The sequence below is a fragment of the Marmota monax genome, unplaced genomic scaffold, assembly GCF_021218885.2.
Source record: "Marmota monax isolate L192 unplaced genomic scaffold, Marmota_monax_Labrador192_F-V1.1 WCK01_AAM20220418_F8-fsc00613, whole genome shotgun sequence".
NCBI classification, from domain to species: Eukaryota; Metazoa; Chordata; class Mammalia; order Rodentia; family Sciuridae; genus Marmota; species Marmota monax.
This window is the reverse complement of record NW_026694236.1, coordinates 83,189-155,277: the sequence shown is the minus strand read 5'-3', so window position 1 is coordinate 155,277 and position 72,089 is coordinate 83,189. Positions and strand designations below refer to the sequence as shown.

Below are 72,089 nucleotides of genomic sequence, written 5' to 3'. Positions count from 1 at the left end.
CTCAAAAATGAGTCACACAGACTCATAATGGAGAACCATTTGCACTTCTGTGTTGAACTGTAGAGGCCTTCAGACTCCACCTCTGTGTCCCCTCTGACCCTGTCTGGACAATCCACAAGGAGGTAAAGAGATGAAGGAGGTGAAGATCAATACAGAGCATTGCTTCCAGACTCACGCAAAGGGCATCTAAACCAAAGCCAGTTAGTGCACCCTCCACTGGGGGAAACATAAGCCTGCAGCCCTGCTGCAGCCTGGAACTTGTCCCCAGTCCCTCCTCTACCCAGCAGGGCTCTTCCATCCCCTGCTTTGCTTTGGCCACCAGGAACTTCTCTCTGGGCTGTTCCCCCAGGGGAGCCTCCTGTAACCAACTTTCCTGTGAATTTTCTTAGTGTCTGGAGTGTCATCAGTCCCGATACCCTGCCTATTAGTTGGGAGGAATCCATTCTTGAGGCCCACAAAAAAATCAGATCCAGCTCCCCTACATGGCTTTGGACAAATATCTGAAGTCCCCCCAGCTCAGTCCCCTCATCTATGTGATAGGGATACTGGCAGATGCAGCTGGCCACTGTCCCCATAGCTGCTCTTTCCTTCTTCCTGATGAAAATACTTGAGTTCTACTCAAGTTGGAATGGCACAGACACCTCCCAGCCTTCCTTGCAGCTAAGAATAGACATGTCCTACAGTCCCTGGGGATGAGAAGTAGACAGAGGCCACTGGGCATGGTGTCCAAGTATGGTCATAGAAACAGAATCATTTGTCATCTTCATTTCACCTTTCCCCTCTGCCTCATTTCTTCTCTTCTCTAAAATAGAGCAAAGCAAAAAGAGTCACAGTCCAATCATAACACAATAGAGGGAAAAAAGTATTGTCTGGCTGCACCATACTGAAATTCTTATTTCTGAATTTTGTGTTATCCAAGAAAATAAATTTCTGACTAACTAAATCACAAACACACACTCACAAACCTGTTTATTCTTCCAGTCTTCAAATGTGCATGGGCGATTTTATGATGTTAGGAGCTCTAGCAACCATCATGTGATTATAAGGGGCCCAGACTGAGAACCAATCCAACATGCTAAGGAGAAAGTTGCACTAAGACAGAAAGAGGCTGGGTCTTGCCTACATGGAAGAACTCCTGAGCTAGCCCTAAAACTGGGAAGCTCTAAGACTCTTGGAGATCTGATATTAATGCCTCTCATTTCAAGTCTTACAGTTGAATATTCTGTTACTTGGCACTAGTACAAGGTAGCATGTGGGGATCTTCCCAGATTGAGACCTTAATATGAAATTGTGAGACCTGTGATAACTGTGAAAAATATTCAGGGGCATCAGGCATGTCCTTCTCCAAAGCCCTAAGTTTAGAAAGTACAGAGCAATGTTCATAGCTGAAGCATAATTCCCCAGGGGCCACAGCCCTACCTTCCCAGCATAACTTTCAGATGTTGTTTCCTGCCCAGGGCATCCCTGGGAGCACTGTGCACAACCCAAGACCCAGATTCCCCTGTGCCCAGGCTTCCTAGTAGGAACTCAAAAATGAGTCACACAGACTCATAATGGAGAACCAATTGCACTTCTGTGTTGAACTGTAGAGGCCTTCAGACTCCACCTCTGTGTCCCCTCTGACCCTGTCTGGACAATCCACAAGGAGGTAAAGAGATGAAGGAGGTGATAGATTTCTGTGGAGATTCACAGAAAGAGTTCCAGGCCTCAAAGGCCATCCTCACAGTTGGGAGCTCTAGTAGGCAGCTTCAATGAAGCAAGCCTGCTTGATATGGCCAATGTGGTAGGCACGTGCAATTTCATCACAGGGCGTGGGAATGAGCTGACCCCTTCCATCCCCATGGCAGCTGCCACTGCTCTTAACCACCATCTGCACAAGCTCATGGGGAAAACCTGCAGGTGGACCCTGCCCCTGGCAGCCTGACCAGCTGACCAGTGGATGAGAAGCCCCAGGCCCCACAGCCAGCTGTGAATGCAAGTAACAGTTTTCTAGGTCAGAAAAATCTGTCCTTCCGCAGACACCAGCAAGATGCTAGGCACGTGGGGACATGTGCACAGGGCTCCCCTCCCCCAGCCCTGAGACTGGCACCTCCTGAGGCCACCATCTTGGTTTCCCTGACTGGTGGGTAGAGACGGTATTAAAGCACTGTGCCATTATGGACTAAGGGCATTTCATCAGGAAGGTTAAACAGACCAGGTTTTAGAGCTCTCATGTTTGAGGAGTGAGTCATTATGGATGGGAAGAGCTGAAGGCAACCCAGCCATTCTTCATCTGAATAGCTGAAAGCCACCTTAGTGTTCCAGTTACAGTGTCCCCTCCAATAACAGAAGCTAAAAATAACATTCTCAATGCTTCCACCCCTCATGGGCCCCACTGCCACCAGGCCTCCTGCAGGAGGAGCCATGTGCTTATGGCCGAGCAGCCTGAGGATAAATAGCAAGTGCTTGTTATTCAAGTGGAATTATAATTAATTCAGAACTTGTTCCCAAACTTTCCAAGATGGCTCATGATAATGTGCTCTGGGGCCCTTCTTCCTCCAGCTTGTGGCATTCTGCTAAGGTGACTGTCTAACAGTGCTGCTGCAGGAGGTCTCTGCATGCTGGACTCAGCCCTGGCCTCTGAGTCAGCTGGAACTTCCACTCCTGCTCCATCCCCAGAGCTTCTCCTCTTCTCTTATTGCTGGGTGTGAAGCCAAGGGTGCTGGTGGCTTTTACAAGAGCTTTCAGACTCTGAGGCCCTGGTGTCACTCAGAGGAGTCTCTGGGCTTCTTAAATTTAAATACCTGCAACCCCCCAGCCCTCAGGCCTGCTAAAGCACTTCTTGAATGGCACAGAAGGAGCAGCTGAATTCCCCCCATCCTTACCCCACAGTTTCGAGCTTTGTGCTCCTGCACCAAGAACAAAGGAGGGGCTGTGTCCTCCTGAGTCCTAGAAAGACCAGCAGTGTCCCTGGATACTGGTCCACCAGGCTCACATTGCTGCACAGTGATCACCTGCTGGGCTCCCCACCTGGAAAAATAAATCAAGGGAAGCTCCCCAGCTGCTGCTCAGGGTCCTGCAAAGAGTGACAGCAGGGAGGGAGACAGTAGTCTCAGAGACACCCGCACCTCAAGTACCCATCCTCATGGATCATAGTGGTCAGCAGAGCCTCAGAGAAGACAGCCCAGCTCAGTACAGCCACAGTCTCATGGGTGCCGGGCATGGTGCAAGTGCAACCCAGGACAAAACCCTGGCCTCAACTCTGTGTGACTGTGCCTCAGCCATGGCTGAGAACCTTATCTTCTCTGTTTGCACAGGCATAAGACCTGCAGAACACACAACTCATAGTGTATGTTAAGTGTTAGTGGCTTTGACTCTCTTGTCCCTCTGGCCTTTAATGATTGGGCATCTCCATTATGTGTGCACCCTCCTCACCTCCTCATCAGTGACATTCCACTGCAGGGTACCCTGACCACCCGAGATCAAAGTCACCACACCTGGTACCCTTCCTTCTCCTGTTTTGGGGCTGTTCTGAGGGCAGGAATGGGAGCCTCCTTAATGGGCAATCCTGGGGGCCTGTCCACTCTGTTCTGCTCTTCCATTAGTTTGGGGTGGTGTCAGAGCTCAGGGATTTTAAAAAGACAACATAAATAGAAAATGAGAATTGGAAAGATGGTGATGCAGGTATTTGAACAAAACACAGTGGATTCTTTACAACTTAGGAAAAGGTAAAATATTCTCCATTCAACTCAACATCCACATGCAAGATGAAAAAATCCTGACAAAACCAACTACATAAAATTTGAGGATAATTAAAATTTCCTCAGAAACTAAGATAATCATAAATGCAAACTGAGAAAGACACAACTTTGATCAGAGAAGAGGGTTCATCTCAGCACACACACACACACACAAAAAAAAAATTCTACAAAAAGGGAAGAAAAACACCAAGGCCCACATTGGAAAATGGGCAAGAGTTATACACAAGAACCTTACCAAAAAATAAATGGATGCTAGATGTTTTCTCAAAGCAGCATGTCAGCTGAAACTACACTTAAGGGGCTTCCCTTGCTGGTCAGATTGGTCAGATACAAAGCCTAGCAGGGTGTTCCAGGGACCAGGCTGTGGGGAAACAGGGGCTCCCTGGTGTCCTTGATGGGAGTGGGTGGCCCAAGGAGGAGGAGCTGGGAAATGGGGGCTCTTGAGATGCATTGGGGGAAACTGCATGTTGAGAGTATAGGTTCATCTTAGCAGTTAATTAATTTTTTACAATATTTACAATATTTCTGAGGCCTACTTAAGTATTTGTAAACAAAGCCATACAATGTCTGTAATTTGCTTGACAGAATCAAGCAGGAGGTGGGCAGAGGGCAGGGAGAGTTGAGAGGAAACTGGCTTTGGGTTCATGGTTGCAGAACCTGGGCTGTGTGACATGGGCTTCACTGGAACTCTGCTTCTATTGAGTTTGAAATAACCCTAAAAAAGAAAGGAAAAATGGAGAATTCCAAAAGACATTCAGCTCACGGATCATGGTTCACCACTGTTTTGGACTAACTGCTCCTTTCAATGATTATGAAATCAAAGCTCAGAAAGTTCCTTGACCTGCCCAACATCACACAGCAAGCAGCAGTAGCACACACAAGAGGGGGTCATTCTGCTTTCCATACCCTGTGGAGATGGAAGATTGTCTTTAGAAAGCCTGAAGAAAACACTCAGCACATCTTCACAGTCATGGCTGGTCTTGGGACCCTAAATAAAATGCTCACTATTTTTATTTTGGCTATTTACTGACAGACACTGCAGTCAGAGCAAAACTCTGGGTTTGCTACTGTGCTCATCATTAAATGCCCCCTTATAGGACAGTGTTCCAGCATAGTGCAGAGGTGAGTGACAGTCTACACAGCATTGGGCCATGAGAGCTGAAATCAGGTTGATGGGCAGAACAGGAGTTTGTGCTCCTCACTCCAAGCCCGCAGTTTTCAAGAGCAATTGGAGGAAAACAAAATGTCCACAGGTGCAAACACTGATGAAGAACTTGGCCTCACAGACATGCTGGGCTAAGCAATTTTCTGCTGGACCCAGCTCAGCAGCTGATATGTGGTGAAAGAGCTGTCACTTAATCAACTGTCCCTGCCATAGCCATGGGCTTCCTGGGATGACTCCATGCTATGGGTCCCCAGGAGCCCTGGGTTTCTGTCCCCTGATTAAAGCACTTCCCTTTGCTTGACCATCTGCAGTGCCAGCTACCCTTGGCTGGCAGACTCAGCTTCTCAGCTCACTCAGGGGTGTGGGGAAATGGAGGCAGGAAATGATGTCTTCCTGAGGTGTTAAGAGCTCCCTGGGCCCTGATGGGGGCTGTCCTGAGCAGATAAGTGGAGCAGCCTACAGAGGCCCAGGCCTTCAGGCTCTAGGAAACAGGAGGAGGACAACATCAGTGCCAGCAGCAGGAGGCCATGGTGTGGCCAAAGGCAAAGAGGTCTCTGTGATGATGGTCTCTACCTCTGTTGCTCTCCTTCTTTCTTCCCTTCCCTCCATCAGTTTCTCTATGTCTAACCACAAGCACCAAAACAAATAAGACACCATGGTCTTATTTACTAAATGAGAATTTACTAAAGGGGCTGCTTCTCCCCATTACCCGGTCCTGCTTGCTCATGGCCACCTGCACCCTGAGATGGGTAAATCCAGAGCTCCAAAGGCAAGCCTGGCCCTGACTCTCAGGGTCCCAAGGAGTGTCCTGCAGCTCAGCATCCTATGGCTTCAGGGTGGCCTCTGAACAACACCAAGGTCTCTGCATGGCTGTGGTGCTGCCCCAAGTGCCATTGTCTATCATTAGATGAAACTGGAGGTTTGCCCTTTCTCTTGCCTCTCAGGGTGGCTGCCATTGTGTCCTGAGGTGCAGGTGGGTGTAACTTGGGGTCTGAGTGCCCTTGAACCTTGGGCTCTATCCTGAGGTCACAGTTTTCATTCTTTGAAGGATGCTGCCAGTTCACCTCATCTATGACTTGCAGCATGAACCCCACTGGTGAGAGACAATGCCAAAGGCGTGGTCACTGGTCACTCATGCCCACCCATGTCACACCTTCTACCTGTGCCAGTGCTCAACACCCTGCCTGAAGCAATTCCTTCAAAGACATTTAATTCCTTGATGGTGCATCATGGCCTTAGCTGTGACAGTTCCACTTGGCAGGGGTGTGAGGGTTCACAGAGGTGCTGAGTGTGATGCTCATGCCCGTAGCTCAGTGCCCAGGACAAGCAGCTCAGGACACAGCATTTAGACAGGTCTGGGTGGCCCACAGGGATGGCTAGGAAAACATCCCTCAGGAGTGCACCTGGCTCCCTTCTCTGCGGTCTTATGGTGGAGACGTGAGGGGGAGATGAACATAAAGGGAGGGCGTATGGACCAGAGGAAGCAGCCTACAGGCATAGACTGAGTTCCAGAAACTTCCCATGAGGGAAATGGCACTCCTGCATACTTCTCTCCAGGTCAGCCTCCACACCAATGCGTGATTTATGAATGAAATTCATAGAAACCGATCAGGCCTGGCTGTGCACACAAAGCAGCCTTGAACAGCCATAGCTACCCACAGTGGTTATGTTAGAACAAGAACAACCAGGAAAGCCCTGGGCCTCCAGTCCTGGATCACCAGTGCTAACAAGTCCAGTGGCTTCCCAAGAACACTGCCAGAGACAGGGGCTGGGCCAAGGCTCCTGCCTAGAGTAGCCCTGATGAATGACAAGTCCTTCGTCCCTCTAGCTGCTCAGCCTCAGCTTTCTCTGCTGCAAGAGAGGAAGGTCTTAAACTCACACCTGGTCCTAACAGATCCAGAAGCCCCAAGTGCAGTGACTTGGGGTGGGGACAGATATTTCTCATGTTAGTCCCCCAAGTTAGTTACTGTGTGGTATATTTATTTGATGGAGTCTCTTCTGATCCCTTTTTGAAGCTCCTGGCTGGAGAGGGTCAGTTTCTCTTCTTCAGTCACCAGTTGTATCCACACCCCCAGGCACTTCTGATATGGTCTCCTATGCGTCTTCCAGGGCCAGAGGCCCTGCTAACCTGGACAGCCCTTATCCATGCTCAAGAGCCCAAGAAGGTATTAAAAATGCCAATTCACAGGGAGCCCTTCAAATTCAGCTAATCCCACTCCACTGTGCATTGATAGGCTGCCTCTAGCACACCAGATTACTATGTCTCAGCCTGTGGCAGATATGGATGGATCCTGAGCTCCCAAGGTTGTCTGCTGATGAGTGGAGGCAGTCCTGGGCCCAGCCTAACGACCTACAGACTTCAGCAGGTGGCGGGTAGAACCTGGGCCTTCCCTGGGGCCAGGCTCCTAGGCAGAGCTTCAGTTGCAGCAGGAGTCAGCTGGTGGTGGCATGGAACCCAGTGTACCCTGGGAACAGTTGCCAGGCAGGTCAGGGAGGTGGTTCTGAGCTGAACCTAAGTTATAGCTGCAATTTGGAGGGGACAGGATAAACTCTGACCTACCCTGTGCCCAGGCTCCCATGCACTTCTGGCGAAGTGAATCTGAGTGGAGTCTCAGCTCTAACGGGGGTCAGCTGGTGGCGGGATGGACCAAGGCCTATCCTAGGTAAGGGCTCCTGTGCAGGTGGAAGAGGCTGATCATGGCAGAGCCCAAGCTCCAGCAGAGGTCAGCCAGTGGTGGGATGGACGCGGGCTTACCCTGGAATTGGCTCACTTGCAGTTCAGCTAGGCAGATGAGACCTGAGCCAGACCTCTGCAGGGGTCTGTGGGTGGCGGGATGGAACGTGGCTTACTCTTGCCCAGGCTCCCATGCAGCTGGCCTTGGCTGATCAGGCAGGAGCCTGAGCTCTGGAAGGTGTTCACCTGTGGGCAGAGGCAGTCCTCCTTCTGGCCTGAGTTCTGGTGGGGCTTGGCCGGTGGTGGGACTGAGCCAAGCCTACCTTGGGCCAGGCTCCCACACCTGTCAGCTAGGCAGACCAGGGCTGGGATTGAACTATGGAAGGTGTCTTCCAGTAGGCGGAGTCACTGCAGGATGGAGTCTGAGGTCTAGAGGGCATCTGACAGTAGGCGGAGTCATTCCTGGGCTGAGTCTGAGCTCTAGCAATGGTCAGAACTTGGAGGAATGGAACATGCCTATCCTTGCCTGGGATCTTGTGCAGGTGGTCGAGGTGGACCTGGGCTGGGACTGAGCTCTGGAGGGTGTCTTGCCTGTGGGCAGAGTCAGTCCTGAGCCCAGCCTGAGCTCTGGTGGAGATCTGGTGGTGGCCATATGTTCCCAGGGCTACCCTCTTTGTGGGCTCCTGTGCATATCTGCAAGTTTATCTGGTTGGATGCTGAGATCCAGCAGGGGCTTCACTGGTGGCAGTAGGGAACAGGACCTACACTTGTTAGGACACCTGAGCGGATCAGCGAGGCAGATTGGGACCACAGATGAGCTTGGGAAGGTGTTGGCCTTTGGGTGGAGACTGTCTTGTGTCTGGCCTGAGCTCTGCTCAGGGCCTGCTTGTGGCAGTTGGTCCCAGGCCTACCTTGGACCAGGCTTCTGTGCCTGTCAGCAAGGCTGATCTGGACTGGGGCTGAATTTCAATGACTGTCTGTCAGTGGGCGGAGTCAGTCATGGGCAGAGCCTGAGCTCTGGTGCTAGTCTCATGGTGACTGGATGCATTTGGGCTACCCTGGGTTCTGGCTTCGTCTCCTGCCAGGTCATTGAGTTGGATCTGGGCAGAGCTGGAGATCTAGTAGGGTTCTGCAGGTGGCGGGATGGAACACTGCCTCCCCTTGCCTGGGGTCCCTTGCAGGTCAGGGAGGCCAATCTTGGCCATGTTTGAGCTCCACCTGTGGGCAGAGGCGGTACTGTGTCTGGCCTGAGCTGTTTGGGGCCTGCTTGTGGTAGTTGGTCCCAGGCCTACCAGGCTCCCTCACCTGTCAGCACTGCTTATCTGGGCTGGAGCTGAACTTCTGCAGCTGTTTGTCAGTGGGTGGAGTCTGTTGTGGGCAGAGCCTGAGTTGGGATGCCAGTCTTTTGATGACTGGAAAGACATGGGCTACCCTGGGCTCGGGTTTCATCCTGCCAGGTGGTTGAGTTGGATCTGGGCAGAGCTGGAGCTCTGGTGGGGTTCTGCAGGTGGCAGGATGGAAAAGGGCCTCCCCTTGCCCGGGTTCCCACGCAGGTCAGCGAGGCCAATCTTGGACAGGTTTGAGCTCTGCCTGTGGGCAGAGGCGGTCCTATGTCTGGCCTGAGCTCAGCTTGTGCCCTGCTTGTGGCAGTTGGTTTCAGGCCTACCTTGGACCAGGCTCCCGCGACTCTCAGTGAGGCTAATCTGCACTGGGGCTGAACCTTCGTGGCTGTCTGACAGTGGGCAGAGTCATTTCTGGGCGGAGTCTGAGATCAGGTGCCAGTCTGAAGGTGACTGGATGGACTTGGGCTACCCTGGTCTCGGGCTCCATTCCCTGCCAGGTTGTCGAGTTGGATCTGGGCAGAGCTGGAGCTCTGGTGGGGTTCTGCTGGTGGGGGGATGGAACAGGGCTTCCCATTGCCTGGGCTCCTGCGCAGGTCACTGAGGCCAATCTTGGCCATGGATGAGCTCCAGCAGTGGTCTGCCTGTGGGTAGAGGCGGTCCTGTGTCTGGCCTGAACTCTGCTCAGGGCCTGCTTGTGGCAGTTCATCCCAGGCCTACCTTGGACCAGGCTCCCACACCTTTCAGCTAGGTTGATCTGCACTGGAGCTGAACTTAGGTTACTGTCTGACAGTGGGCAGAGTCACTCTTGGGAGGAGCCTGAGCTCAGGTGCCAGTCTGAAGGTGACTGGATGGACTTGGGGTACACTGGGCTCTGGCTCCGTCTCCTGCCAGGTAGTTGAGATGGATCTGGGCAAAGCTGGAACTCTGGTGGGGTTCTGCAAGCAGCAGCAAGGACCAGGGCTTCCCCCTTGCCTGGGCTCCCGCACAGGGTAGTGAAGCTGATCTGGGCCTTGTATGAGCTCTGGCAGGGTTTTGCCTGTGGGCAGAGTTGTTCCTGGGTCCAGCCTGAGCTCAGGTTGTGGTCTGGTGTTGGCCATATGTTCCCGGGGCTACCCTCTTCCTGGGCTCCTGTGCACATCTGCAACGCTTACCTGATTGGATTCTGAGATCCAGAAGGAGGTTAACTGTTGGCAGGAGGGAACAGGATCTACCCCTGTCAGGACTCCTGAGAGGATCAGCGAGGCAGATCATAGCCACAGATGAGCTCAGGCAGGGGTCGGCCTTTGGGCAAAGACTGTCCTGTGTCTGGCCTGAGCTCTGCTCAGGGCCTGCTTGTGGCAGTTGGTCCCAGGCCTACCTTGGACCAGGCTCCTGCGCCTGTCAACAAAGTTTGTCTGTCTGGGGCTGAACTTCAGTAACTATCTGTAAGTGGGCGGAGTCAGTCATGGGTGGAGCCTGAGCTCTGGTGCCAGTCTCATGGTGACTGGATGGACTTTGAGCTACCCTGGGCTCCGGCTTCATTTCCTGCCAGGTCATGGAATTGGATCTGAGCAGAGCACTGGAGCTCTAGTGGGGTTCTGCACGTGGCAGGATGACATGGGCCCTCCCCTTGCCTGGGCTCCCAAGCAGGTCAGCAAGGCCAATCTTGGCCGAGTTTGAGCTCCACCTGTTGATCAGAGGCAGTCCTGTGTCTGGGCTTGAGCTCTGCTTGGGGCCTGCTTGTGGCAGTTGGTATTGGACCTACTTGGTCCAGGCTCCTGTGCCTATCGATGAGGTTGGTCTGGGCTGGGGCTGAATTTCTGCAACTGTCTGTCAATAGGTGGAGTCAGGTCATCATTGAGGATGAAATGGGTCGGATTGGCCACTGGCCAGTGTCTGTTGGTGGGCAGTCTGTCCTGGTCCAAACCTGAACTCTGGAAGGAGCTTCTGGAGGGTGGAGGCAGTCCTGGGCAGAGCCTGAATTCAGATGCCAGTCTCTGGATGACTGATGTCCCTGGGCTACCCTGGACTCAGGTTTTGTCCTGCCAGGTCATCAAGTGGGATCTGGGCAGAGCTGGAGATCTGGTGGGGTTCTGCAGGTGGCGGGATGGAACAGGGCCTCCCCTTGCCTGGGCTCCTGTGCAGGGTAGTGAGGCTGAACTGGGCCTTGTATGAGCTCTGGCAGGATTCTTCCTGTGGGCCAAGTCAGTCCTGTGCTGAGCCTGAGCTCAGGTGGTGGTCTGGTGGTGGCCATATGTTCCCAGGTCTACCCTCTTCTTGGGCTCCTGTGCACATCTGAAGGCTTATCTGGTGGGAGCCTGAGATACAGTGGTGGTGGGGGGATGTCTGCTGTAGGTGGGAAGGACCAGGGGCCTACTCTGGGTTTCAGCTTCCACTCAGGTCGTGGAGGCTGAAATGGGCAGGGATTGGCCACCAGCATGTGTCTGTTCGTGGGCAGTCTGTCCTGGTCCAAACCTGAGCTCTGGAGGGAGCTGCTGGAGGATGGAGACATTCATGGGCTGAACCTGAGCTCTGGCACCAGTCTCATGAGTGGATGGACTCGGGCTACACTGGGTCCCGTCTCCTTCGCCAGTCCTCGCGGTGGATCTGAACTGCATCTGAGCTCCTGCAGTGGTCTGCCAGTGGGCAGAGGCAGTCCTGGCCCGAGTGTCAGCTCCTGGGAGGGTCAGCCAATGTTGGGATGGTCCCTGACCTACCCTTTCCCAGGCTCCATGAATGTTGATGAGGCTGATCTGAGCAGAGTGTAAGCTCCAGCAGGTGTCTGCTTGTGTGCGGAGATGGTCCTGGGCCGGACCTGAGCTCCGTGCACGACTCCCCATTGAGGGATGGATGCTGGCCTACCCTGTGTCTGACCTCCTGCACAGGTGGGCTGGGCCTGAGCATCCAACTGGTGGCAGGATGAAACCGGGCTACTCTGGGCCCCAGCTCCGTTTCATCTGGGAAGGGCCTGAGCTCTGGTGGTTGTCTCTGAACCTTTATTTTATTCATTTCTTAGTAGATAGTACTGAGAATCCAAGCCATTGCCATATATGTGGGAGGCAAGAGCTCTGTCACTGAGTCACAACCCCAGCCCTATTTGCTTCTTCTTGACCTTTAATCATACTATCTTTTGGTTCTATATAATTTGTTCATGCATGCATTGGAATTTTTTTTATAATTTTTATTGTTGGTTGTTCAAAACATTACATTGTTCTTGATATATCATATTTCACATTTTGATTCAAGTGGGTTATGAACTCCCATTTTTACCCCGTATACAGATTGCAGAATCACATCGGTTACACATCCACTGATTTACATATTGCCATAATAGTGTCTGTTGTATTCTGCTGCCTTTCCTATCCTCTATTATCCCCCCGCCCCTCCCCTCCCCTCCCCTCTTCTCTCTCTACCCCATCTACTGTAATTCATTTCTCCCCCTTGTTTTTTTTCCTTTCCCCTCACTTCCTCTTGTATGTAATTTTGTATAACAATGAGGGTCTCCTTCCATTTCCATGCAATATCCCTTCTCTCTCCCCTTCCCTCCCACCTCTCATCCCTGTTTAATGTTAATCTTCTTCTCATGCACTTCTTCCCTACTCTGTTCTTAGTTACTCTCCTTATATCAAAGAAGACATTTGGCATTTGTTTTTTAGGGATTGGCTAGCTTCACTTAGCATAATCTGCTCTAATGCCATCCATTTCCCTGCAAATTCTATGATTTTGTCATTTTTATTTTTTTTATTTTATTTTATTTTATTTTTTTAGTTTTTTAGTTTTTTTATTTTATTGGTTGTTCAAAACATTACAGAGCTCTTGACATATCATAATTCATACATTAGATTCAAGTGGGTTATGAACTCCCATTTTTCCCCAAATACAGATTGCAGAATCACATCAGTTACACATCCACATTTTTACATAATGCCATATTAGTGACTGTTGTACTCTGTAACCTTTCCTATCCTCAACTATCCCCCCATCCCCTCCCCTCCCCTCCCATCTTCTATCTTTACCCCATCTACTGTATTTCATTTCTCTCCTTGTTTATTTTCCCATTCCCCTCACAACCTCTTATATGTAATTTTGTATAACAATGAGGGTCTCCTTCCATTTCCATGCAATTTCCCTTTTCTCTCCCTTTCCCTCCCACCTCATGTATCTGTTTAATGTTCATCTTATCCTCCTGCTCTTCCTCCCTGCTCTGTTCTTAGTTGCTCTCATTATATCAAAGAAGACATTTGGCATTTGTTTTTTAGGGATTGGCTAGCTTCACTTAGCACAATCTTCTCTAGTGCCATCCATTTCCCTGCAAATTCCATGATTTTGTCATTTTTTAGTGCTGCGTAATACTTCCTGGTGTATAAATGCCACATTTGTTTTTTTTATCCATTCATGTATTGAAGGGCATCTAGGTCGGTTCCACAGTCTTGCTATTGTGAATTGTGCTGCTATGAACATCGATGTAGCAGTGTCCCTGTAGTATGCTCTTTTTAGGTCTTTAGGGAATAGACCAAGAAGGAGAATAGCTCAGTCAAATGGTGGTTCCATTCCCGGCTTTCCAAGAAATCTCCATACTGCTTTCCAAATTGGCCGCACCAATTTGCAGTCCCACCAGCAATGTACAAGTGTACCCTTTTCCCCACATCCTTTCCAACACTTGTTGTTGTTTCACTTCATAATGGCTGCCAATCTTACTAGAGTGAGATGGTATCTTAGGGTGGTTTTGATTTGCATTTCTCTGACTGCTAGAGATGGTGAACATTTTTCATGTACTTGTTGATTGATTGAATAGTAACAAAAACAGCATGGTACTGGTACCATGCATTGGAATTTTAACAAGTAGCAATGCTTCCCAAGCTGGCCCCAAATCAGACTTGGTTTTCAGCTGGATTACACCCACACATTCATGTCATCTCTGGCATAGGTGTGGAAGAGAGATGACTAAGACATTGTCCATGACTCTCAAGTTTTGGAAAAAATTGTTTTGAAGAGGTAAAGGGTAAGGGGTCACTTGAAAGAGATTCTGCAGAACGCAGAGCAGGTGTGTTTTTGAATAAGGATTTATGTATTGATAAAGTTTGTTTATATTCTTTTTGCTGGCGTTCATTTTCTGAATTTTTTTTTTCCTTTTTCTTTTTTGAACGGGGATCAAATCCACGGCTTTGGGAATGCAAGACAAGTGCTTTTGCAGCTTTGCCATTGAGCCGCTTCCCAGCCCATTCATTCATTGTCAGAGTGGGAATTCGGGGCTGCTTTTATGAAATAATCTACTATGAATATTAATATAAGACTGACCAATGGTGTTCGTGTGTGTCCAACCCAACTAGCGTAACTTTGGGCCAATAGCATTGGACCAAGTTCTATATAAACCTCTTGGAGGTTATTCTGAGGAAGAGAAGCTTCCAAGGCCATTGAGATTGTTGCACTAGAGTTTACCGGAATTTTGCCTGAGTTCTGCAAGAGTTCTGTAGGAGTTCTGCCTGAATTCCATGGAAGTTCCAGCCTGCTTTGGTTCCCGGAGATGATTCTTTGACTCTGAAGAGACTGCGGAAAGAAGAAGAAATGATTGAGAATCTGCTGGGGTCTGCTGAAACACTGGATGGAATGGCCCACCAGGAGGAGCTAGGACTCCTCTCTGCTGCAGAGGCTTCCCCGCCCCACGCTTGCAGACCCCTACTTGCCAGCAGAAGCCATGGAATTTCATCTTAGAACTCCGGTTTCAAAGTTATTGTTATATGTCAGAGAATAAGCATCTAAATATTGAAATTTGTTAATTTTAATTTCTAGTAGTGAAAATTATGAGATTCATAAAGAAAAAAATGTTTTGCACAGTTCTGAAGGTCAGAAGTGGGAAAAGTCTGTCCCAATAGTTGTGTCATCATTTGGTAGAAATGTGGGAGAGACTAAACCCACTCTTAAAAGCCTTTTTCTTTCCATTCATTTGAAGTTGATTTCAGTGTTTTCAAAATGTTTAAAGGAACCTAGTAAATATTTCATTTTATTAATTTTCAGCTATTGGTTGTTTTTAGTTATAAAATCCGATTTTTAAAATTTTTAAGTTGTTAATGGACCATTTATTTTATTTTATTTATATGCACTACTGAGAATTTAACCCAGTGCCTCACACATGTTAGGCAAGTGCTCTACCACTGAGCCACAACCCTGGCCCATAAAATTTATTTTGATATAGTCCATATTTATATAATTATACCTTATCTATTTAGAGTTGCATTCTTAGGATGTACATGGTAGTAGGATTCACTGTGTTGTTTTCACATATATACATGGAAAAGCTGCGTCAGTATTTCCACTGTCTCTCCTTTGCTTATGCCCCCTCCTTTCCCTCCATTCCCCATTGTCTTATCTACTGCACTTCTGTTTCCATCACCTGTCCTGTTATGGGTTAGCTTCTACATATCAGATAAAACATTTGTCCTTTGTTTTTTGAAAACCGGCTTAACTTCAGTTAGCGTGATTGTCTCCAGGTGGATCCATTTATGGTCAGATATTGTAGTCATATTTTTTTCCTGAAAATTGGTATGTCTTCTTTAATCTACTTTTTTAAAAAAAAATTGTTGTAATTCTACAGGACAATAGAATGCACTTTGACATATCATACATAAATGTAGTATGATTTCTCATTCTTCTGGTTGTGCGGGATGTAGCATCACACTAATATGTATTGTATATGTTCTTTGGATGATAATGTCTGATTCATTCTACTATCCATTCTACCAACTATACCCTTTCCCCTCTCTTACTCCTCTATGCAATCTAAAGCATTTCTACTATTCCCTACCTACCCCCGCCCCCCCGCCTTACTGTGATTAGCATAAGAGTATCAGGGAAAACTTTCAACCTTTGATTTTTTGGGATTGGCTTATCATTTAGCATGATAAGCTCCATCCATTTACTAGCAAATGTCATAATTTCATTCTTCTTTAAGGCTGAGTTGTAATATATATATATATATAACACTGGATGTTTCATATATATATATATATATATATATATATATATATATATATACACACTCATACACACCACATTTTCTTTATTCATTTATCTGTAGAAAGGCACCTAGGTTAGTTCCATAGTTTAGCTGTTAGGAATTGAGCTGTTAACATAATGTGACTATGTCATTGTAATATGCTGATTTTAAGTAGTTTGGGTATTAAATGAGCAAAAGATAGCTGTTTCAGATGTTGGTTCCATTCCACGTTTTCTGAGGAATCTCCATACTGCTTTCCATAATGGTTGCACCAATTTGCACTCCCACAACCAATGTGTGCATTCACTCTTTTCCCCACATCCTCACCAATATTTATTGTTACTTGATGATTGTATACTTGATAATCATGTTTGTGATTGGGGTGAAATGAAATCTTGAAATAGTTTTGATTTGCTTTCTGCTAATGGCTAAATGTTGAGCATTTTTTCATGTATTTGTTGCTTCTTCTGTGAAGTGTCTGTTCAGTTCCTTAACTCATTTATTGATTTTTTTTTGGTGTTAAGTTTTTGTGAGTTCTGCATATATCCTGGAGATTAATGCTCTGAGGTGCATGTGGTGAAGATTTTCTCCCATTCTTTAGGCTCTCATTTCACATTATTGATTGTTTCCATTGCTAAGAAGATGCTTTATAGTTTGAATCTGTCCTGTTTATTGATTCTTGAATTTACTTCTTGGAATGTAGGAGTCTCCTTAAGGAAGTCAGATCTTAGGCTGACATAGTGAAGATTTGGGCCTACTTTTTCTTCTATTAGATTCAGGGTCTCTGTTCTAGTGCCTAAGTTTTGATCCATTTTCAATTGAATTTTGTGCAGAGTGAAAGAGAGGGCTTTAATTTCTTTTTGTTTTATGTGGCTTTACAATTTTCCCTGAACCATTTGTTGAATATGTTTTTTTTTTCTTTAATGTATGTTTTTGGTGCCTTTGTCTAGTATGAGATAACTGTGCTTTTGTGAGTTTGACTCTGTCTTCTATTCTGTAACATTCTTTGGTCTCTGTGTCATTTTGGTGCTGATAGAATGCTATTTTTGTTACCATGGCTCTGTAGTACAGTTTAAGCTATAGTATTATGATATGTCTGACTTCACTCTTTTTGATAAGTATTGCTTTGGCTATTCTGCATTTCTTATTTTTCCACATAAATTTCAAGGTTGCTTTTTCTAGTTCTGTGATGAATTGTCTTTGGGATTTTTATATGAATTTCACTAAAATTTATGACCAAGCACAAATTAGTTAAAACTATGAAAAATAATCCCAGCTCACCATGGACCTGACAGCTATCTGGTCACTGATGTCTGTTGACCCAGCCACACTTGGTGGTGGCTAAGCTGAGGTTACTCATTGCATTTTGGTGTTAAGGGTGTCTTAGAGTTGAGTTACCTCAGGTGGGCTTCTAGCTTCTCCCACCTGTAGACTCCTGTATGTAAGAAAAACCCAGTGGAGGTTATACTTCCAATCTTTTCCTTTTTAAATTAAGCACTGCCACTACTAAAGTTTGATTCTGGAATGACCCCTACAGGCCCAGGTGGGAAAGCTTTGGGCTCAGCCACAGGTGCTATTGGGAAGAGGTGTGACCTTTAAGGGTTGGCTACTAGGGGGTATCCTTTTGGGGGCCTGCTTTCAGGGCCCTGAGGAACTCTGGCCTCTTCATTTCTTACTCTCTTCTTTCCAGCCACTGCGAAGTGAGTCTCTTGCCACCATGCACTCCCAAGTGATATGTGCTTTCGTCCCAGGCCCAATAACAACAGAGCAACCAACCATGGACTAAAGCCTGCAAAGAGTAAGCCAGAATATACCTTTGTCTTTCTAAGCTGATTACCCCAGATATTTGTCACAGTAATGGAAAGCAACACAAGTACAAAGCAGGGGAGGGGACCACAGTAAAAAAGGTGTAACTTAGTGAAAAAGTGGATGAAACACTCTAGAACCAAGTCAGGAACAGCACCTTGCCAGCATCCCACATTGCATCCTATCCCAAGTCCCTCCTCCCTCCAAAATTAACCAGTCCCACGGCCCACATGCTCAAAGGCTAAGACACCCCATGCACCAGTTGATATATCTTGGTGCAGGTCTTGGTTTGCAGGTTTGCCACCATGTGTGTCTTTTCCTTGGACTTTCTTTGTTACAGTGGCAGGCCCTGTGACCCATGAAGGTTCTCACATCTGGATTTTGCTGATTCTATGAATATATTCATATATTCATAGAATATAGTACACACCTTCCTTTCTCATTTCTCCACATCTCTTGCAAAATGGCAGCTGGATGTTGGACCCATTCAGAGAGACCTGTGATGCTGAAAAAAGTTCTGAATTTTAAAGTAGATATTGGGACCTGAGAGAAATAGCATTAGAAACAGGATCACGATGCTGATGTCCACCAATTGAAGCTCACCAGGCTCTCCCCTGTGGTCAGAGTCAGTTTACCTAGATGTCTGGTGGCTCCACAGCCACACAGAAGCAACTCAGAAAGAAGCATGGAGCAGTGCCCCTTAAAAGATTCTGGCTTCTATTCAATGACTCCAAGATGTGAGTCAGGACAGGGTCAAGAAGTGAGGCAGCTTGGTGATTGGGCATCTTAACTACTTTTGTCTCAGGGATGGGAAGATTACTGGAGAGTCACAGTCAATGTTGGTAAAGAGGCAGCTGTCTCTCATATTAGAAAAAGGATGGGCTCAGTGATTTCTGTGGCCTCAGAGTCCATCTACACCTAGTTTTTGATATGACCACCATGTGGTCCTGCCTGAGGTTTTTATTTGATTAGCAGTGCTTGTGTTGACTTGGGGAGATCATGGATGAGCCACCTATTATCAGGAAGGTCATTTCCCTTTTTCAGTTCCTCTCAGGGTCTAGCTGAAAACAGCACTGAGTTTATTTTATCAATGGCCATTTTACCAAAGGCCTTGAGTTTCAGTGGGAGAAGTTTTTTACCTAGTAAGGTACATGATATTTAGATAGGAGGTATCTCCCAAAAGCTCCCAAAAGCTCATGGGTGTGACAATACAGAATTGTTCAGAGGTGAAATGATTATATCATGCGACCTGTAACATAATCAGTGGATTAATTAATTTGGTGGGTTAATAATTTGAAGGGGTTAATGGATAATTTTTATAGGTGAGTAGAATGTAAGCAGATTATTGGGGATGTACCTTTTTTGTTTATATATTTTGTCGCTCGCCAGTAAGGTTCTCTCTTTCCCTCTCTCTCCTGGTAGCCATGAGCTGAGAAGCATTCCTCCACATTCCACCATGATGTTCTGCCTCACCTCAGGACCAGAGTGATAGAGGTGACCAGGTATGGACCTAAGCACTGAAACCATGAGCTGCAATAAGCTTTTTTTCACTCTAGGGAGTTTGTTAGGTATTTTGGTGACAATGATGGAAAGCCAGTTAACAGAGTGTACAAGAGAGCCACAAGGACATTTTGGTGCTGGAGTGCTCAGCTGAGCATCATTCTTGAGGAATCAGCATCCATCAGTCTTTGGGGAAACAGATGATCTGGGGCAGGTCTAGGAAGAGGCAGTTACACAGGTGCACCTGAGTGGAGGAAAGGATGAAGCTGCAGCCCAGGAAGGACACTGGCAGAGAAGGGAGTGAGTGGGGAAGCCGAGGTCTACCTCTGGACCATGCTCACTTCTCTGCCTCCTGCATGGTTTTTCTAGGTAAAATGGAAAGGAATGGTGAGCTGTCAAAACAAGTCATGGCTATACCAGTCACTTGGACAGACACCTCAGGGTTCCCTTTTATGAGGGCTGCCCATGATCTTACTCTGGCCAATGGGGTCCTGGGAAAAGTTGTTATATCTTGTCAAAGTAGGAGTATAAAGAGGCTGCTCCCTAAATGGCCATTTTCCCCTTGTTCTGGGCAAACCTGGGGTAGGTAATGCCTGGTGCCATCCTTCCAGGTTTTGTTCTAAATTTCATGGCATTTTCAGAACTTACTTAGTTAGGAATATGGTTCCTTGTAGCCCAAAGCATCCCCATCGCAGTGCCAGAGACAACTGGAGTGTCTGAGGTGGCAACACACCTGACTATGGAGCCTGAAGAGGTATGGGAACCTGGGGGAGGAACTGTACTGGGGGTGGGTAAAGAAAAAAAAAAAACTTTCTTAGAATCTTCCAGGGGATTTGTTGACAGTGATTGTCAAGATCTGGGTCTTGGGGCAGACACTATAGCTGGTGAGGAAGCAGGCAGAATCTTGGCCCCAGGGTGTGTATTATGTCACAGGAGAGGAATCCAGCAAGTGATTAGGGATCCTTGGTAAATGGGGACTAAGTGTTCTCCATGTTTTCAAATATTGCTGTTAGGAGTTGGTGAGTACAGGGCCTGGCTGGGTTTCTGTACTTCCAAGCCCTGCCAGGAAAATAAACCACAGCCCTTGTACCTATACAGCCACCATCCACCCCTCACAGGAGATTTTCTTTCTCCTGTGCCATTTTTTTCTTCCTTTTTTTATTGGTTGCTCAAAACATTACAATGCTCTTGACACATCATATTTCATACATTTGATTCAAGTGGGTTATGAACTCCCATTTTTACCATGTGTACAGATTGCAATATCACATTGGTTTCACATCCACATTTATACATACTGCCATACTAATGTCTGTTGTATTTGCTGCCTTTCCTAACCCCTTCCTATCCCCCGACCCCTCCCCTCCCATCTTCTCTCTCTACCCCATCTACTGTAATTCATTTCTCTGTCTTGTTTTTTTTTCCCTTTCCCCTCACATCCTCTTATATGAAATTTTGTATAACAATGAGGGTCTCCTTCCATTTCCATGCAATTCTCCTTCTCTCTCCCATCCCCCCCACCTCTCTTCCCTGTTTAATGGTAATCTTCTTCTCATGCTCTTCCTTCTTGCTCTGTTTGAGTTGCCCTCCTTATATCAAAGAAGACATTTGGCATTTGATTTTTAGGGATTGGCTAGCTTCACTTAGCATAATCTGCTCTAATGCCATCCATTTCCCTGAAAATGCCATGATTTTGTTATTTGTTAGTGCTGAGTAATATTCCATTGTGTATATATGCCACATTTTTTTTTATCCATTCATCTAATGAAGGGCATCTTGGTTGGTTCCACAGTCTAGCTATTGTGAATTGTGCTGCTATGAACATTGATGTAGCTGTATCCCTATAGTATGCTCTTTTTAGGTCTTTGGGGAATAGTCCAAGAAGGGGAATAGCTGGGTCGAATGGTGGTTCCATTCCAAGCTTTCCAAGGAATCTCCATACTGCTTTCCAGATTGGCTGCACCAATTTTCAGTCCCACCAGCAATGTATAAGTGTACACTTTTCCCCAAATCCATGCCAGCACTTGTTGTTTGACTTCATAATGGCTGCCATTCTTACTGGAGTGAGATGGTATCTTAGAGTGGTTTTAATTTGCATTTCTCTGATTGCTAGAGATGGTGAGCATTTTTTGGTGTATTTGTTGATTAATTGCATATCCTTCCCTGAGAAGTGTCTGTTCAGGTCTTTGGCCCATTTGTTGATTGGGTTATTTGTTTTCTTATTGTTTAATTTTTTGAGTTCTTTGTATACTCTGGATACTAGGGCTCTATCTGAAGTGTGGGGAGTAAAAAATTGTTCCCAGGATGTAGGCTCCCTATTTACCTCTTTTATTGTTTTTCTTGCTGAGAAAAAAACTTTTTAGTTTGAATATGTCCCATTTGTTGATTCTTGATTTTAACTCTTGTGCTTATAGGTGTCCTATTAAGGAATTTGGAGCCCGACCCCACGAGATGGAGATTAGAGCCAACTTTTTCTTCTATCAGACGCAGAATTTCTGGTTTGATACCTAATTCCTTGATCCATTTTGAGTTAGCTTTTGGGCATGGTGAGAGAAAGGGATTCAGTTTCATTTTGTTGCATATGGATTTCCAGTTTTCCCAGCAACATTTGTCGAAGATGCTATCCTTTCTCCATTGCATGCTTTTAGCACCTTTGTCTAATATAAGGTAGTTGTAATTTTGTGGATTGGTCTCTGTGTCCTCTATTCTGTACCTTTGGTATACCAGCCTGTTTTGGTACCAGTGCCATGCTGTACTTATTATTATTGCTCTTTAGTATAGTTTAAAGTATGGTATCACTATACTGCCTATTTCACTCTTCCTGCTTAGAATTGCTTTTGCTATTCTGGCCTTTTATTTTTCCAGATGAATATCATGATTGCTTTCTCTATTTCTACAAGAAATGCCATTGGGATTTTTATTGGCATTGCATTAAACCTATAGAGTACTTTTAGTAATATTGCCATTTTGATTATGTTAGTTCTGCCTATCCATGAACAGGGTATATCTTTCCATCTTCTAAGATCTTCTTCTAGGAGATCCATCATGGTGGTGGGCGTGGAGAGATCAAGTCTCTGACCTCTTCAGCTGCGCGGACATAGGGAGTTGTAAACCATCTAAATGCTGTTTGCTCAGAATCACTAGGCAATGCTGAGCTGATGTGGATCTGGGGCGAACAGTCTGGGCCTCTCAGAACACACACCGAGCCCGGATCAGCTGAATTCAAGCTCCCGTTTGCCTGCTTCTCGCAGACAAACTGCTGTGACTCAGCACTAAATGATCCCGCTGAAACAACTGTTCGGCCCTTCTGAACCTGCGGAAGTTAATGCCAACCAGGCCTTCATAGACAGTGGCCCCAGGATTGATACAGGGCTTGGGAGAGCCAGTCAGGACCCACCCCGTGCATTGGGAACGAACTGTCTCCATTTGCATGGGATACCACCATGGCAGAAAACTGAGGTCACCAGAATGCGGCGGAGGAGATAACTTCATTGAAACCAGTGGCGACAGGTGTGTAACCCCCTAGCCCTCCCTCTCCACATAGCGTGGAAACCTTAAGGGCCCCTCCCAGCTCTCCCTTGAGCGTGATAGCCAGACTGAGGGATATAGGAGTGGTGCGGGACTGGTGGCACAGAACTCCCGGCTACCGCTCCCACCAGTGCTGACAACTGAGGTCTCTTGCACCAGCTACCGGGGGCGTGGCTACCGGAGGGCAAGCAAAATTTGCTGAGGGTTCTCAGGCCCAAGCTCCACAAACTCAGGGTCTGAGGGAATGGCAAACAGGGAGAGTGTGCCCAGTTATTCATGAAATTAGGGCTCCCGGAGCAGCAGACCTGGCGTGTAGCCAGTATTGTGGTGAGCATCACCAGTGATCGGGGCCTGGCTTGAGGAAAAGTGGGGAAGTGACTAGACACAAGAGAAGGCCCTAGGCACTCAGGATTGGAGACCCACCAATCTGGGAGGAGGAGGTGCTGCACAGTTCGAGGCTCTGGCGTATTGAGAGAAGCTTGGCCCAGTGGGCATAGCTCCACCTACTGGAAGAGAAGTTAATCAAACTCTAAGACTGCATTTATTAATTTTTTTTTTTAATTTGGGGTTTTTTTCATTTTCATTTTTTGTTGTTTTTTAATTTTTTTAAATTTTTTAAAATTATTTTTTTAATTTTAACTTTTATATTTTAATTATTGTTTTTATTTTTTTATTTTCTATTTTTTTTCTTTTGTCTTTTCATTTCTTTTAAATTTCCTTATTCCCCCTTCCTTGAATTCTATCTGATTACTCTCATTCTCTTTAGTGACTTCTTCCCTTCCCTTCTAATACCTTTCCTCCCAAGCATCAAATAAATTTATAGGAGTAAACAGTAACTGAGCAGTCAAACAGAACAAGAAGTAACATGAGCAGCATGAAAAAGCAAGGAAGAAAAGGAGTACAAACAATGCAGGACAGCTTAAATATTCAGGAGGACCTAGAGGCATCAGAAAAATGGTCAAATAAAGAACTCAAGGAATACCTTAGACAGATGGAATGAACCATTAAAGAGGATATGAAACAGCAAATTCAAACAATGAAAGAACACATTGAAAATGAATTACAAGAGCAGGCCCAGCGGCCTGCTGAGGGGCAGAGCCACCCCCCACCCCCCGCGCCTGCCAGGTAGGTGGAACTGTGACCACGGACAGAAAAGGCCCAGGGGCCCGCGGCGGGACAGAGCTTCCAATCACTCCTGCAAGGTAGGCGGGCCTGCGACCCACCGGCAGAAGAGGAGCAGTGACCTGCTGAGAGGCAGAGCCGCCCCCTCCCCCTGCGCCGGCAAGGTAGAGGGAACTGTGACCACGCACAGAGCAGGCCCAGCGGCCTGCTGAGGGGCAGAGCCACCCCCCACCCCCCGCGCCTGCCAGGTGACCACCGACAGAAAAGGCCCAGTGGCCCGCGGTGGGACAGAGCTTCCAATCACTCCTGCAAGGTAGGTGGGCCTGCGACCCACCGGCAGAAGAGGAGCAGCGTCCTGCTGAGAGGCTGAGCCGCCCCCTCCCCCTGCGCCGGCAAAGTAGAGGGAACTGTGACCACGCACAGAGCAGGCCCAGCGGCCTGCTGAGGGGCAGAGCCGCCCCCCACCCCCCGCGCCTCCCAGGTAGGTGGAACGGTGACCACCGACAGAAAAGGCCCAGTGGTCCACGGCGGGACAGAGCTTCCAATCACTCCTGCAAGGTAGGCGGGCCTGCAACCCACCGGCAGAAGAGGAGCAGCGACCTGCTGTGAGGCAGAGCTGCCCCCTCCCCCCAGCACCTGCAAGGTAGACGGAAATGTGACCACCATCAGAACAGGCCAGACCTGCAACCAAGAGACAGAACAGGCCCAGTGGCCTGAGGAAGGGTAGAGCTGCCCCCCCCCGGGCCTGCAAGGTAGGCGCACCTGCGACCCATTGGCAGTACAGCCCCAGAGGCCTGCAGAGGGACAGTGACGCTGCCTGCGCCTGCAAAGTAGACAGAACTGTGACCACCGACAGAACAAGCCTAGCGGCCCGCAGAGGGACAGAGCCACCGCCCGCGGCTGCTAGGGAGACTTTGCAACTATACAAGACCAATATAAATATATAGGGGGAAAATTCAATAGCACAACAGTTTCACCAAGTAGAAAGGAACGCTAACAGTATGAAGAGACAAGGAAAGAAAGGACCACAAGCATTGCAGGTCAACTCAACGTTAGAAGAGGTAATAGCTGCAGCAGATGGAATGTCAGATAAAGAATTCAGGATATACATGCTTCAGATGATCTGGAGTCTCAAGGAAGACATCAGACAGCAAAATCAGACAATGAAAGATCACTTCAACAATGAATTACATAAACAAATCCAAGAAGCAAAAGATCAACTATACAGGGAAATAGAGGTTATAAAGAACAAACAAACAGAAATCCTAGAAATGCAGGAAGCAATAAGCCAACTTAAAAACTCAATTGAGAATACTACCAGCAGAGTAGAACACTTAGAAGACAGAACATCAGACAATGAAGATAAAGTATTTCAACTTGAAAAGAACATAGACAGCTCAGCAAGACTGTTAAGAAACCATGAGCAGAACATCCAAGAAATATGGGATAACATCAAGAGACCAAATTTAAGAGTCATTGGGATACAGGAAGGGACAGAGTTTCAAACCAAAGGAATGAGCAATCTATTCAATGAAATAATACGAGAAAACTTCCCAGACTTGAAGAATGAGACAGAACCCCAAATCCTAGAAGCCTACAGGACGCTGAATGTGCAAAATCATAAGAGACCCAGACCTAGACACATTATAATGAAGATGCCCAACATACAGAATAAGGAGAGAATTTTAAAAGCTACAAGAGAAAGGAAGCAGATCACATTTAGGGGTAAGCCAATCAGGATAACAGCTGATCTTTCAACACAGACTATGAAAGCTAGAAGATCCTGGAATAACATATTTCAAACACTGAAAGAAAATGGGTTCCAACCAAGAATTGTGTTTCCAGCGAAATTAAGCTTCAGGATGGAAGATGAAATTAAAACCTTCCACGATAAACAAAAGTTAAAAGAATTTGCAGCTAGAAAACCATCTCTTCAAAACATCCTTGGCAAAACATTACAGGAAGAGGAAATGGAAAATAACAATGAAAACCAACAGTGGGAGGTAGGACACTAAAGGGGGGAAAATAATCAAAGAGGAAAACAAACCATGTTTAGTAACATAAATAAACAAATATGGCTGGAAGAACAACCCATATCTCAATAATAACCCTAAATGTTAATGGCTTAAACTCACCAATCAAGAGACACAGGCTAGTAGAATGGATCACAAAACAAGACCCAACAATATGCTGCCTACAGGAGACGCATTTGATAGGAAAAGACATACATAGGCTGAAGGTGAAAGGTTGGGAAAAATCATATCACTCATATGGACTTCGGAAACAAGCAGGAGTATCCATACTCATATCAAATAAAATAGATTTCAAGCCAAAGTTAATCAAAAGGGATAAAGAGGGACACTACATACTGCTCAAGGGAACCATACACCAACAAGACATAACAATCATAAATATATATGCCCCAAACAATGGTGCAGCTATGTTCATCAAACAAACTCTTCTCAAGTTCAAGAGTCTAATAGACCACCATACAATAATCATGGGAGACTTCAACACACCTCTCTCACCACTGGTCAGATCTTCCAAACAAAAGTTGAATAAGGAAACTATAGAACTCAATAACACAATTAATAACCTAGACTTAATTGACATATATAGAATATACCACCCAACATCAAGCAGTTACACTTTTTTCTCAGCAGCACATGGATCCTTCTCAAAAATAGATCATAGATTATGTCACAGGGAAACTCTTAGACAATATAAAGGAGTAGAGATAATACCATGCATCCTATCTGATCATAATGGAATGGAACTGACAATCAACGATAAAAGAAGGAAGGGAAAAGAATACATCACTTGGAGAATGAACAATAGGTTACTGAACGATCAATGGGTTATAGAAGACATCAAGGAAGAAATTAAAAAATTCTTAGAGATTAATGAAAACACAGACACAACATATCAGAATCTATGGGACACATTGAAAGCAGTTCTAAGAGGAAAATTCATTGCTTGGAGTTCATTCCTTAAAAAAAGAAAAAACCAAGAAATAAATGATCTCATACTTCATCTCAAAATCGTAGAAAAAGAAGAGCAAAACAACAGCAAAAGAAGTAGAAGGCAAGAAATAATTAAAATCAGAGCTGAAATTAATGAAATCGAAACAAAAGAAACAATTGAAAAAATTGACAAAACTAAAAGTTGGTTCTTTGAAAAAATAAACAAAATCGACAGACCCTTAGCCATGCTAGCGAAGAGAAGAAGAGAGAGAACTCAAATTACTAACATACGGGATGAAAGAGGCAATATCACAACAGACACTTCAGAAATACAGAAGATAATCAAAAATTATTTTGAATCCTTATACTCCAATAAATTAGAAGATAGTGAAGGCATAGATAAATTTCTTAAGTCATATGATCTACCCAGATTGAGCCAGGAGGATATCGACAACCTAAACAGACCAATATCAATTGAGGAAATAGAAGAAACCATCAAAAGACTACCAACTAAGAAAAGCCCAGGACCGGATGGGTATACAGCAGAGTTTTACAAAACCTTTAAAGAGGAACTAATACCAATACTTTTCAAGCTACTTCGGGAAATAGAAAAAGAGGGAGAACTTCCAAATTCATTCTGCGAGGCCAACATCACCCTGATACCTAAACCAGACAAAGACACTTCAAAGAAAGAAAACTACAGACCAATATCTCTAATGAACCTAGATGCAAAAATCCTCAATAAAATTCTGGCCACTCGGATACAAAAACTTATCAAAAAAATTTTGCACCATGATCAAGTAGGATTCATCCCTGGGATGCAAGGCTGGTTCAATATACGGAAATCAATAAATGTTATTCACCACATCAATAGACTTAAAAATAAGAATCATATGATCATCTCGATAGATGCGGAAAAAGCATTCGACAAAGTACAGCATCCCTTTATGTTCAAAACTCTAGAAAAACTAGGGATAACAGGAACATACCTCAATATTGTAAAAGCAATCTATGCTAAGCCTCAGGCTAGCATCATTCTGAATGGAGAAAAATTGAAGGCATTCCCTCTAAAATCTGGAACAAGACAGGGATGCCCTCTCTCACCACTTCTGTTCAACATAGTTCTCGAAACACTGGCCAGAGCAATTAGACAGACGAAAGAAATTAAAGGCATCAAAATAGGAAAAGAAGAACTTAAATTATCACTATTTGCAGATGACATGATTCTATACCTAGCAGACCCAAAAGGGTCTACAAAAAAACTATTAGAGCTAATAAATTAATTCAGCAAAGTGGCAGGATATAAAATCAACACGCATAAATCAAAGGCATTCCTGTATATCAGCGACAAAGCCTCTGAAATGGAAATGAGGACAACCACTCCATTCACAATATCTTCAAAAAAAATAAAATACTTGGGAATCAACCTAACAGAATAGGTGAAAGTCTTATACAATGAAAACTACAGAATCCTAAACAGAGAAATAGAAGAAGATCTTAGAAGATGGAAAAATATACCCTGTTCATGGATAGGCAGAACTAACATCATCAAAATGGCGATATTACCAAAAGTTCTCTATAGGTTTAATGCAATGCCAATCAAAATCCCAACAGCATTTCTTGTAGAAATAGAGAAAGCAATCATGAAATTCATATGGAAAAACAAAAGACCCAGAATAGCAAAAACAATGCTAAGCAGGAAGTGTGAATCAGGTGGTATAGCGATACCAGACTTCAAACTATACTACAGAGCAATAGAAACAAAAACAGCATGGTACTGGTACCAAAACAGGCGGGTGGACCAATGGTACAGAATAGAGGACACAGAAACCAATCCACAAAACTACAACTATCTTATATTTGATAAAGGGGCTAAAAGCATGCAATGGAGTAAGGATAGCATCTTCAACAAATGGTGCTGGGAAAACTGGAAATCCATATGCAACAAAATGTAACTGAATCCCTTTCTCTCGCCATGCACAAAAGTGAATTCAAAATGGATCAAGGAGCTTGATATCAAATCAGAGACACGCCGTCTGATAGAAGAAAAATTTGGCTACGATCTACATACTGTGGGGTCGGGCTCAAATTCCTCAATAGGACACCCATAGCACAAAAGTTAATAACTAGAATCAACAAATGGGACTTACTCAAACTAAAAAGTTTTTTCTCAGCAAAAGATACAATAAGAGAGGTAAATAGAGAGCCTACATCCTGGGAACAAATCTTTACTCCTCACACTTCAGATAGAGCCCTAATATCCAGAGTATACAAAGAACCCAAAAAATTAGACAATAAGAGAACAAACAACCCAATCAACAAATGGGCCAAGGACCTGAACAGACACTTCTCAGAGGAGGACATACAATCAATCAACAAGTACATGAAAAAATGCTCACCATCTCTAGCAGTCATAGAAATGCAAATCAAAACCACCCTAAGATACCATCTCACTCCAGTAAGATTGGCAGCCATTATGAAGTCAAACAACAACAAGTGCTGGCGAGGATGTGGGGAAAAGGGTACACTTGTACATTGCTGGTGGGACTGCAAATTGGTGCAGCCAATTTGGAAAGCAGTATGGAGATTTCTTGGAAAGCTGGGAATGGAGTCACCATTTGACCCAGCTATTCCCCTTCTCGGTCTATTCCCTAAAGACCTAAAAAGAGCATGCTACAGGGACACTGCTACATCCATGTTCATAGCAGCACAATTCACAATAGCTAGACTGTGGAACCAACCTAGATGCCCTTCCATGGATGAATGGATAAAAAAAATGTGGCATTTATACACAATGGAGTATTACTCTGCATTAAAAATGACAAAATCATAGAATTTACAGGGAAATGGATGGCATTAGAGCAGATTATGCTAAGTGAAGCTAGCCAATCCCTAAAAAACAAATGCCAAATGTCTTCTTTGATATAAGGAGAGTAACTAAGAACAGAGTAGGGTCGAAGAGCATGAGAAGAAGATTAACATTAAACAGGGATGAGAGGTGTGAGGGAAAGGGAGAGAGAAGGGAAAATGCATGGAAATGGAAGGAGACCCTCATAGTTATACAAAAGTACATACAAGAGGAAGTGAGGGGAAGGGGAAAAATAATATAAGGGGGACAAACGAATGTCAGTAGAGGGAGCAGAGAGAGAAGAGGGGAGGGGAGGGGAGGGGAGGGGAGGGGGGATAGTAGAGGATAGGAAAGGCAGCAGAATACAACAGACACTAGTATGGCAATATGTAAATCAATGGATGTGTAACTGATGTGATTCTGCAATCTGTATATGGGGTAAAAATGGGAGCTCATAACCCACTTGAATCAAATTGTGAAATATGATATATCAAGAACTATGTAATGTTTTGAACAGCCAACAATAAAAAATTAAAAAAAAAATAAAATAAAATAAAAAAAAAGAAAATGAATTACATAAACAGATAAAAGAAGAAATTAAGTATCTTTTTCAGGAGATAGAGATTATTAAAAAAAATTAAACAATAATTCTAGAAATGAAGGAAACTATAAACCAAATTAAAAACTCAAATGAGAGTATCACTAACAGAGTGGAGCAAGTAGAAGCCAGAATGTCAGATAATGAAGACAAAATATATCATCTTAAAAAGAGTCTAGCCAACTCAGAAAGGCTGGTAAAACATCACGAGAAAAACATCCAAGAGATAAGGGATAACATAAAAAAACCAAACATAAGAGTCATTGGGATAGAGGAAGGTATAGAGGTTCAAACCAAGGGAATGAGCAACCTGCTGAATAAAATAATTATAGAAAACTATCCAGAAATAAAAAAGGAAATAGATGTACAAATTGTAGATGCATACAGGACAACGGGCATACAAAATCACAGTAGACGAACGCCAAGACACATTGTTATGAAGATATGCAATATACAGAACAAAGAGAAAATATTAAAAGCTACAAGAGAAAGGAGGCAGATTACATTCAGGGGTAAACCAATAAGGTTAACAACGGATTTTTCATCACAGATGCTGAAAGCGAGCAGATCCTGGAACAACGTATTTCAAACACTGAAAGACAATGGATGCCAACCAAGAATTTTGTATCCAGCAAAATTAAGCTTCAGGTACGACAATGAAATAAAAATCTTTCATGAAAAACAAAAGTTAAAAGAATTTGCAGCCAGAAAACCAGCATTGCAAAGCATCTTGAGAAAAACACTACATGTGGAAGAAATGAAAAACAATAAACAAAACCAACAGTGGGAAGTACCTCAGTAAAGCCAGAGGGCAGGGGGGGGGGTGCTAATCAAACCAAATTTAAAAAAAAATATAAATAATCAAACATGGCTGGAAGTTCAAACCATATATCAATAGTAACTCTAAATGTTAATGGCTTAAACTCTCCAATAAAGCAACATAGGTTGGTAACATGGATTAAAAAAACAAATCCAACAATATGCTGCCTCCAGGAGACACATCTGATTGGAAAAGACATACACAGGCTGAAGGTGAAAGGTTGGGAAAAAATATACCACGAACATATTCCTTGGAAGAAAGCAGGGGTGGCCATTCTCATACTGAATAAAATCAACTGCAAGACTAATTTAATCAAAAGGGATAAGGAAGGACATTGCATACTGTCAAAAGGAACCATTCACCAACAAAACATAACAATTACCAATACTTATGCACCAAATAACGGTGCTGTGACGTTCATGAAACAAACTATCCTCAAGTTCAAGAATCAAATAGACTACAACACAATAATTATGGGTAACTTCAACACACTTCTCTCACCATTGGACAGATCCCGCAAACAAAAGTTGAATAAAGAAACTATAGAACTCAATATCACAATCATTAACCTAGACTTAACTGACATATATAGAATACATCAACCATCATCAAGTGGATATACGTTTTTCTCAATAGCACATGGATCCTTCTCAAAAATAGAACATATATTATGCCATAGGGAAACCCTCAGTAAATATAAAGGGGTGGAGATAATACCATGCATTTTATCTGATCATAATGGAATGAAACTGGAAATCAATGATAAAAGAAGGAAGGAAAAATCCTAAACACATGGAAAATGAGCAATATGTTACTGAATGATCAATGGGTTACAGAAGACATAAAGGAGGAAATCAAAAAATTCTTAGAGATAAATGAAAACACAGACAAAACATATCAGAATGATGGGACACAATGAAAGCAGTTTTAAGAGGGAAATTCATTGCCTGGAGGTCATTCCTGAAAAAAATAAAAAAAAAAAAACAAATAAATGAGCTCACACTTCATCTCAAAGCCCTAGAAAAGGAAGAGCAAAACAATAGCAAATGTAGCAGAAGGCAAGAAATAATTAAAATCAGAGCGGAAATCAACGAAATGGAAACAAAAGAAACTATTTAAAAAATTGACAAAACTAAAAGTTGATTCTTCGAAAAAATAAATAAGGCCGACAGACCCTTAGCCATGCTAATGAAGAGAAGAAGAGAGAGAACTCAAATTACTAAAATACGGGACGAAAAAGGCAACATCACAACAGATGCTACAGAAATACTGAATACAATTAGAAATTATCTTGAAACCCTATATTCCAATAAAATTGAAGATAGTGAAGACATCGATAAATTTCTTAAGTCATATGATTTGCCCACAATGAGTCAGGAGGATACACACAATTTGAACAGACCAATATCATTGGATGAAATAGAAGAAGCAATAAAAGACTACCAACCAAGAAAAGGCCAGGAACAGATGGGTATACAGCGGAGTTTTACAAAACATTTAAAGAAGAATTAATACCAATACTTTTCAAGTTATTTCAGGAAATAGAAAAAGAGGTAGCTCTTCCAAATTCATTCTATGAGGCCAATATCACCCTGATTCCAAAACCAGACAAAGACACCCCAAATAAATAAAAATACAGACCAATATCTCTAATGAACCTAGATGCAAAAATCCTCAATAAAATTCTAGCAAATCGGATACAAAAACACATCAAAAAAATTGTGCACCATAATCAAGTAGGATTCATCTCTGGGATGCAAGGATGGTTCAATATACAGAAATCAATATATGTTATTCACCACATCAATAGACTTAAAGATAAGAACCATATGATCATCTCGATAGATGCAGAAAAAGCATTCGACAAAGTACAGCATCCCTTTATGTTCAAAACATTAGAAAAACTAGGTATAACAGGAACTTACCTCAACATTGTAAAAGCTATCTATGCTAAGCCTCAGGCTAGCATCATTCTGAATGGAGAAAAATTGAAGGCATTCCCTCTAAAATCTGGAAGAAGACAGGGATGCCCTCTATCACCACTTCTATTCAATATAGTTCTCGAAACATTGGCCAGAGCAATTAGACAGACGAAAGAAATTAAAGGCATAAAAATAGGAAAGAAGAACTTAAATTATCATTATTTGCAGACAACATGATTCTATACCTAGAAGACCAAAAAGGGTCTACAAAAAAACTACTAGAACTAATAAATGAATTCAACAAAGTGGCAGGATATAAAATCAACACGCATAAATCAAGGGCATTTCTGTATATCAGTGACAAAATTTCTGAAATGGAAATGAGGAAAAACAGCCCATTCACAATATCCTCAAAAAAAAAAAAAACTTGGGAATCAACCTAACAAAAGAGGTGAAAGACTTGTACAATGAAAACTACAGAACCCTAAAGAGAGAAATAGAAGATCTTAGAAGATGGAAAAACATACCCTGTTCATGGATAGGCAGAACTAACTTCATCAAAATGATGACATTACCAAATTTCTCTATAGGTTTAATGCAATGCCAAACAAAATCCCAATGGCATTTCTTGTAGAAATAGATAAAGCCATCATGAAATTCATATGGAAAAATAACAGACCCAGAATAGCAAAAGCAACTCTAAGCAGGAAGTGTGAATCAGGCGGTATAGCAACACCATATTTCAAAGTATATTACAGAGCAATAGTAACAAAAACAGCACGGTACTGGTACCAAAACAGGCGGGTGGACCAATGGTACAGAATAGAGGACACAGAGACTAATCCACAAAGCTACAACTATCTTATATTTGATAAAGGGGCTAAAAGCATGCGATGGAGGAGGAATAGCATCTTCACCAAATGGTGCTAGGAAAACTGGAAACCCATATGCAACAAAATGAAACTAAATCCCCTCCTCTCGCCATGCACAAAAATTAACTCAAAATGGATAAAAGGGCTTGATATCAAATCAGAGACTCTGCGTCTGATAGAAGAAAAAGTTGGCTCCGATCTACATATTGTGGGGTCGGGCTCCAAATTCCTTAATAGGACACCCATAGCACAAGAGTTAATAACAAGAATCAACAAATGGGACTTACTTAAACTAAAAACTTTTTTCTCAGCAAGAGAAACAATAAGAGAGGTAAATAGGGAGCCTACATCATGGGAACAAATTTTTACTCCTCATACTTCAGATAGAGCCCTAATATCCAGAGTATACAAAGAACTCAAAAAATTAAACAATAAGATAACAAATAACCCAATCAACAAATGGGCCAAGGATCTGAACAGACACTTCTCAGAGGAGGACATACAATCAATCAACAAGTACATGAAAAAATGCTCACCATCTCTAGCAGTCAGAGAAATGCAAATCAAAACCACCCTAAGATACCATCTCACTCCAGTAAGATTGGCAGCCATTATGAAGTCAAACAACAAGTGCTGGCAAGGATTTGGGGAAAAAGGTACTATAGTACACTGCTGGTGGGACTGCAAATTGGTGTGGCCAATTTGGAAAGCAGTATGGATATTCCTGGGAAACCTGGGAATGGAACCACCATTTGACCCAGCTATTGCTCTTCTCGGACTATTCCCTGAAGACCTTAAAAGAGTGTACTACAGGGATACTGCCACATCGATGTTCATAGCAGCACAATTCACAATAGCTAGACTGTGGAACCAACCCAGATGCCCTTCAATAGATGAATGGATAATAAAAATTTGGCATTTATACACAATGGAGTATTACGCAGCACTAAAAAGTGACAAAATCATGGAATTTGCAGGGAAATGGATGGCACTAGAGCAGATTATGCTAAATGAAGCTAGCCAATCCCTAAAAAACAAATGCCAAATGTCTTCTTTGATATAATGAGAGCAAATAAGAACAGAGCAGGGTGGAAGAGCAGGAGGATAAGATTAACATTAAACAGAGACATGAGGTGGGAGGGAAAGGGAGAGAAAAGGGAAATTGCATGGAAATGGAAGGAGACCCTCATTGTTATACAAAATTACGTATAAGAGGTTGTGAGGGGAATGGGGAAAAAAACAAGGAGAGAAATGAATTACAGTAGATGGGGTAGAGAGAGAAGATTGGAGGGGAGTGGCCATAGTAAAGGATAGGAAAGGTAGCAGAATACAACAGTTACTAATATGGCATTATGTAAAAATGTGGATGTGTAACTGATGTGATTCTGCAATCTGTATTTGGGGTAAAAATGGGAGTTCATAACCCACTCGAATCTAATGTATGAAATATGATATATCAAGAGCTTTGTAATGTTTTGTACAACCAATAAAAAAACTACAAAAAAAACGATCTTCTTCTATTTCTCTCTTTAGGGTTCTGTAGTTTTCATCGTATAAATCTTTCACCTCTTTTGTAGGGTTGATTCTCAATTATTTTATTTTTTTGAGGATATTGTGAATGGGGTGGTTGTCCTCATTTCCATTTCAGAGGATTTGTCACTGATATACAGAAATGCCCTTGATTTATGCGTGTTGATTTTATATCCTGCCACTTTGCTGAATTCATTTACTACCTCTAGAAGTTTCTTTGTACAACCTTTTGGGTCTGCTAGGTATAGGATCATGCCATCTACAAATAGTGATAATTTAAGTTCTTCTTTTCCTATTTTTATGCCTTTAATTTCTTTTGTCTGTCTAAAATCATTCTGGCCAGTGTTTTGAGAATTATGTTGAATAGAAGTGGTGAGAGAGGGCATCCCTGTCTTGTTCCAGATTTTAGAGGGAATGCCTTCAATTTTTCTCCATTTAGAATGATGCTAGCCTGAGGCTTAGCATAGATAGGTTTTACAATGTTGAGGTAAGTTCCTGTTTATCCCTAGTTTTTCTAGTGTTTTGAACATAAAGAGATGCTGTACTTTGTTGAATACTTTTTCTATGTCTATTGAGATGATCATATGATTCTTATCTTTAAGTCTATTGATGTGGTGAATAACATTTATTGATTTCTGTATATTCAACCATCCTTGCATCCCAGAGATGAATCCTACTTGATCATGATGCACAATTTTTTTGATATGTTTTTGTATCCGATTTGCCAGAATTTTATTGAGGATTGTTGCATCTAAGTTCGTTAGAGACATTGGACTGCAGTTTTCTTTCCTTGAAGTGTCTTTGTCTGGTTTTGGAATCAGGGTGATGTTGGCCTCATACAATGAATTTGGAAGAGCTTCCTGTTTTTCTCTTTCCTGAAATAACTTGAAAAGTATTGTTGTTAGTTCTTCTTTAAAGCTTTTGTAAAACTCCACTGTATACCCATCCAGTCCTGGGCTTTTCTTGGTTGGTAGTCTTTTGATGGCTACTTCTATTTCCTCCATTGATACTGGTCTATTTAAGTGTGTGTATCCTCCTGACTCATTCTGGGCAAATCATATGACTTAAGAAATTTATTGATGTCTTCACTATCTTCTATTTTATTGGAATATAGGGTTTCAAAATAATTTCTAATTATCTTCTGTATTTCTGTAATGTCTGTTGTGATATTGCCTTTTTCATCCCGTATGTTAGTAATTTGAGTTCTCTCTCTTCTTCTCTTCATTAGCATGGCTAAGGGTCTGTAGATCTTATTTATTTTTTCAAAGAACCAACTTTTAGTTTTGTTAATTTTTTCAATAGTTTCTTTTGTTTCAATTTCATTGATTTCCGCTCTGATTTTAATTATTTCTTGCCTTCTGCTACATTTGCTGTTGTTTTGCTCTTCCTTTTCTAGGGCTTTGAGATGAAGTGTGAGCTCATTTATTTGTTGTTTTTTCCTTTTTTTGAGGAATGACCTCCAGGCGATGAATTTCCCCCTTAAAACTGCTTTCATTTTTCCCATAGATTCTGATATGTTGTGTCTGTATTTTCATTTATCTCTAAGAATTTTTTTATTTCCTCCTTTATGTCTTCTGTAACCCGTTGATCATTCAGTAACATATTTTTCATTTTTCCCCGTGATGTAGTATTTTTCCTTCCTTCTTTTATCATTGATTTCCAGTTTCATTCCATTATGATAAGATAAGATGTGTGGTATTATCTGCACACCTTTATAATTTCTAAGGGTTGCCCTATAGCATAATGTATGGTCTATTTTTGAGAAGGATCCTAGTGCTGCTGAGAAAAAAGTATATCCGCTTGATGATGGTTGATATATTATATATATTTTGGTTAAGCCTAGATTATTAATTGTGTTATTGAGTTCTATAGTTTCTTTATTCAACTTTTGTTTGGAACATCTGTCCAATGGTGAGAGAGGTGTGTTAAATCACCCATAATTATTGTGTTGTGGTCTATTTGACTATTGAACTTGAAGAGAGTTTGTTTTATGAATGTAGCAGCACAATTTTTGGTGCATAAATATTTATAATTGTTATGTCTTGTGGGTGAATGGTTCCCTTTAACAGTATATAATGTCCTTCCTTATCCCTTTTGATTAACTTAGGCTTGAAGTTGATTTTATTTGATATGAGGATGGCTACCCCTGCTTGCATCTGAGGACCATGTGAGTGGTATGATTTTTCCCAACCTTTCACCTTCAGATTGTATGTCTTTGTCAATCAGATAAGTCTCCTGAAGGCAGCATATTTTTGGATTTGTTTTTTTTTAATCCAGGTTACCAGCCTATGTTGCTTTATTGGTGAGTTTAAGCCATTAGCGTTTAGGGTTACTATTGATATATAGTTTGTACTTCCAGTCATGTTTGTTCGTTTATTTATTTATTTATTTATAATTTGGTTTGTTTTTCTCTCTTTGATTAGTCCCCCCCCCCTCACTTTACTGAGGTATTTCCCACTGTTGGTTTTGGTTGTTGTTTTTCATTTCCTCTTTGTGTAGTGCTTTGCCCAAGATGCTTTGCAGTGCTGGTTTCTGGCTGCGAATTCTTTTAACTTTTATCATGAAAGATTTTTATTTCATTGTCGAACCCGAAGCTTAATTTTGCTGGATACAATATTCTTGGTTGGCATCCATTATCTTTCAGTGTTTGAAATACGTTGTTCCTGGATCTTCTCACTTTCAGCATCTGTGATGAAAAATCAGCTGATAACCTAATTGGTTTACTCCTGAATGAAATCTTCCTCCTTTCTCTTGTAGCTTTTAATATTCTGTCTTTGTTCTGTATATTGGATATCTTCATAACAATGTGTCTTGAAGTTGGTCTACTGTGGTTTTGTATGCTTGGCGTCCCGTATGCTTCTAGGATTTGTACATCTGTTTCATTTTTCATGTCTGAAAAGTTTTCTAAAATTATTTCACTCAACAGATTGCTCATTCCTTTGGTTTGGACCTCTATACCTTCCTCAATCCCAATGACTCTTAAATTTGGTTTTTCTTATGTTGTCCCATACCTTTTGGATGTTTTGCTCATGGATTCTTACCAGCCTTTCTGAGTTGACTAGACTTTTTTCGAGATGATATATTTTGTCTTCATTGTCTGACGTTCTGACTTCTACTTGATCTACTCTACTAGTGATACTCTTGCTTGAGTTTTTAATTTGGTTTATAGTTTCCTTCATTTCTAGGATTATTGTTTGATTTTTTTTTTATAATCTCTATCTCCTGGTAGAGTTGTTTTTTGCTCCTTGAATCTGTTTATGTAATTCGTTTTCAATGTGTTCTTTCATTGTTTGCATTTGCTGTGTAATGAACTCCTTAAGATTCCATTCCGTCTGTGTCAGGTGTTCCTTGAGTTCTTTATCTGACCATTTTTCTGATGCCTCTAGGTTCTCCTGTAGATTTAGGCTGTCCTGCATTGTTTGTACTCCTTCTCTTCCTTGTTTTTTTCATGATGCTCATGTTATGTCCGGCTCTATTTGACTGCTTTGTTACTGTTTACTCCTATAAATTTATTTTGGTTTTGTATATCTCTGGGATGTCTCCTTCGTAAAGGTAGACTATGTCTAGATATGTTGAGTTTTATTGTATTTTAAAGCAGATTCATTCATTTCATAAAATGTGTATGGATTCTGATGGCGTATAGTGATCTACAGTTTGGTCTTGGGACTTTATGTTTAGGTAGGGTGATGTGATGGTATAGGGTTTGGTATATCATGGAAACCTTGGAAGATTGCTCTACTAAAGGGGGATATTAACAGGAGAATGGACCAAAGTATTTGGGGGTATCTAGGGACTTAAGAACACTATAGATCACCTCAGAACATTTACCTATATACATTTAGTAAATTACACATAAATGGAGTTGTAATGCTTGGGAGGAAGGGTAAGAGAAGGGGAAGGAAGAAGTCACTAAAGAGAATGAGAGAAAGGAGAAAATAGATAGAATACAAGAAAAGGTGAAAAAGAAAATTGAAAGAAATGAAAAAAACAAAAAGATAAATGCATTCTTAAAGTTCGATTAACTTGGACTGGGGATGTGCCTCAAGCAGTAGCACGCTCGCCTGGCATGCGTGCGGCCTGGGTTCGATCCTCAGCACCACATACAAACAAAGATGTTGTGCCCGCCAAAAACTAAAAAATAAATATTAAAATTTCTCTCTATCTCTCTCTCTCTCACCTCTCTCTTTAAAAAAAAAAAAAAAAAAGTTTGATTAGCTTTTCTTCCAGTAGGTGGAGCTGTGCCTACCGGGCCAAGCTTCTCCTCTCAATATGCAGGAAACAATCCCTGTGAGGCGGCTCTTCCTCCCCCACTGGTTGGCTCTCCAATACTGGTTGCCCAGGGCCTTTCCTGGTCTCCAGCCACCTCCCCGCTTCTCCTGCTAGCCAGGCCCCACTCACCGGTGGTGTTCTCCACAGAACTAGCTACACTCCGGGCCTGCAGCTGGGTGCCTTATTTTCTTGAATGACTGGGCGCTCACTTTTTTTGCCATTCATCCAGACTCCAAGGTTGTGGAGCACGGGTTGGGGTCTGACAGCTTATTTTGCCTGATTCCCTCAGGGAGCCACACCCCCAGGAGCTGGAGAAAGAGGCCTCGGTTGTCAGCGCTGGTGGGAGAGGTAGCCGGATATCAGGTGCCCCTCCTGACTGCCTCGCGTCTGAAAATCATGCTCATGGAGAGCTGGGGAGGGGCCCTTGAGATTTCCCAGCTGTGTGGAGGGGGGGGGGCAAGAGTCACACACCTGCGGTCACTAGTCTTGCTGTGGAGTGATCCCATCCGCTGAACTCTGGTGACATCAGTTCTCTGCCATGGTGGACTCCATTCTCTCTGCTGGGGTGTCTGATGGGAAGGGTAGGCCCAGTCCATCTCTCCCAGGTACCATCTCAGCTCTCGGCTCACTGGCTTATGGAGGGTCTGTTGGCACCACCTCAAAAGATTCACAAAAAAACAAAGATTTGTTTTTCTATTCCGTTCGAGGTCTCTGTAGCGCTGAGTCCTGGAAGTTTGGTGGCAGGATGCCAAACAATCAGCCAGTAACTCTGCATGCGGGGCAGCCTGAATTCACCTGCACCAAGCTTGCTGTGGCCTCTGAGAAGCTCAAACTGATTGCCCAAGATCCACTTCAGCCCATCATTGCCAGATGTTCCTGAGCAGACAGCATTCAGTTGGTCTGAAGTCTCTCTTTGCCAGCACAGCTGAGGAGGTCACAGAAATGATCCCTCTGCACCCGCTGCCATGTTCTTCCCCTCTTCCTTTTTTTTCTTTGCATTTTTCAGTGTTCCAAATGCAACTTTTGCTACACACTCTAAGAACCTGTGCATCAGCAGAGTGGCCTGCAGGAGGGATAGAGCTTGTGCACGCAGGAGGAGGTGTGGGGTGCAGGGCTAGTTACTGTGGATCAGGAAGCAAAGGCCTCATGGTAAGTCAGAGTTCGAGGGTGGGGAGAAGGCCTGGGAAGACCCTTGGTCTGCTAACCCCTCTCTCTTTTAAAATATCCACATCTAGTGACTTTAAAGCAGGAATAGATGCAGGGAAAGTGATTCACAGAGTTTCCCATTTTTCTAGAACCAGGGATGAATTTGGCATTGGAGCCAGATATACTCCTTGGTATTGCTCTCTTCCCTTCCTGTCACTGAGAATAAGATGAATAGTCAACAGAGGGATTGGAACAGAGGACTCATAGGGTATGCTTCATGCTGGGGGACATCATTAAGAGTGCTCTGTTTAGCAGAGGAGGCCAGGAGTTGTTACAGGCATGAAAGGAAAAAGGTAAGAGGCTGGGAGAGATGGAGCTAAGATCAAGTGGGGACAGTGGAGAAAAGCTTGGGCCAGGCTTGTTAAGTTTCAGAGATGGGACCAATAGTCCAGATGGACTGCTGAATGTGAGGTGACTAAAATAACTCCCAGGTTAGGTCCTGAGAACTGGAACCATGATCTTGCCATTGACTGAGATGCTCCAGGAGCAGCAGGTTTAGAGGGAGGTTGTCTCCATCTGTGCAGACTGCTAGAATCAAATACCATAGACCAAGTAGCTTATACATGACATAAAGTCATTCCTCACCATACTGGATGCTGGAGAGTCTGAGAACAAGATGCCAGCAGTTTCTGTGTCTTGTGCTTTCTGGCTCATGGTGAGGCCTTCTGCATGCATCCCTACAGGTGAATGAGCTCCTGAGCCATTTGATAAGGACACAAATTTCACTCATAAGACATATCCGCATGACTTAATCCCCTCCCAGAGGCCCCTCTTGATACTTTTGGGGTCAGGGTTCAGCCTTTTATGTGGGGACAATCAGCATTAAGGCTACAGTGAAGACACAAAGATTTTCACTGGGAGAGGTTGCATTTTGACTTATCTGGGCAGTTGAGGGATGAGTCAGAGTTCAGGAGAGTTTCAGGCCAGAGATATCAATGTGGGGGATCCTGGGAGGTGTTAAAAACCTCTAGCTTCAGAGGATCTCCCAAGAGAAAACACTAATCTTCTCAAATGTGGGGGCCCCTATGTCACCTCAGGCAAGCCACGGCACTGCATGAACCTTTTTCTTGACTGTAAAGATGTGAATTGATGCAGTTTTTCTACAACTTCCTGTCCTGCTCTGAGATTCTTCAGTAGAATGTCGTCAAAACAGATTGGTCCAGACTGACCAAATGGGTGCTGTCCACACATCAGTGCTGATCTCCTCTAGGTGAAGATCTGGGTTACCTGGGTTATCATGGGACTGACACTGTGGGTGCTTCTGGAGTGAGATCTGGTATGTCTTCCAGTAATTCAAGCTGTTCAGCAGGAGGCATTATCTCCAGCAAGTCAGAACCACACAAAAAACTAGTCTAGGGGGACCAGTCACCTCTGCAGCCATTTCCCCAAACCTGTTTGCAATCTGTTCTCCCACCAGCCATTAAGTCAATAGCTATAGAAACAACCAGAACCTTCCTGTCCAGCATTCTCTTCAGCCACAGGGCACTGACATTCCTATTGGAATCATTGAAGAATGCAGACATTACAAGATGACCTTGCTCTGTGGTATCACAGGCTGATGTATTAGAAGTAGGCCATGGAGAATGGGGAGGTAGGTCTTTGCAGATCAGGTGGGCTGTTCTGAGTAATAAAGAATAACACGGCCACTAGAATAGAGTAAAGATGTTTGTGGGATGGACTGCAAACTCCCAGCAGCCACACAGTTAAGGTCAGGAGGGTGCCAAACAGGCTGTGCTGAGAACAACAGAAGCATCTGAACATGCAGCCCTCCATGCAACAGTAGGTGGGGTGAATAGGAGCCAGAATTCTGGGAATGTTGCTGCAATTTGAGGACAGAAATCTGACCCTGGGGTCCCAGCAAATCAGGTCCAGCCACTCATCCCAGAACTAAACTGGAAAGTAATGAAGAAAACAAGGAAGGAACTTTCCTCACCATGGCCATGTCAGGAAAGCAAAGTGAGCTGCTGGTCTCAGTCCTGTCCATGGGATGCTGTCATGAGCTTTCAGGTTAAATAGAGGAGGGATTGAGACAGAGTGAGAGGGCTGAACAAGGATGCAGCCCTGTGCAAACTGATCCAGTCATCATCATCTCCCTGGTGCTCTGAGGAGGGGCTTCTTGTTTATTGGACTGTAGGTCCAGAGGAGGCAATTTGGTTCCAACTGGACACATGCACATGCTTAGTGGTGCCAGCCTTGTAACCAGGTGATCTCTGCTGCAATGTTCTGCTTTTCATGGGAGGTACATGGCAATGACTGGAGACTTTAGGCCACTCCAGGGATGCGGAACAGGATGATGTGAAATCTGACACTGAATGTCCCTGAAAACCTTGGAAAACCCTTATTTATTCTCATTTCATCATCCTATCCCTCTTCAGGACTAGGTAAATCAGGGCTAATATACCTTGTGCTACCAGATTTTAGAAGAACACTCCTTAAAGGAGAACACACGTTTATGCAGAGCTGAGCAGGAGTATGAAGACAAATAAAAAAGGAAGGCAGGGCTAGGTATGTGGATCAAGTGGTAGCATGCTCATGTGGCATGCATGGGGTACTGGGTTCGATCCTCAGCACCACATAAAAATCAAATAAAGATGTGTCCACCAAAAACTAAAAAAATAAATATTAAAAATTCTCTCTCTCTCTCTCTCTCTCTCTCTCTCTCAAAAAAAAAAAAAAAAAAGGAAGGCAGAAATGTCAGGCGTCCTCCTGCTCTGTGCCAATATAATTAGCAGCTTCTAATTCTGTGATTGGGACCTGCACACTCCCTCAGTTGGAATACTGCTTCTGTGTGTTTCTATCTGGGTCATCTTGGTTTAGTGAGTTCTCTGTGTTTAGAAATTTAACATGAAAAAATGGATGGAAAACTGCCATTCCATCAAATCATGCTGAGGACCCAAGGAGGATTATTCTTTGGAGCAACACTCTGAGCACTGTGAGTGTACTTAAGACTTACTGAATGAATCTGTAGCCAAATTCCAGATTCTCCCTACTCTGAAAGATTTCCAGGAGCACATCCGGATTCAGAAGTGTCTCAGTACCCCAGAGGAAGACCACAGCTGCTGGTTCTTCCCCCTCCATAAATTCTCTCATCAGATGACATTAGAGTGATTGACTGTAGTGTGGGCAACTCAGAACCTTTAGATGGAGATGTGAAGCCAAGACACAAGTATGTCACTGATACACAGAAAGAAGCACCAAGTGACATTCAGGATCATGATGGGGAACATGTCAAAGGGCAGTACACAACAAATGGTTGGATGCTTGGTGGGACAGAAAGGATAGGGATGTGGACAGATAATCAGCAGATCATTAATGTACTCAGAAGGCCCCAGAGAATCAGCTACAAGTGTCAGATCTTATCATTGTGTGCAGAAGCCCACAGGTATGTGGGTTCCAGTCTGTCAGAAAAAAAGCTATATGAACAGGAGGACAGTAAAGGAACCCTAGGAATTTAAGGAAAGGCAGGATGTTTAGGAAGAGCTCACTCCAAACTTGCTGTTGTCTCTGGAATGAATACAAAGATGATAGGAGTCTTGTGTGTTCAGAATAGTGTGCTTGAGCCTGGTGTCCTGTCACATGAAGGCTGAGGCAGAAGTTCAAATCCAGCTTCACACATGCAGATTTTGAAGATAAAGCTGGGGTCAGGTGGAGTGCTACTGTCTGATGGAAAAGAAGATCTAAAGAGGCATACTTGTAGCTGTAGACAAAGTGGTCCATAGTCACTTGGGCATAGAAGGGGTCTTATGAATAGTTGGAAGGGAATTAGGGATCTCACTAGGTGGGCTAGGGCACTGCTACTCATATTGGTGGAACCCTTACTTTTCTGTATTTTATTGAAATTGTGCAATAGATCACACATCCAGAAAGAGCACATGCCTTTAGGATCATTAACAGGAAGTTGAAATGAACACTCAGGTGCCACATTAGGTTGCAGGAACTCCTGTAAGGCCTCTGTCCCCTTGCCTGACCACAGCCTCTGCAGTCATCACTTGCTAACTCAGGCAGTGGCTTCCTGTGTTCCTCTGTTTCCACACTGCCCAATGCTGCTCACTAGCATCACATCTGAGTTTTACTTGATTTAGACTTCATATACATTCTTCCATGTCTGAATTTGCTGGATGTGGCTTCATCCTGTCAATCATGGTGGATAGTGTGCCTTCCAGTAGGCATGTCCAGGTGCTTATCTGTCTGCTGCAATTGTTTGCTTAGGTCATCTCCATGCCCAGGGACTCTTCCCCATGCCATAGTACTGTGGTGGAGACCTTGAACATGTGTCCTATGTCATTTCTGCTGAGGACACCAAAAGTGCGTTGCTGGGATCCAGAATCTCCATAACTTCAATTCCATTAGCAAACTGCTCTTCACAGGGCTGGCAGCACCCACATGCTCCATGGACATGGTAGGTTCCCATCACTTCATGTCCTCACCAATGCTTGTCAGGAGCCTCTGGGCTCACTCAGGTCCCTGTATCCATGAAGGCCAGGACCCAAGATGAGGCTCTTCAGCCTCACACAGTGGGGACAGTGTGTCCTGTCTACTCAGCAGACCAGTCCTCAGAATGGCTTAGAAATGCATCCCTGGAACTGCCATCTTGGCTGCTCCTCTTGCTAACTGTATAATCATGGGTGATTTAATTAACCTCCCTATGCCTCCATATCCTGGGGTGTAGAGCATGGATGAGAACATATGCCTCCCTGGGCCATCTTGATGATTAACAAGTGAAGGCTGCAGAACATTTGGAAGGAGGCAACTATGCTCCAGGGGATCCATATCTGTGAGCCAGAACTGAAGCCTTCCTAGGGCACAGTGATGACTAATTTCAACAGATGGCTTAGAAGACAGATATGGGGCTTATTCCACAACAGTGGTAGAGTTCTGTGTGTCTAGGTGTGCCACCTCTCAGGGATGGACAGGCATCAGCCTTTCCAAGCCGAGTCCAGATGAGGCTGTTGGCTGTTTTTAGGGACCTGTGTTCATCTACTGTTCATCATACTGACCAAAATGCCCCACAATAACAATTTACAGAAGGAAAACTTTATTTGGGCTTATGGGTTCACAGGTCTCAGTCCATGTCTGGCCCAACTCTATTCCTCTAGGCCTAAAGAGGAGGCAGAACATCATGCAGCAGGGTATAGTAGAGGACAGCTGTTCAGCTCATGGCAACTGGGAATCAGAGAGAGAGGGAGTAGGTTGGGGGACAAAACATAATCCCCAAGGGCATGTCCCCAGTGACCTATCTCCTCCAGCCATGCCCCACCTGGGTATGGTTACCACCCAGTACAATAGTCTTCAAATCCATCAAATGGATTAATCCACTTATTAGGTTCATGGTTCTTGTATTGTAATCATTTCAGCTTTGAACACTGCTACCTTGTGTATCATGAGCTATTAGGATGACACCTCACTTTTAAACCATAACAGGGCTGCTTATGTTGTAGGAAAATAGTTTCCTATTTAGTTTCTCAACAATATATATATATATATATATATATATATATATATATATATATATATATATATATATATATATTGTTGTTTCTTTGTTTTGTTTTAGTTGTAGTTGGACACAATACCTTTATTTAATTTTTATGTGGTGCTGAGAATTGAACCCAGCACCATGCATGTGCTAGATGATCGCTCTACAACTGAGACACAACCCCCAGCCTGTTACTTATATAATATTAATGTAATAATCCAGGTGAGTAATGATACTTGGCAGAGCAAGAGAAAAATCAGAAACTGTGTTTACATGCTTAGTGTTGCACACATAATAATGGATGATCATGATTTGTCTCATTGGCACTTCCAGGTTCAATAAGTCGGAATTACCATCTCATTGTATAACCACTCCATTACCAAGCATTCTTAATTTTTTTCTCATTAAATCTAATTTTACTCCTTCTTTAAAATGCAGCATGAACCCTCATTATTTAATATCTGAAATTATTGTTAGGATTTCCTGACTGGTCCTCCTGTCTCTGAATTTGCTCTGTAACTGCACACTCATTCTCACCATCCCTCCAGCAGGGTGCTCCTTCTTTTTTTAATATTTATTTTTTTAGTTGTAGTTGGATAAAATACCTTTATTTATTTTCATGTGGTGCTGAGGATCGAACCCAGGGCCTCATATGTGGTAGGGGAGCATTCTACCACTGAGCCACAATCCCAGCCCTAGGGGTGCTCCTTCTTGCTTAACACCACACACTCTCCATGAGTATATCTTCTCACAGCCCATGTACATGGCCTCAGCACCTCTCTGTGCATTGTACATTTTTAAAAATATATTTTTAATATCTTTATTTCATTTATTTATTTTTTTGCGGTGGTGTCACTCTAGGCGAGTGCCCTACTGATGAACCACAACCCCAGCCCTTCATTTGACAGTTTTTACACCATCAATCAAATGATGGGTACTACCATTTTGATTTTTATGAGCATTTCATTTGGTCTTAACTGTTGAAAGGAAAGCCTTCAATTCCATTATACATTATCCCACTGGGCAGAATATATCCATGGTGTACCATCATTTAAATGTTAAAATCATTTGGGAACCAGAAGCAAATATTCAAGGGTTCATAAAACTGAGCATGTGGCCTCCTTGTTCCTGTTCTGCAGCATTGAGTTGGAAGAGGGGGATAATGCAGGTGACATACTACCATTATCTTTGGGAGATTTTTACCCAATTCATATGAGAGCCTGGATTAGAGAGAAGTTTTGAATGCAGAGTGAAAGTGAACAATGGAAGAATAATCCTAGTCTTTTTGTCTCTCTACCCTTTTGTACTGAGAGACGATTTTAAAATTAAATAAGTCTGTTTTTAATTAATATCTGAAGATATTGTTAGGATTTTCTGAGTTGTCCTCCTGTCTCTGAATTTGCTCTGTAACTGCACACTCATTCTTACCATCCCTCCAGCAGGTTGCTCCTTCTTGTTTTAATATTTAGTTTTTTAATTGTAGTTGGACAAAATACCTTTATTTGTTTTTATGTGGTGCTGTTTTAGAGTAGTGTGTCTTAGGGATCATGAATTTGAACTTTTCTCCTATCTTAAAACCCCTTCTGTAGTACTCTACTAAATACCCTTCTCCATCTCTATTCATGGTCATACACTTGGTTCTTCATCATATTAATTATTATTCCCATCCTATGATATTAGTATAAAAGGGTTCTCAAGTTTTTATGTATCATACTTGTTGCTTCTTTTCTTTGTTATTATTATTATTATTATTATTATTATTATTATTATTACATGTGTTGTTCAGAAAAAAAAGTTTTCCTTACCAAGAGCTCAACATTCTGTGTTAAAATTCAGAGGCCAGAACAGCAGATCCAGTTATTTGACACCATCTGTATCACTGCCTGTTCATTTCCTACATCTTTTTTTCTTTCCCAAAGTCAAAATAATCAACTAAAATAAGGAATAAAAAAACAATATTTATGTAGTCAACATGCTCAGTCCCTATGTAGAACTTTGAAGTCCCTGGGAAGCCACTCTCATCAATTTTTATTACATTGTTATTTACCTATTATTAATTGATCAAAGTTGTTGGTGGTCAGGAGATTTGTTGAGTTTAATGAAATCTTCTAGTATTAAAGTCCTATTTACTTAAGCCACTTTAAGTGTCATTTTAAAATGGCATCTTGTGAGGACTGAGTCATCCTGTGTAGAGTTTTCACATTTGGTTTTTGCTTTTCCAATTAAAATATTAAATTACTAAAGAATCTGTTTCTACCATTATGCTTTTAAAATTTGTAGGGTCATTCTTTATAAATAGAGAGCAAAAAAGACAGGTTTTCATATTTTCAGCTTTTACATGGTAATCTACTCAACAAATATTTACTGATGCTTCCTTATGCCTTGCCCTCAGAGAAGAGTACCTGTTGAGTAGTGAGTAAAAGGTAATGTGAGGTTAGCATTTACTAATGATGTTGGCATTAACAATATAAAGAAATGTTACAGAGCCCTTGAGGATCTGTTGCTATTATAAACAAGAAAGTCCACTCCTTGGTGTCCAGAAATCATAAATGGTCATATTTAGAACTCTGAGGAAAGAAGTCCTGTGTTAACAATGGTGTGCTTATAATGAGTGGTACAGTTCACCAAATTTATGAGGGACCAGGATGTGTCTACACTGCCTTAACCAAGAAGAAGGAAGCACTTGGGGAAGGAAACTTGCTTATTTTCTTTCTTCTCATCTTGCAAAGATGCTGAGAGGTCTGTGCTATGTAAGGATGGTTGAAGTCCTCCCCTCATATATGTTGTGTAGCAACCAGAATGTTATTGTGCATACAGGATCATCTAGCTATCTAGCCAGGAAGCTGCTTCTGTCTTGCTATTGGTGCATCCTCTTCATGTGGCAGATGTCTGTGCATGGGACTCATCTACATCACATATTTCCATGTAATTCCACTCAGCATTAAACAGTGTTGCCATCCAAGTTGCAGGCAGGACCATTCTTCTGTAGAAAATGTGGAAAAGTAAAGTTCTCAAACATTTTTGCTTACTTATTTTAGTGGCTGTGATTCACCATATTTCTTATCTTTATTTTGTTTTATTATCCAGTGGTAGAAGACACAGAATAAAGTTCACAATCAGGAAAAAAATCTATATACACAGCCAGTGATCAGCCTTTTCACTCTCTGGAGAAACAAATGAATGGGAACTAAGAGAAAGGGGACCAGACTGATAGGACAAAGAACAAAATTGGAAAAGAGAAGAAGGAGAAAAGATAAAATGAAAGCCAAGAAGGGAATGCAGAAGGGGTTGGAAGACATGTTCAGGAAAGTCTTTACCACCATAAACCAGAGCATCCTTAAATATACAATCATGCACTTAACAACAGGGAAACCTCTGAGAAAAGCATTTTACGTCATTTCATCATTGTGCACACATCTTGGAACTTACATGGTGTATCCTACTGCATGCTGGTCTGTGTGGTACATGCTATTATATATGTGGTTTACCAAAATGTTAGGTGGCACATGACTGTATATTATGGTGAAACTTAAATAAAAAAACACAAGAAGCACAGATTTGAAAACAGTATCATTGAAGATAACAAAAATTCTTTTATTATTTTCAGTCTTATCTTCTGCACTTTTACTTTTTTCAGTATTTTGCTTTAGTTATTTCACCAGCCTTTAACATGATATATATCTTGACAACCATGTAGATAATGCTGGGGAGAAAAGTGGGAGTCCTCTTTGTCTTCATTCTCTACAATAGGAAGAGGCCCATGGAAACAAAGGGCTATTAAAGTAGTGTTTGTTCTTTTTTTGTGTGGAAACAGTGGTTCATTATCTAGATTTAACCCAGAGTTCAAGTTGTGGTAGCTTTTAAAGGTCCACTAAAAACAAGTCCATAAAAAATATGTTTCACATGGAGCTTCAGTTAAGCTGTGTTGATTAATTTAATACTTATTACTTTAGTCTGCAAAGATTGATTAAACGTGATCTCTGCCTATTTCTTGACAGTTATTTTGTGTCCCTAAATTATACTCTAGGATTGCTTAGCAAATCATTTTTTACAAATCATTGCTGTACAATAAAAGTGAGAAATTGTTTAGATGTTTCACTGAAACTCCCCCATAAATGTTCATCTAAGTTGATATATAATATTCAGGTATTCAATGTTAAATATAAAGATTGCTTGATTGTTCCATAAATTAAAGCCCTAAGCATAATAAGATGATGGTTTAAAATTGAAATCATATAGCACAGTCTCATGAATTTTTAAAAAGTAGTTATCCTATGTTATGAATCCCTTCCTTTTAAATTGTTTTTAATTGCAGAATGTGAAAAAGAGTTTTGTTGTTGTTGTTGTTGTTGTTGTTGTTTTCATGGACTTAGGATCCTCAGGTTGATGTCAATAACTCAGAATGTTACAGGTATGTCAGATCTGGAAACTTGAGGAATCAGGACTCAGGTGGAAGGTTACACAACACAGCAGATGTGCTCTGTAAATATTGAAGTCAAATGCATGGAAGAAAGAAATAATATATTCATATTAATATAAAATCTGGCCTGTTCGCAATATTATCTTTAGTTTAAAATAGGATTGATTTCTCCCATGTTTCAGAGCCGTGAGATCTTCATCATTTTTTATTAGACTTTTTCTTATTTATATACTGCTCCTTCTAAATCCATCTTCAGTCAAATCATCATTCTTCATTATATTTTGTGTACAAAAATATTCACGGAACAATATAGCTCTACTGCCCTTTGTTTCAGCTCCTGTGTTAGCCAGGGGGGTTTTCTTTCCATATATAAAATCTGACACCTCAGAAACTGGCACCTGTGCAATGCACAAGGCACAGGCTGCTGTCCATCAATTAAAATTTAAGGAATTTTTGCTAGTGTCATCTTTAAATTAGAGAATAATAAGTGGAAGGCAACATTCTCCAAGGATGTAGCATAGCCACATTTCTAGGGCTCTTCTGAAGGCATAATGAAAACTAATGGCTTGTTAGTTTTGATTCATCAACCAATATTTATCTGATATATAAAAGGGTTCTAGACTTGCTATGATGTAATGGGTAAACAAATTTCTAGTCTTTTGAGATTACCTTAGTTATAAATCATCTTTGTCTGCAATTTGCAACTTCAATGGTCGAGTTACAATTTGTGGCCAGAGTAGACGACTTTGGGAAAAATGCATTTTGTTTTAAAGGAAACATGAACACTTCATGACCCTCTTTTTCTTAAGTGGGTTGCAGAGCATTATATGAAGTTTTTTCAAGATCTAAATCCATAGACTTTTACCTATAATCTATAAGAAAAGCCATCCATATAGTAGAAAAAATTTTAACTATTTATAACTTCAAAAATCTGCTTACTCTTGAAAATCAATTTATATATTCTGGGGCAGGGGCTGAAGTTTCTTTCATTTTACTTTTTCTTTCTTTTTCTTAATTAGGCTAATATTCTTCCAGTACTTAAGAATGGCTGATAAGAAAATTATAGATACTCAAACTTCTCTGGATACCCAGTATCATTGGTTTGTTAAAGTCAGCCCACATATATTTATTTATGACAGTAGTTTTTATAAATTTTGCAAATCATTGTTAAACATTAAGTAGATCATATAAAAATCAGGAATAATTAACACTCAAAATTCATCCTTTCCTAATTACTTTTATCATACTATGATCCCAGTTTCTGAGATGATGTATATCAGCTAAATTTTGGGAATTAATATATGTTGATTAATATATACATTTGGAATTAATATACACACTTCCACAAAATTGACTGCTATAATTTGTGATGAGATAGCATCAAATCTGTGAATAAATTTTGGGAGAACTAATATCTTCATAATATTCAATCTTCTCACCTGTGAGCAGTGGATCTGCCACAAGACTGGGTCTCATTCCAGCAGAAGCAGCATAGCACCTGGCAGGATGGAAGTGAGGACAATAGCAGCCAGTTTAGGGGGTACTGGAAAGGGAGGATTCATAGTTCCATAGGCACCTGGAGAGTGGACATCCAACAGGAAAGTGAATGAGGGGCCAGTTGTCACAGGGCTGCTTGGGTGTGAGGTCACAATGAATGCGGTGGTACTCACATGAATCTGAGAAGGGGCAATGAAGGAAAGCCCAGACAGTTCTCTGATCCTTGTGGCAGCTGAGGGTTGCTGGAGCTGATGAGGACAGGAGTGCTGATCTCCATGGAGTGGCAGTTCTGGGATGCATGAGAGGACTTGTTTGCCATCATGAGGGAAGTGAAGGAGGGCTGCTTTTTGGTGTTGTTCTTGGTGTCAGATTGCTTTGGGGCAGTACTGCTCTGGGCTGCTGCTGAGGTACATGGTTCAGCATCAAGTACTGGCATGGGAGGCTTATCCCATTCTGTCAGCTGCTGAGCAGCCACGTTAAACTCAACATAGGAAATCAGAAATATTCCTATTTTGCCTGCTAACATTCCTTCAGCACAGCTTACATCCACATTTGGATCAAAGTCAGAACATCATCCTTAACAAATGGAAGTTGGTCATTATCTGCTCCTTTCTTGTCTTTCACTTCAAAGTCATAAAGTGCTCTGCACTGAGGTGGAGGCTGAGGCAATGTTTTAATAATCTGCACTAAGTTGGTTGGGAAAAAGCCATGGATCCCATTGATTTACCCTGTGGAGCCAGTTTTTATCAACGTGTTTTCAAAAAATGATGATGTCACATTTGCTGAATTTAAAGTCTCCAGGCTTTTTTCCTTCATATCTATGTAATGGTGTAGGATATGATAACAGGTATACCCCTCACTGGGGTCTCCAGGGTCACATCCGAGGCTGCCATCCATACTGGGAGCTCTCTAGATCTTTTGCACTACAGTTAGCCATAGTGCTGCCCTGAACCTTTAATGCATTTGTGCCATTGGACCCACTACCCCCACCAGCTAGGTTTCCAAGGCCTCTCTGATTGATGCCATCCAGAAGCCTGACCAGCAGGATGTAATCTGGATGTTCATCATGGGAGCCAACAAGAGCCCTCCATTATGAACAACTGAGGGAACCTATGATCCCAGAAAACATCCTTTGCAAAACCTGTGCTGGCAAGGCAAGACTTTTCAGAAAAACCCAGGCATTCTAAACACACAAGACACTCCAAAAGATCCAAGAAGGCAGGTTCATTCATCTTGATGTACTTTACTGAGAAAAGGCTTCAGAAATGTTCATAGTTGTGTGTAGCTTTTTAAATGATTCATGTAACATCCATTTCTGACTTTTCTCTTGCACTTTGGTTCTTCCTCCTTGTTCTTGGTCCCTCAGTGGTGGCTATGGCCAATGCAGATTCCACCCAGCCTTGCTTGCAGCTTTCTATTTCTCTCAAGGATGTGTGGTGGCCCCTGGAGACTCCTGTATGTTTCCTCCCTCTCTGCACAGACACATTACACAGGTGTCACCACCTATAACTTGACCAGCCTTAAATGTTATTTTTTAAATCAACAGAATGCTTGGTGGGTTAGAAACCAATATGTGAGAGATGGAATAGTCCAAATTTCAATCCTGGCTTGAATATTTTGTGATTGTGTGACTTTGGAAAAGTGACCTAACTTCTCTGCTTTCTTCTTTTCTGGTGGTAGTAATAGTCCCTGTCACAGGGAACTACAGGAACTACATACAAAGCTCCAATGCAGTGCATGTCAGGATACACACTCCATTCATGGCAGCACTTTTTACCCTGAGTTTAATAATATATGAAACAATAGCAGTAATGACAGTGACTTGTGGTGATGGGCAGCTGACAGTGCAGAGGTAGCAAAGACCTTCACTCTTTCTGTGAAACAGTTGAAGGACAGACACCAAGGTAGATGGGGCCTGGATGCTTGACAGTGGTGACATATTCACATCTCTCCCTCTTTCCTTGCAGAATATTCCCCAGGACCTGTCCTACAGCTTTGGGCTGGAGCAGTCCCTCTTGTTGCAGACCCTGCAGGAGATGCTGGCTAACATGGTGGAGAAGTTGGCAGGGGGAAGTACAATTTAGAATGGACTATTTTAGTGTGCTCAGCTGCTGGGGGATGGTCACTCTTACAGGTTTTGGAAATCATGTTTGTGGAGATAAGTCAATGACTTCCATTTGTGACTCCCTTGGAGTTGACCTTATATTTTACCCAGCACCCCATCATATATTGAACTTGAAAACAGAAATCCAAGTGCAATGTGTTCTGTGTGGCTGCCTCTTGTGCTCATGAAAACAGCCTTTATTGGGCATCTGTGTGTCTCCCTGCATCTTCAGAGCTCTGTCTGTTCCTGTTTTCACCAGTTGTTTTGTGCATGGCTCTTCGTTATTGACCATTATTTATTGTCAAATACCTTTAACTGTATGGCTATGTTGTAAGCTGTTGTTTGGAGAGTAAAATTTCATGGCACTGTTACATATTTTAGGTAATGAAATCAGGGTGATATGGCTTTAGTGAATTGTAAATTTCCATTTAGCTAATCATTTTCTTTTGAAAATTAAGACTTTTATTTCTGTCTTCAAATGCAGATATTATCCTTCAAAAATCTATATGGTGATTTTAATTTTTTTTTTTCATGTGACAAGCTCTTCCTGACTGGGTAGTACCAATGTGTAACAAGTTCACACAGTTTAAAGTTAAGCAAAATGATAAATCGTCACCTTTTTGGATCTTCTCTATAATTTTTAGGGGCATTCTAAGTGCTGCACTATTGTTTACTTTAATAAACTCAAGTATTTCCAGGAATAGATCCAAAATTTTTCTTTGTCATTAATGATCTCTGTATAGCTTTTATGGTTGAATCATTATTCTAGTTGGAATGAGCAAAGTGATTAATAATACATTGTTCCAAAGAAGTGAGTATTAATTGTATTGTCACATATAGTTTTGCACCATCCATGAGCAAATACTGTATCTCTATAGTTTAAAAAATTTTAGTATCACAGCTTAGAACTTTAATTAGGCTGTGTACGAATTCTAAATTAAATTTTAACATACATCATTTGATTAAAATATGCTATAGGAAAGAGATGCATTTCATGGAGCTGGATCTTACTTTCAGCTGCTAGTATTTTTTAGGTAGAAAACACTGTCAAATAACTGAAGTGAAAAGTGTCTAAAATTTTAGGGGGGAAAATTATTCTTATTTAAGAAGCAGTTTTGATGAAACCCAGGAGTGATATTCAAAATATTGTACAACTGCCTTGGCATAAGTACCAATGAATCAGAGTGGCTTTCAGCCACAGTGCTGGAGGTTGGTTAGGTCTGAATGATTTCTGGGGGCCATGGAGGACCCCTGGGGTGGTCCACTGATGTTTACCAACAGGGATAGTTTTTTCCACTATACTATTCATTTTAATCATGAGAATGTTTACTGGTTATATTCGATCCATGGATGCTGCTGGGACTCACAGGAATCATCTTTTGGATTCCCTGGAGGCTAATAGCATCTCTCCTTGAGTTTTCTGACATCTCCTTCAAACTCCTTATGGTACTATGATGGTGAATCCTTTTGTCAAGCAAATTGACATGATTCAGTTTATAAACTATACACAATAGATTCTCTGAAATTAAGATCCTTATTTCCAAATGTAACATGTCAGAAAGGAAACATAAATCTTCTTATTTGGTGGTGGTGGGGGATACCAGGGATTGAACCCAAGGGCACTTGACAATTGAGCCACATCCTTAACCCTAGTTTGTATTTTATTTAGTGACAGGGTCTTACAGCACACCTTGCTTAGCATCTTGCTTTTTGCTGAAGCTGTCTTTGAACTCATGATCCACCTATCTCAGCCTCCCGAGCCACTGGGATTATAGGGATGCACAACAACACCCAGTTCACCAGTTTTCAATTATAGGGTGCTATTGATTCCCTAAAACACAATGTTTTCATCTTAAAAAGAAAAAAAAATTCTGTACTAGAATTTTTGTAGGAAATTTTATTACAAGTTGTGGGAAAGTGTACAAATAGCTGTTCCTGGACTCTGGAAATGTTCAGGAAGCACATGAGGTAGTGCATCTGTGATCATCATCTTTGATGATCTGGGAAATGATGATATGAATGGTGCAAAACTTTCTCACATTTAAATAAGTGATAAGACCATGTGCCCATGTAACAGAGTGGAAAGTCAAAGGTAATTGACCAAGATTTAACTTTGTTAGCTGGGTGTAGTTTGGTATTTTATTACTATTTGATATGCTATTATAGTTTCTATACCATTTGAAAATCCTATAATCCTTCAAAGAAAAATTAATTTTAGGAATCCTCACCTTTTTTTTCTTTCTACTAAGAAACAGGAAAAGGAGAGCGGGAAGGAATGGAACAGCATTTGATGTCTGTTCTGCTCTGTTCGTCCCTTTAATGATGGGAATAACTCTTTTATAGTGAATGTGATGATGATGATGATGATGATAGTATTATTGACCTCCATGTTCAGATGAGGAAAAGGCTCAGGAAGTTCACTTGAAAGTAGGTACCTTGATACAGATGCTGTAGATGCAAACAAGCTACTCTCATTTCGTGACTTTTACATCCAAACAGAAACAGCTCTGACAAGTAAAAAGGATTCTTCAGCCTGGTTTTTGTGTATTTTACTTGATGGCTAACTGCTTCTATTTTGTATGGAACTGAAGACAATTGGTTTGATTCCCAAAAGTGTTGCTTTTTAATTGTGTGCCTTGACCAGTAATCTCTCTGAAACTTAGTATGATTTCTGTTGCTATAATTGAATATCACCCTTGGTAAATTATAGAGAAAAGACATTTCATTTAGCTTATGGCTCTGGAAGTTCAAGAGCATGGCACTGGCATCTGGTGAAGCCCACTTGGTCATGAGGTGGCAGAGGGCAGCAGCACATGGTGTTGTAGCTTAATGGATCAGGAAGGGCTCATGTTCTTTTTTTTTTTTTTTTTTTGCAGATAGGGTCTCCATAAATTGCTGAGGCTGGCCTTAAACATGTGAATACTCCTGCTTAGCCTCCTATATGGCTACAGGATTACAGGTGTGTGACACCATGCCCAGCTAATAATTTGATTCTGATACATTTATGTATACTGATAAATATTCACCACGAACTAATTAACATATTTGTAACCTCATATAATTACATTTGTTTCAAAGTTTCTAAACTTTCATACCCTTTGGAACTGGACAAGTGTTTCAGTTTACATTGATAAAACTCTGGCCATAGAAATAGAATTGTTCTAATCATACATGGTGGCATAATGCCTTTGAACTTTAGAGACATATAGGAAAGCAAAGACTACTAGTGAATGTTTTCCTTTAAACATTAGATTTGGCTTATCAACAATTCAAGCATAATTGGAACAAAAAATATATTAGATGTCTTTTATTTACATGAAGCAATGAACTCTATCTTAACAACATAATTCACCTTCAGGAGCTAAAGCCATTTCAAAGAGTCACATCTTATCCTTCTTTCTGCTGTATATTTATAATGACCCAGTTCCTTAGAAGATTTTACATCCTATAAGAAGTCAAAATCACATCTGAAAAACAATTTTGAAGACTTAAATAAATAGTAATCTAGTAAAACTCGCATGAAAATGAACTCAGGTTTCAAGTTCCATTTTTTAGAAATATTACATATGCTGTAATTTTTAAAAACAACTTGGGTAACAACTGATTTGTGCACATGGTAGCAACTTTTCTAAAATTGCTTCTGAATAGTTTCTAACTCAAGAGTTTTTCTATAGAAATAATTCAGATTACTTGTATAGTAAGTGTCAACAGTCTGCAGATGTAGCTCAGTGGTAGAGACCTTGCCTAGCATGGAGAAAGCCTTGGAGTTTAAATCCCAACAATGCAAGGAAAGGAAAGGGAGAGAAGAGAGAAAGAAGGAAGGAAGAAAAAGGGAGTGGACAGGAGGGGAGAGAAATATGATGATGATGATGATGAAAGTGTTATTGACCTGCATGTTCATATGAGGAAAAGGCTCGGGAAGTTCTCTTGAAAGTAGGTACAGATGCTTAATACAGATGCTGTAGATGCAAAGAAGGTGTTCTCGTTTACTGACTTTTGCATTCAAACAGAAACAGCTCTGACAAGTAAAGAGGAATCTGCAGCCTGGTTTTTGTGTGTTTTACTTGATGGCTAACTGCTTCTATTTTGTATGGAACTGAAGATAATTGGTTTGAGTCCCAGAAGTGTTGCTTTTTAGTTGTGTGCCTTGAACAGTAATCTCTCTGAAACTTTGTGTGATTTCTGTTTCTATAATTGAATATCACCCTTGGTAAATTATAGAGAAAAGACATTTTATTTTGCTCATGGCTCTGGAAGTTCAAAAGCATAGTGCTGGCATCTGGTGAGGCCTACTGGGTCATGAGGTGGCAGAGGGCAGCAGCACATGGTGTTGTAGCTTAATGGATCTGGAAGGCTCATGTTCTTTTTTTTTTTTTTTTTTTTTTTTTTTGAGACAGGGTCTCACTAAATTGCTGAGGCTGGCCTTGAAATTGTGATATTCCTGTCTTTGCCTCCTAAGTGGCTACTAGGATTATAGGTGTGTGACACCATGCCCAGCTGGTAATTTGATTCTGATACAGGTATGTGCATTGTGAAATATTCACCACAATTCACTAATTAACATATTTCTAACCTCACATATTTACATTTGTTAAGAAGTTTCTAACTTTCATACCCTATGGAACTGGACAAGTGTTTCAGTTTACATTGATAAAACTCTGGCCATAGAAATAGAATCGGTCTAATCATACATGGTGGCATAATGCCTTTGAACTTTAGAGACATTTAGGAAACCAAAGACTACTAGTGAATGCTTTTGTTCAAACATTTGATTTGGCTCATCAACAATTCAAGCATAATTAGGAACAAAAAATATATTAGATGTTTTTTATTTACATTAAGCATGAACTCTATCTTCACAACAACATAATTTACCTTCAGGAGCTAAAGCCATTTCAAAGAGTCACATCTTATCCTTCTTTTTGCTATATATTTATAATGACCCATTTACTTAGAAGTTTTTACATCCTATAAGAAGTCAAAAGGACATCAGAAAAAAGATTTTGAAGACTTAAATAAGTATTAGTCTAGAAAAACTGAACTCAAGTTTTATGTTCTTTATTTTTTTAGGGAAAGGGAGTGGACAGGAGGGGAAGGAAAAGAATGAGTCATTACAATAAAAGGGCAAGTGGTACAAATATATGATGTACTAGCTCTTTAAATTATTTCACAAAGCTTCAGAATTTTAGTTACATCAAACTGGTTGACATTATGACTGAATGGAATAGTACATAATAAATTCTACCTTGGCCTGGCTGAAACTAAACCAAGGGGTGGGTGGAAAGGAGAGAGGAGTACTCTCTGGCTCAATTAGGACAGACTGGAACCTGCACTGCTTCAGGATGCACAGCATAGTGAAGGGCCCAAGACTTCCCTGAAAGGCACTTGAGTGCGTTAGGCCCCTGGGAGCCTATGACTGTGGCTTCCCATGGGCATGCCCACAGCTCCAATGCCCTACCCACACAGCTGCTTCACAATGGTATGATCCATTGCCTGATGCAGGTTCGAATTCCTCACCAAAGGCCTGAGTATCCACAGCCTGTTTGAGCATGGCTGGGAAGGCTGTAGCTGCAGCAGCAATAGGCAAAGCAGCCTTAGCATGATGGAGTGGCCAAAAAGTGCCCATCACCTGTATTTGGGGCTGGTCCTGGAAGACATATGCAGGGCTTTGGTATCATTGACTGCAGATATGAAACCGGGCCCTCATCCTTATGGATATCTTTGGGAGTTGGTGATATATGCAGCTATTGGATTTTTTGCTGTTCTCTTGTTTCTGTGGACATGTTGCTAATGTGTTAGAAGCAGGTGTTATGTGAGAAGAGAAAAAAGCTTGCTCTAAAACTTGCTGGACTAATTGAAGAAAAATGTCAACTACTTGAGAAAGTTAGCCTTGTTCAAAAAGAATATGAAGGCTTAGAGTCATCTTTAAAGGATGCCATTTTGGAGAAGGAGTCCACAGAAGCAGAAAATTTGGAGGCAATATATGGAAAGCTGAATAGTTCTAAATCTAAACCTGGGGGTGAAATGCTCTTTCTAGAAAAAAGATCTAAAAGAAGAGAAAACTAAACATTCTCAACAGGATAAATTGATGGCAGATACATCAAAAGGATTAATTCCCTAGAAGATGAATCAAAACTCCTCAACTTACTAATAGCCAAAGGTGAAAAACCTTGAGAATATTTCAAATGAATGTAGAAGGATTTAAGGTAGCAAAGAATGAGGTTTTGAAAGAAAATTTCCAACTTCAGGATAGTCAGAAACAACTTTTACAAGAAGTTGAAGTATGGAAATAAAAAGTGAATGTCCTTAATAAACAGAAAATAAAACTGGAAGACTCTACTGCATATGCAGAACAAGTTCTAAGAGAGAAGGAAAATCGCATTAAGTCTCTGACTGAACACTTGGTGCAGATGAAAGATTGGGCTTCTGTGCATGGAGAAGATCTAAGAGATGTTGGTAATTGGAAATGAAAATGAAGAGTGAATCAGAAATTGGTGCTCACTTAGATGATCAACCAAAAGGATTTTTGAAGGAACAGGTTTATGGTGCTAAGTTAAATGGCTCATTTAAAAACCTTAGAAGGATAAGAAATAAGATGTTTACTTTATTATCTGAAGTAGATGAAGTAAAAGAAGTCCTTATAGAACATATTTAAAAAGACAGAGCAAGCATATTTGCAGTCAAAAATACACAATTTTAAAGAGTGAATCAGAATCTTTAGCAGAAATTTAATGTCACGATTGAATTATATCAAAAAATGTAATGAAACTCCAAAGGAAATTAATAGGAGAGGAAAATTACCAGGTAGAGCGAGAGGAGAAACTTTCAAAAGTGGATGAAAATATCAGTCATACAAGTGAACAGCTGGAGAACTATAGAAAGCAAGACAAAGATCTTGAAGAAGAATTGGAGAGAACCATTCATTCTTATCAAGGGCAGATTATGTACTATGAGAAAAAAGCACATGATAATGAGCTGGCAGCTCAGAGTGCTAAAAGATACCTCAAGATTTAAGGAAACAAAATGCTCACAACAGAAAAAAAATTAACTAAAAATGAGGTTAAATTTAAACTTTTTAGAAAAAGATCCTTATGCACTTGGCGATTCAAATAGAGCCTTTGCCAGAGAGGATTCCCCAAATGGTCCCTCACTATTGGGTCAACCTTCATCTGAAATGAGAGTACCTATTTTGGAAAAGAAGGGTCCACTCATGTTCTCATCTTTGGTGTCAGTGGGAGGAGAAAGAGGCTCAGGAGGCTGAGAGAATCCTCTGGGACCTCAAATTATCAATGAAAGGAGAAAATCAGGCTATGTTGGGTTAATTGATCCTCAGAGAGTGTCTTATAATACTGGGCTCCTGTCACCTCCATGGGAAAAGGCCTTTAGGCTGCTGATCCCTCCAACAGGCCAATCATATTCTGATCTACATATACCTCTACAAAGGTAGGATATATGTTATACTAATTATGGTAGACTCTCTGGACCAGCCAAACACAGAAGATTTTTTTTTTTTTTTGGATAAAGTGGATGGGCTCTGTCTTCAGAAATGAAATCTAGTAAAAATGATATTAAAGTCAATCTTGCTAATTCCAATGTGCCCGATTCATCTCTCCCTCTGGAAAACCAAGCAAGTGGCTCTAGTTTTGTTTTTTCATCTTCCTCTCCAGTTAGAGGTGCATTATTTCCAGTAGACTCAAAGAGTCAGTTCATGAGAAGAGGACCTTTTTTTCCTCCACCTCCTCCAAGAATCATGTATGGAGCATCTGGAGGCCCACCTCCCCCTCCATTCACAATAAGAAATGTCTATTCACTAAGATGTTCTTCTCATTATCTTCCTCCAAGAGCTGCATTCCTCCCCCACCTCCACATTCTGCAAGTAGAAGTGAGTTTCCTTCAGGGTTGATTCCACCTTGAAATGAGACTGCTACTGAACATCCAGAACCACAACAAGAAACCTGATGTTTCTGATCTCTCTTCAAAAGTAATTTGACTTATCTCTCATTTTTAGTTGAAGTATGTTTTTGCTTAAGTGATTATACTTTTGCTGCAGTTGAAGCTTAATGGAATTATAATTCTTAGGATAGTATTTTATAAATAAAGATGATTTAAAAATGAATTTTATGAGTAAATTATTTCCATTTTATTTTATTTTAGGTAGTGTAACTTAATTTGATTAATTTACTATTACATATGCAACAATGTTAGTTTTGTATCCAAAATCTTGCAGTCAGGGAATTTTTTTTTCTTTTTTAGTTTTTAATTTTATATCATGTGCATTTGTTACAAATAAAAAATCATCTATTTTTAAAAATACTTATTTGTTTGCATTAACACACTTCAGCAAGAGGAGGAACTGGCATTCAAATATGTCTAGCCAATCATGACCATGTTAATTGTACAGACTTTTCTTTCTTATTCTTCAATTCTGAGGATTGAACCCAAGGACTTGTGCATTCTAAACACACCTCACAATTGAGCAATATGCCCAGTCCCCAAAGATACTTTTCTAAGCAAACAGTTCTTACATATTATGAAGTTGGCACTGAGCTAGGTGCCATAAAGAATAAACATAAATAGGACAGAATCAAATCCCTTTAGAAGGTGAAGTCAGTGAGGAGGAGAGAGAAGGACATGAGTAATGTAGGAGAACACTGGAATTCTCTTTATGTGTCCATTTAATTTTGCTGTCCTTTGTGAAATGGAGTTAGTTCGTGCTTCTTGTCTTGAAAAGTCTTAGAAATCAACTAGAAAATATATATTTTATAAATGAATTTGATTACTAAACAAAGTATTAAATATATCAATTCTAGACTCTTTATATACTTCTGCAGCTCTTTCTACCCTCTGTTTCTGGGTTCTGTCATTTTTTTTGTTATGATAAAGAAGGCATGGAGGAGATCCTAAGAAGGTGAACTCTTCATATCTTTGCTCCATTTGGTATGTGTCTGTGACAATGAAACCCAATAGGTAATGCAGCAGAGGTGCTAAAAGCCCCAACAAATGAGGGTGGGGTGGGGAGATCAGAGGGCATTTCACAGAGCAGGCTGGATAAGTTTCTAGTCCTTACTGAGGATGGAAGCATTAGAGTGGAGGAGGCAAAAAGATTATTTGCATGAAAAATGTTTTGCCTACCACTTGTTGTGATTCCCATTAATCTGTAGTTATGTTTTAAAAGCTGCTTCCTAAGGAAATTCTTCCAGCCATTTCTCAAAATAGTGTTTTTTTTTCTTTTTTCTTTTTTGCAGGAGGGAAGGGATTTTCGAAAACAAAAGATTTAAGTCATCTTAAAGGACAGAGGTTTAGAATATTTCATTATTGCAATGATCCAAACCCATATATGTCATTTCTTCCTCAAAATCCCACTCGGTGCTCTTGCCTGGCAGGAAGCATTGCTGGAGAGGATGGGGGATATAGGTGAACAGAAAGGGGTCTTCCTGTGGTGGATGGTAAGTGAGAGAAGGAACATAGCTGTTGAAATCCACAGGCACATTCTCTTCATAAAGCTTGCCCCCTGGATTTGGCCATAATGGGTGGCAGCTAGTTTTGGCAGCAGGTGGTTCCAGGGGAATCTGCTGGAGAAAGTTCTCCAAATAATTCTGGGAAAGGAAGTAATCACAAGGCCAGCTGGTCAGAGGAAAAGGATAATTGGGACAATAGTTTTCATTGAGAGGGCTTCTCCCCAAAGCAGAGTTTTTATTCCATGCTTTCATATTGTCATAATCTGAGTATACTCCAGAGGCAGAAGGCTGAAACAGGTCTCCACTATTGTATATCCTATTACTGGAAAATCTGCATTTTTTCATACAGATTAGTGGGATCTAAGGTGGAAGTTGGGTCTGCCAGATCAGTGGTTCCCCCTGAACCATAACTCTTGGAGAAGGATAATCAATCATTCAGTGAATTCTGCTGGGGAGTGTTAGCTATTAAATGTCCACTGTAACTTCCAGGCAATTGGACACCTTCCTGGAATGACCAAGTTAAAGGTAAACTTCCCTGACTTTGTGTTTCACCTGGAAGAGACTTTGACCCTGGGTCCCCCTTGGGCTTTAGGGAGACAGAGGCAGGTGCCCCATGCACTTTCTTCATTGCTCTTCTTGCCTCAGCTTCTACCTTGGTTTCTGGCTTTGGATGATCATGCTCCCCCTTTGACTAGAAGAATATGAAGCATCCATCCTGTCTCCAGAAGTTGGTGACAGGGAAGCCCCATGGCCTCAGCAAGGAATCAGCTTCAAAGGCCCATTACAATTGGGACAATTTTTCTTCTGCTGCTTCTGCAGGGCTTTGTCACAGATAGCAGGTCTCAGGTAGACCTTGCACCCCTCCTTGGTAGAGAAATTGTGGCCGAATACCACCACACCCAGAGTCAAGGGCCATGATGTGGCCTGCCAGCCTTCACAGTGTGGTCCAGGAGCACCTCTCTAGTGCAGGTGGTTTCCTAGAGGAGAACCTGTAACTCCCCATGTCCCAAATTGGAGAAGACAGGCTATCAAATGATGCTGGTGGTAGGTCCTAATAAGGTGGCAATGGCATGGAGCCAGCTCCATCTCTCCCTGTGCTCCTTGGTAAATGGGCCTCACAACCCCCAGTGGCTCTCCAAGAAGTTGCTGCCTTGGTGAGCAGAAGAGCTGGAATCCACAGCCCTCTGGCTCACTGCATGCTCTTGGCTGGCTCCCTCTGGTCAGAAAACTCTGGACCTCTTGCTGGCTATGGCCTCCTTGTGTGGCTCCTCAGTCTGGCTTTAAGGAGAAGCTGCACTGAATTATATATTTTTATAAAATTCCATGAATTCTCTTTTAGAACTAGGTTGAATAAAATTAAGAGGTAAGTCAGTTAATTTTTGTCACTCAAAGAGAAATCACTCTCTTTCCCTTGGAATGTTGGCTACTTGCCAAAGCTTCCATTGTACTGAGAAGAAATGGGAATACTGTGGAAGTAAACCCAGGACCTGAGACACAGTGAGTGACCCTCCAGCCCCAGAGGGCTCTGGTGCTCTGTGGACAATGGTGTGGGACCACTGGGCTGGTGGGTGGGGCAGGAGGGACTCCTCCTTTATTTGTCTCCTTTGAGATCATTGGTTCCATCACACTGAATAAGTGCAATGAGTAACTAAGATTGTGTTTGGAATAGGAGCACATTTTTAGAAATCCAGATGTGTAAGTAGTTTTACAAGAGTTCCTCTCCTGCCTCTGTGTCAGGCCCTGGGTTCCATGGGCATTTTTGCCCATGGAGTGGGGCTGGGGTGAGAAGGCAGAAAGGGGGCCTGAGGAGGTGCTCTTCAGAGCCCCTGAGCAGCTCCTGAGAAACATCCAGCCCATGCTAGCCCTCCTGCTGCAGAGCATTCTGGGACACACTGTCATTCAAATGCACTTGAAATGCCTGCACCTGACCTAATGTTCAATTTGCTATTTACTTAGGGAGTTCTTAGCTCTTCAAAGCCTGTGAGTAACTTCAAATGGAAGAAAAGAAACCCTAATTTTCTGGAGTGGTGGCAGGTCAAGGGCATAGCTCTTCAAGAGTGAGCTATGTCCTTGACTCTGCTGCAATGTCAGGTGGAGCCTGAGGATAATTCTCCTTGAGTGAGATCTGCCGCAGTCTGGCTGGGCCCAAATCACGAGCCACTGAAGCAGGAACAAACTTTATTTTTGAACTGCAGGAAAACACTTCACACAGCTCCCAGGGAATTCTCCCGAACACCACACGCTCATCCAGGAACCCCCAGCCAGAAATATCTCTCCCGGAAATCCCTCCTCCTGCACTTCCCCAACAAATGGGAACTCTCGGAGAATCCCCAGGAATCCCCATGAGAACTCCAAAGTAGCGCGAGAACTCGAAAGTAGCAGCCGAGGCGGATAGTAATGCCTCACCTGTCAACCAAAATGTTGGCAAAATGCCAGGGGCCATACAGACACGGCCATGGCTCTCAGCAAGATCACTGCCACCAACTGCATGCAGAATTATGAAGGGACATGGCTCTGTGTGGCCCTGAAGGAGGGGCATTTTACTGTCACCATGATGCCAGAGGAGTGGAGACACCAGCCATTTTGCTGGCACATGAAAGCTTTTGTCACTTCCAGTGAGGGCCTCCTCTTGCCTGTTCATGGCCCATGTTTACAGGACAGTGGAGAAGAGTGGAGATGGATTAATACATAAACTTCATAAACCTCTGCTGAGGAGCAGGAAGGCACTCAGTGAGTAATCTGTGAAACTTTACAAGAGCATTCTGAAGTACCCATTTCTATTGTCCCCATTATACAGATGAGGAGACTGAGGAAGAGAAAGCATAGCCCAGAGGGCAGCCTCACAAGAATGCATGGAGTGTGCGTGCATCCACAGTTGACCTGGCTACATGCGGCTTGTGACAGGACCTCCAGGAGCTCCACAAAGACAGTGGAGTGAAGATTGTGTCAGTGGACTGACCCTGGAAAGGCTGGCCTGTGCAACAGAACAACAGGGCCTGTTGAAAGCTGGGATCCAGGCCAGACAAGCTCAACCTCCCTGAGGGATCCATGCAGCCCAGGGGGCTGTAAGACCTCTGTGCAATCCTGGGCTTATTCCACAGGGGAGGCAGGTAGCTGCACAGAGGGGCTAGTGGAGTGAGAGCCTTTAATGGAGCTCAAGCAGCCACATTGGGCCCAGACTCAGTTTGACTCTCAGGGGACCTTGGAACAGGTGGTTTCTGTGGCTTCCTTTCCTCATCTCCAAAAGTAGAAGACTTGAATGGTAATTTCTAGGGTTACTTTAGGTCTAAAAATCACCGCTCCATCCCAGAGAACATGGACATTGGAAGTGACATGGTAATCCAGCACCAAGAATGCAGGCTGTGGAGGTGTCTTTCCCAGGTTTGAATCCTGGCACTTTGGCCTCCTGTGCAAATCTTATTAAGTTAATCTCCATAAGCCTCTTATCCCGTGTTTGTAAAAATAGAATGCTGCACTTCCCACTTTGAGGGCTCCTGGGAGGATTAAGGAAACAGAGTGGGTGGGACACCCAGTTCCAGCCACAGAGCTTTTCTCATGAGGCCATGCAGGCTCTTCACAGGCCAGATGCTTAGATGAGGAGGGCTGTAATTCATGGGTGGGCTAATCTGTCTAATGGATTAATAATTTGAAAGAACTACTGAGTGGTAACTTAGGTAGGTGTGGCTGGAGGAAATAGGTCACTATGCATATGGCCTTGGATGATATCTGTCCCTGGTCCCCTTCCTCCCTCTATTTTTTTTTTTTTTTTTTTTGGTGGTGCTGGGGATTGAACCTAGGGCCTTGTGCACAGGAGGCAGCACTTTACCAACTGAGCTATATTCCCCAGTCCTCTCTCTATATATGTCTTGGCTTCCTGGCTGCCATGAGCCCAGCAACTTTCCTCCATGACACCCTTCTGCCATGATGTTCTGCCTCACCTCAGACCTGGAGCAGTGGACTGGGCAAAACATGGACAGAATCTCAGAAACGTGAGCTCAAAATAAACTTTTCCTCCTCTAACTGGATCCTGTCAGGTACTTTGGTCATGGTGATGACATCTGACTAAAGCAATGATTATGGGCAAGGTAGGGTAAATGTTTTCTAGAGCTCACAATGAAGGACCTACCTAAGACATCTCTCTGATAAAATACTGATGGATGCATTTTCCCATGGGGCAGAGCAAGGCACAGAGGCCTAGCCATTTGTGGAGTAAGGATTTCTGTCCAGTATTTGTAGGTGAGAGAGGAGTGTAGTCTGGTGGGCAGAGGGTGGCAGGAGAGCCAGGTGCATTGGACAGGAGTTGAGTATGGAATGACTGAGCTCTGATGAAAGATCTTGCCAGTGAGAGAACCCTACAGCTATGGGGGCACTGAAGGAGGGGAACCTAGACCCAACAAACCCTGTAGGCAACCCTTCCCCAAGGCTGAAGAACGAGCCTCAGGGGAGGCATGGAAGAAATCACCTGGATGGCCAGGGTGGGCCATCTGGAGCTCGTGGAGGTATGCGGAAAGGATGGGGACACCTGTGTGAGCAGGGGGCCAGGTGCTCAGGGTCCTGTAATTACTGCTGCACTGACATGAGGTGTGGTGTCTTATGAGGTCCTGGTTTCCCTTTTTGTGGATACAAGCCTGGAATAATGCTTGCTGGGTCATCTGGTAGTTCTGTTTGACATTTTGAGACTCATGCCATTTGCCCTGTTCCCCCACCAGCTACCGAGGCAGGATTTTCTTCCCTCTGCACTCTGATAGAAGCCATCCTAAGAGACAGGAGGCATTCTCTCTTGTGGGATGATTTGCATGTCTTTGATGGTTAATGACAAGGGGCAACTTTTCTGATGTCATTTTTATGTTGGGCAAATGTTGTCTTCAGTTCCTCCCTTCTTCTTTTTGATCGTCCCACCCTCCAGATCCAGTTCCTCCTTCTTTACCTGAGGAGGCCTCATTCTACTTTGCACCATAAAACTGATCCTTTTTTTCTTCCATTTCTGTATGTTCCTTTATTTCTTTCTTTCGTTTTGAGAAATACAATATTCCAAGTGTTAATGAACACACTGATGTGTATGTGCAGTTTAATTTAAAAACCAATGCCTTCTCAATAGACATATGCATCCATAAATAGCATGCAAACAACACACAGTATTTATATTTTGATGTCTCATGCTGTAAACAATGTTTCACAGTTTACTTTTTCCCTCAGTGTCTGATTTTGCAACCCCTCTGTTGTACTGTTCTGTGCTGTGCTGTGCTGCGCTGTACATGTAATATGTAGTTCTGGCTTCAGCTGCCCCTGTGGCATGGTCCCAAGTCCACACTGGAGTCATCCTTCTCCAACATGGGTAGCTTCCTCTACCCTATCTGTTTGGTTCGTGCTTCATCGTATGTGTTACAGTACAACATGATGTAATTATGTTAATATGGTTCTTCTTTCTCTTAGACTGTAAACTCCTTTGGGGCAGAAACCCTATTTGAGTTTCCTCTGCATTCCAGCACTTAATGAGCTTGCACCCCTTGCAGCACACAGTCAGCTGAATGCTGGAGGTGCAGCTGGGTGGTATGGCAGCCTGTTCAAGGACAGGCTGCACCTGACTAGGGCAGTGATTTCAATTTAGGAGTGAATTTTCCCCAGGAGCTCACGGTTGGTTACAGGGGACTGTGCAGTGATGGAGGGGTCCTTGACCTGCACTGTCCATCTGGGGGATTGTGTAAGTGTGGCTGATTCTTTGGAGAAACTGAATTTTAAATTTTATTTAATTTTAATTAATTTAAATTTAAATAGTTATGTGGCAGAATGTAAAGAGCAGATGATGTCTTCTGATAGTAAAAAATAGTTTCTGTTGTTGTTTTTGTGTCCTTAAATTATCATACTGATACTTAGCAATAATGAGTATTTTAGCAAATATTTAGCAAGGAATCCAAGCAGCCTACTGAGTGCTGGGTTTCTTCACCTCCGTAGCAAAGCCTATGGTGCCTCTTGATAGGACTGTGGATGAGACAAGACAGCTCTGCAAGGCCCTTCAGTGAGTGATCATCAAAGATAGCAGCTGTCAGTCTTCTCAGCACTCAGTCATTACTGTGTAGTGGGCAGGGGAGACATGGGGAGTCTGCTCTTGAGTCTGGGGAGGACAACATGGACTGTTGCAGCCAGGGCACCCCCATCCCAGCTGTATTCCTGAGACACATGTTGGGGTCATTGCTGGTTTTCCAGCCTGGGTCCTTCTGCCACTGGCTGAGAGTGCCAGATGTTTTAGCATCCTGAATGGTTGTCCGAGCAGCTCACTCCTTTTTGACCTTTTTGAAAGGTTTCAGGATGTGTGCTCTGAGTCTGGCTGCTTGCTGGCTCTCTATTTGATTCAGCAGGTCATAGGAGCTGCTTCTCAAAGCCCAGCTGGAGGTTAAAACACACTTCCTTGGACCTGGGTGCATCCAGTCAGTCAGTGTCTTCCTCTCCCTGTCAGCAAGAAAGACTTGCTGACACCCACCACAACACAAGAGAGGGTTTGTGAAGCCATCGCTGTATACAAGGAGTGCTGTTGATTTCTGGATTAAACTACAAAAGCAAGTGTTGAGTGCTGCTCTGTGACCAAAAGTTGTAATGGAACAGAAGCTAAGAAGGGTCTAAATTGACTACAAATAGAAATTGTTTTGCTTCTGCAGTGGAAAATCAAATTAGCACATTATCAAGCTTGTGGATGAGACTGCAGTGGGGCCTTTGTCAGAGATGCAGGGAATTGGCCAGGTGGGGTGTGGAGCTCCTGGGGTAGGTAATGTTTTTATTCATGGTGAGATCTCCTTCCTATGGTTGCCATTGCTGTTTTCACATCAAGGAAGGATTAGTGCTACTGTTTGACAGTGTCATTCCCCTGGGGGTTTATACTTTAATTTATGATGAGACAAAGAGAAGGAATGGGGCTTCAGCAGGAGAATAAAGCAAATAGCATCCTTATAGAAACTGGCAAATGGAATAGAGCCAAGATCAGAGAGGGCTGGCCCCATGCTCTCTATGGCCACGCAGCAAACCATGGTGAAAGTTGTTTCTTCTGACACATGGTACCTGTAATGAGCCAAGAGGAGCAGCAGGGAGACTACCAGACTACCAGCAAACCTCAGAGTACTTGCATATTTGGTTATGCTATCATGCTTTCTGATGTATCAAGACCTTATATTAGCATGTGGACATTTCTCTTTAACAGGGGAAGCCAGTAGGCAATGTTGTATCTGTCCCTTTAAACAGCCCTTGATAAACAAGTAACACTCAGTGAATATGTTCTGGAAAGTGTGAATGAGGCAATAGCACTTGCTGTTCATCTGGTCCTTAGATAAGTATCAGATATTGAATTTCCAGTATTGAGTGCATGTCTGCGTTGTCACTGTTACCAGCCATGGTGATGGAACTTTTCATTTGTATTGTGCTTTTGTAAGACTCCAAGTATTTTGCCTAGTTATTCACTCTGGACTTCATAACAGGTGGGGTTTTGGGATGTTACTCCCATTTTAAACTTGAGAAGACTAGGGTAGCAGAAGTTCTTGGGTTGTAAACTGAGACTGTGGTGAGAGTCTTACAGTTGGGACCCAACTGTTTCTAGGTACTAAAGCTAGAGAATCTTTCCCCAATTAGTGTATTGGAAGAGTCCAGCATGGAAGATGGCAGCACACAGCAGGACAGCATAATCTACACAGTGCTCTGCACCTTTCAGTCTCTTGAGTTACTCTCCTGTTTCTTCCTCATCATTGGGAAGTGAGCACAGATGGTGTCCTCTTTTGGTTTTTATGTACCAGCATCTTCTTGGCTGGCTGTCCTCATCGCGCCCTCCTGGTGCTTCAGACTTGGGAATAGCAGGGAGAGTCTTCCCTTTTCCAAGCTATTGGGAGCCCTCACCTCTGGCCTGCAGGGGGCCAGCCTGTGCCCAGGGCCAGCTGAGCTCCTTGCATGCAGCTTCCAGGCTGGCTCTTGAGTTGTTAATGGCATGAGGATACAGTCCTGCACCTTTTCATTTTTCTTAAGGAAGCTTTTTAACTTGACAATATTTTGGGGGGTTTCCACACAGTACAGAGAGTTTCCATATCCCAAACACCAGGTTCCCATCATACATGTGTGGGTACATTTTTCACAATGCTGAACCCATGTGGAAGCATTAGTATCCAGGTAGTGCTTGATTAATCCAGGCCTCATTGCTTACCTTAGGTTTGTCTGTGTCCCAGGACTCTCTCCAGGATCCAGCCTACCTCCTTATGCCCCTTGAGACTGTGGACATTTCT

The 72,089-nt window shown here is 42.4% G+C and overlaps 2 pseudogenes; both read right to left on the bottom strand.

Moving 5' to 3' along the window:
- Window positions 1-52,155: 52,155 nt before the first annotated feature.
- LOC124108438 (E3 ubiquitin-protein ligase SH3RF1-like) lies at window positions 52,156-53,504 on the bottom strand (annotated as a pseudogene).
- A 10,151-nt stretch (window positions 53,505-63,655) lies between these two features.
- Window positions 63,656-71,634, bottom strand: LOC124108437 (chorion-specific transcription factor GCMa-like; annotated as a pseudogene).
- Between the last annotated feature and the right edge of the window lie 455 nt (window positions 71,635-72,089).